The 72,089-nt window shown below is 36.3% G+C and overlaps 2 protein-coding genes across 3 annotated transcripts in view; both read right to left on the minus strand.

Annotated features, from left to right (window-relative positions):
• The window catches only part of LOC129270925 (YTH domain-containing protein 1-like), a 16,326-nt gene extending 6,483 nt beyond the window's left edge, over positions 1 to 9,843 (minus strand). Inside the window, exons 1-6 of the mRNA XM_064106914.1 lie at positions 9,401 to 9,843; positions 8,698 to 8,900; positions 7,957 to 8,102; positions 3,150 to 3,238; positions 1,890 to 1,969; positions 15 to 86 (exon numbers count right to left, since the gene is read on the minus strand). Coding sequence (XP_063962984.1) covers positions 15 to 86; positions 1,890 to 1,969; positions 3,150 to 3,238; positions 7,957 to 8,102; positions 8,698 to 8,889 — 579 coding nt within the window. The 5' untranslated portion in view covers positions 8,890 to 8,900; positions 9,401 to 9,843. The remainder of the gene's footprint in view (positions 1 to 14; positions 87 to 1,889; positions 1,970 to 3,149; positions 3,239 to 7,956; positions 8,103 to 8,697; positions 8,901 to 9,400) is intronic.
• Positions 9,844 to 15,312: 5,469 nt separating this feature from the next.
• Positions 15,313 to 39,983, minus strand: LOC129271916 (uncharacterized). Of its 2 annotated transcripts, none has more exons than XM_064106912.1 (12): positions 39,840 to 39,983; positions 31,692 to 31,790; positions 29,657 to 30,186; positions 28,183 to 28,222; positions 27,376 to 27,642; positions 26,569 to 26,673; positions 25,404 to 25,457; positions 24,214 to 24,311; positions 20,266 to 21,084; positions 17,299 to 19,219; positions 16,387 to 16,581; positions 15,313 to 15,974 (listed from the first exon to the last, which is right to left on the minus strand). In XM_064106912.1, the coding sequence occupies exons 1-12, from the start codon at positions 39,868 to 39,870 to the stop codon at positions 15,850 to 15,852; spliced, it is 4,284 nt and encodes a 1,427-aa protein (XP_063962982.1). In that variant the 5' UTR covers positions 39,871 to 39,983; the 3' UTR covers positions 15,313 to 15,849. The 2 variants fall into 2 exon arrangements, with proteins under 2 accessions (XP_063962982.1, XP_063962983.1); XM_064106913.1 differs by having other exon boundaries at positions 29,657 to 30,183; positions 39,840 to 39,971.
• Between the last annotated feature and the right edge of the window lie 32,106 nt (positions 39,984 to 72,089).

Below are 72,089 nucleotides of genomic sequence, written 5' to 3' on the forward strand. Positions count from 1 at the left end.
GTACTGTAGTTTACCTGTGAAGGGTAAGGAGGCATTGGCATGCCCATGGAACGACTGGAGTAATCACGAAGGTAGTCGGAGTAGGACTGCAAGAAAAGCATATAATGTAGAAATTAATTGGACTACATGAAAACTGTACTTTATTGTATGTGTAAGTACCAGTTACATTCATAAATGAGGGTAGAAAATATTAGTTGGAGAGATCACAAAACAACAGCTGAAATTTATGGAGATCTTCCACCTATCTCCGCCACCAAAATTATATGCAGATTAAGATTTACTGGTCACTGTTTGTGAGCATGAAGTTATTTCTAATATACTTTTGTTGCACCTTCCTCATAAAACTACAGGATGGAGACCTTAAAACATTGTTGATTGTATATGTAGGGTAACAAACAATTTGTTACATGATTTACCAACTCTCATGTCAGGTCGCAAAGCCTGGCGCAGTATTGTCGATTCATTCTAAAATGCGTCCGATTCGTAGTAGTTTATATAAAGAAAGTTTTCTGTGTCAGTTATGGTTGAAAATAAATATCACAGACATTTATGAAAACAAAAACCACAGAGATGACACTTCCATAATTTTCAGGCGTGACCCTTTTGTCAAAGAATCAATTCCATACTATTCACAAACGTTGACTTTCATGTTGGACGCAATAGGTCTTAAGGTCTTATCAATTCAAAATTTTTGGCTTGTGGAACAGAGAAAAAAGATAATAAATATTCAAGTAGTTATATCTTACAGCCTCGATCATTCATTTTAGGAGGAATAAAATCACAGGGGCCCGTATTCTGAAGTCGGGTTGAACACTAAATAGACAGGGCTATTTCGATGCCTAAGAAGACTGGGGGGGGGGGGGGAGGGGGGCTGATTCAGCCCCCCCTTTTGATCTCAGCCGTCAATCGCGCGATTGCGACGAAACTTGGTACGCGCGTTACCCATGGCATGATCTACAAAACTGCAAGATCAAATTCTTCGAAAAATCTCAATGCTAATTAATTATGCTAATTTATGCGTAAAATTAAAAGTTTGCTTTAATTAACTAAATAATGCCCCTAAAATGCTAATTTTTGGTACACAGACACTTTATATGAATCTGATCAAATGTACTAAAAAAAATGTCAAAATCACATTTATTTTCTCATGTATTTTATTGTTTTCTAAATTTCTTATGTATTTCCTTGTTTTTCGACTTTCTGTTTTTTATTGTTTTTTCAAGGGAAATTGTCGGAGACTTTATTTTGACCATAAATAAGATGGAATCAATTGATTTCAATCAGTAAAGGAAAAATAATGATACATTTATGAATTTTGGCTAAAAAGACTATTTGCATTGGATTTTTACACAAATTCATGTTTTTGTGCAATTTTGGGTCTGCATGCACTTACAAAATGTTGCGTAATTTCGATACCGCGTGCCTGGGGGTCGCAAATTTGGTCTCAAAAGTTGCGTGAGACTTGAATGTAAAAAGTTAGTGAGTGACGCGGTAAAAAAATTTTGCCCAGCGGATTTATCACGAAAAATGTCCAGGGGGGGATGAATCAGCCCCCCCCCCCCCCCCCAGTCTTCTTAGGATTAACTTAAACTCAGGTTTAAAGTTGTGGTTTAAGTATGGTAAGCCAAAAGTATCAAAAATTTTTATTAAGTTGTATGTTTCCTATGTTTACTGTGCTCTTTCCTGATTCATTGATGGTGAAGACAATAATATATTTATGCTTCCTAGGCACATATGAATGATTTGAGAGCCAAATGAGCTCAAGTATGATATCTTTACTGTTAGTGATTTATGTAACAATTGGCTATCCATACTTAGACCACAACTTTAAACCTGAGTTTAAGTTAAACCCGCTATCAGAATACGGGCCAGGGACTTGTAATACTTACTGGTCCGAGTAAGAGATCCCTTGGAGGGTCAAGAAGGGGCGGGGGTGGGGGTGGGGGAGGGGGTCTCATACGACGTCGGTCTGTGAGAGAAAGAGACGGAGAGAACAGGGGAGAAGAGATTATTAATACAAACATATTAAATGACAGCCTTGACACTGATATACCCAAGTTCCTATGATGCCACATTCTGAGCAAAGTAGTATTATAACATACACCCACTTGAGTGAGAACGCACTATTTCTCTAATGAATATACATATACTGTATTAATTCCATGTACCAAAAGAGAACTGCTTTTCTCATTAAATGAATAAAATCATATTCCATTTTTTTTCTCTGTATATACTTAAAGGACAAGTCCACCCCAACCATTAGTTGATTTGAAAAAATAGAGAAAAATCCAACAAGCATAACACTGGAAATTTCATCAAAATCGGATGTAAAATAAGAAAGTTATGACATTTTAAAGTTTTGCTTAATTTCACAAAACAGTTATATGTACATCCTGGTCGGTATGCAAATGAGGAGACTGATGACGTCATCCACTCATTATTTCTTTTGTATTTCATTATATGAAATATTATAATTTTCTCCTCATGGTCATGAAACAAAGATTAATTCCTCCCTGAACATGTGGAACTACCATTGTTTAATACTATATGGTTATGTCAAGTTGGTCCTTATTGTCAAATCTGTAAAAAATGAAATATTGTATAATTCAAACAATAAAAAACAAAAGAAATAGTGAGTGATGGACATCATCGACTGTCTCATTTGCATGTTACTGAGATGTGCATATCACTGTTTTGTGAAAAATAAGCGAAACTTTAAAATGTCATAACTTTCTTATTTTACATCCGATTTTGATGAAATTTTGAGCGTTTTGCTCGTTGGATTTTTCTCTATTTATTCAAATCATCATTTATCTGGGGTGGACTTGACCTTTAATACTAATCTCAAACAGTAAACTAAATATTTATACCACACAGTCAATGAGAGACCACACACAGTTGATCAGTTCACTGGCAGTACCAGAAGTATCCAGGGGGGGGGGCATTTCTGCTTCCAAAAATTTTTACGAGCAAGGCTTCACTCATATGTGGTTTATGTCATGTTAAATTTGACAAGCAAAAAATAAGTCTTCACTTGAGTATGAACGAAATTTTCAACTAAAAATACTTTGTATGCCTTTCAAAACGGATAGATGTGCCCCCACCTCAATCCGCCACTGGGTCTATTTGATCTTGCTTAAATGTCTTACCATCCCTATTGGATTGCATACGTCGCTTCATTCCCCCTCGAGGTCTGTAATCACGATGGCTGTGATTGTCTGGGCGTCTGCGTCGGGTACTGTTGCATAGAAGAGGAGGGGGATAACAAAGTATAAAAACACATGGGTTAGTGTCTGTTTGCAGATAGAGATATTCATTTGTTTATTGTACTATATTTGTCAATCATTTATTACAGAGACCATACACAGTACATTGTCATTCATAGACTCTTAAACAGATCTATTAGTCAATTCAAACATTTTTGAGGGTACACTAAACTTAACCTCTGAAAATGAGAAGGACCACTCAAAAGAGATGTGTTACTACTGAATAACATCAATACCACAAAACGTTCTTGAGCAGCTCAAGAAAAGAGACTACAATTTGACTTTTTATCAGGAAAATGTCTTGCCATAGACTTCCTATAAGAAACTGCTCAGGTCATGTGTTTAACAATCACATGACTACTCTAATAGAAATTTATCCAAATGTTTTCTTTTCACATACCTATAATATGCCATAAAGAATTTCAAAAAATATGATTGCAATCGAATGAGACTCCCACGAAAATAAATCACTGGTTTGAAAGCAAAATGGGGTTTGACGAATCAATTGAGAAATCTTCAATATTTTTTTACTACTGTAGCCTAATAAAATAAAAAGAACAAAGTTTGAAATTTCATATAAACTTTGATGCACACGATAGAATATAAAAACAAATTTTGCAACAATGGGCACAATCGAAGTCTAGTTTGCCGCTAAAACTGATGACTCTAAATTGACATTCCACTGGTCTAAATCATGACGATGAAGTACCGGTACTTTAAAAAAAATCCTCTTGTTTTTTCGTAACTTCTACATATCTAATTTCCCTGCTCAACACTGAGAAAATAAAGAAATACATGTGAGTATTGATACCTGACTTCTTTTTAAGTCTCATAAATTTGCATTTTGTTTTAAAACTTTGCAAAAATGGTTGAGGCGGACTATCTGCCCAATAGTTTGTTTTTTCCTAATAAATATACTATTTGCTTTGAATTTCAAAGGTGTGTGACAAGGATTCTCTATTGGTCCCCTTCTATTTTACTTCTGTTAGTTATTACCAATGGCAAACTTTCTTTCTTTCTTCTCTTCAAAAAAAAAAAAAAAATCAATTGAGATGAGCGATTTTTAAGATGATAAAGTTGTTCAGAATTTTTGTTCTTAAATTGAGTTTCCTTGTGCAAGATAAATCCAACAAGACCTTGGAATAAAAAAGGTCCCCACTCACACCGCAAATATGTCACATACTATACCAGATGACGTGCTTGTGTTGTGGAGTTCATGGAGGGAATACCACCAACATCTAATACCTTTAATATGAGTCCCATTTGAAGTATTTTAGTTGCTCATGGTATTCAGCTGACTAATGAAGATCACAGGCTAGGGTTTTGGTCCTTTTATTTTGATTTACACTTATCAACAGTCCATGCAATCAGTGTAAATTCTTTCTCTATTCATCTTTAAAATGTTCATTCAGATGTTTTTCTTTCGTCAACTGACTAAAACTTTCCCTACCTGCTTTTCACCCAAATGCCCCGGGTGAGGGCACATCATTTATGCTGCACATGCAATAACGTCCATGTATCAATGGTATCACACAAAAACATTACGAAAAAGATCAGTCTTTATAAGCATGATACCATACAGTTCATTTGCATACAGGGTGGGCACAAGCTCCACCGTGAATATGCATTACAGTCACATGACAATAAACAGTTCATTAACATATCTCATGAATATGCAATATGCTAATATGCTACACTCCACCCACTTTTCTGATTTCTCCATTGCATTGCATCATTTGCTACACACACCATAAGAACAGATGGTCCAAATGATTTGTTGGCAAAGGTAAAATGTAAGCCACGCCGCTAACTAACATCTGAATTCCAAGTAGTCCTACGAAAGAACATGATGGCACGTAACGCAGCACAGAGGCAATTCCAAATATTTCCCTCGCATCACATCAGGTAAAGATCCTGCATGATCCTATAAGATTGGTCCTCATTTTTTCCTGGCACATAATCACTGGTAACATCCAAATGCTTAGGAGAGAAGTGGTAACAGTCCTTCTCTTTTCTCCTGCTACCCTTTCTAAACAGAGCATGCACTCTCTCAAAGAAGTAAACATTAAAGGATTGTCCTAGGGTAGGGTGAAGAAAATGTTTATGAGGGGGTAAAGTCCCAGATTTAGGTTAGAGCACTGAAGCCTAGCCGCACACTGAGATGCTATCAGCTACCCCAGCTACTAGCTCCACAAAGTACTGGTCGGAGGCTGAAACTTTTACAGAAAAATTGGGAGTTGGGAGAGGTTAGTGTATATAATCATGAAAAATCTCAAAAATCCCTAGTTTATCAAGAAGGTAGACAGTTAAAGATGGATTTTTAAAAGAGAATATGATAGGATAAAGAATATCACTAAATCACAAACAGAAATCGATATCTCTAAGGACGATATTTTTGTTTTTAACCCGACTGATCACTCAAAAGAGAAGCTTAAATTTAAAAAACATTTGTTTTCTATATTACAATTATGCAAGATGTTGAGGCACATGAAGAAGTCAAATGAATAACACACGTGGGAGCATTTTATGAAGCTCTTTGTCAAAGAATCAAATTGTTATAATTTACCAAAATACTTCTTTTTTTTTTTACTTCTGACTGGTAAGGAATGAGTTTAACTCTGGAAAGCATTGACAAAACTTTTCATAAAACATTCCCAAGCAAGTTTCATTCCAGTATTCTCCTTGCGACAAGGTATGGGTACAAACCATGAATTAGGGATGCTGTTGGAAACCTATAGGCATAAACATGTTTGATATTTTCAAGACACATTTTGTAGTATTGAATGTTGTAATTTTTTAGCACTGTGATGAGAAGGAGAGAAATGAGTGATGTAAAGCCACAAAATTAAACAGATTCTACATAATACTAAATTTGCTTGTCCATATCAAGGGCCAGTTCTCCACAGATGATAACTCGAATAAAATTATATCAATAGCTCCTGATTTGCATCATTATGGGATCAACCTCGATGGCTATCAATGGAAATGTTTTATCTAACAAACACCATAGTTTGATCATCTATAACAAATTTAAATACAGATTACCAATTGATTGCCTATTTGACATTCTGGGAAAAAAAAGAGATTAAAAGATTAAAGATTAACCTCAATTGCAATTCTACAGAATAATTTTCCCCATATTGCATCACAATTTGCTCTCCATTTTTTTTAATGATTCCTAAAAACATAATTATTTTGTGTATCAAATATTCATACAGGACTGTGCAAAAGGGTGAATTAATCTTTTCCTCAAAGATAAACCTGCTAAACAAATTTGAAAGGTAAATTATTCCCTGCAAATCCAATCTGTAAAGTACAAACACTGGCTATGCTGAAGAAAATCTTCCGTGGCCTCAAAACATAAAGCTAAACGATCAATCATACATAATAATCAATCCAATCAATCGTAGAAATCTGGTAGGTGTTTCATAAAGCTGTTCGTAGGTTATGAACGGCTTCACAAACAAACATCCGATCGTGTGATTAATGGTACGCACCAGATTTTCATTGGTTGTTGATTAACATCTAATCCCCATGAAAGGGTCACCAATCATTCGTAAAGTCGCTTGTAACTTGCAAACAGTTTAGTGAAACACCCACCAGGCCCAGGATCCATCGCTAAGCTTTATGTAATGTGGCCCTTGTCATAATCGCAAAGATAATTCCCCATCCCAGGATACTTTAGAAACTCACAAATTGTAACCCCTACATAAAACCAAAATCTTAGATTTGCATATGACACGTACTGCAATGATGTGTGCAATTGCTTAATATTCACAAGCCTAATATTGTGTACATGTAGGTGTTTATATTAAAGGGATGCTCCGGGCTGAGAATATTTATTTTGATCAAATTTTCAGTATTTTGTTCTGTGAATTTTACTCTTTTTATTGAAATATACAGTGTAAATATATTCAGCCTGGAGCATCCCTTTAAGCATAACTTTCGTACACACTTAATTACTTGTGAAACAACCCCAGGGGCTAGTTGCAGAAAGAGTTGCAATCAATCGCAACTCTAAAAATCATGCGCAACTTGATTTTCAACCAATCAACAGCGCGCATTTGGGACTTGCGATTGATTTTTGACTTGCGTTTAAGCGCAACTCTTACTGCAACGGACCCCAGATCTGTCAAGTTCTCTTTTAAAGTTTCATAGTAATGGTTGAGATTGAAAACAGAGCTTTTCTATTGACATACCAAACACTATTATGAAGCTTTAAGAAGCTTTGAGCTGGTACTCTCATTACGGTGCGTGGTATTATACATGTGTTTAAGAATAGACAAGAGTGGAAACTCAGTACAATGAGGTCCAAGTGTCCAAAATACTAATATACCAGGGGTGGTGTTTCACAAAGAATTAAGTGTGATTCAAGAGTCATACTTAAATGCTGATGTTCACATGTCACACGCAATCTTATTGATAAATATGCAGTTGCGTGTCCTCTTTGCATAATTGGACCAATGTGGTGATGTTTTGTACAGTACTCAACTGAGATTTGAAAAAGGTTGAGATGAATTTTATACAGTACGCAACTGGGAATAAGTATGACTCTAAGTCGCACGTAACTATTTGTGAAACACCCCCAGAACACCTTATACTAAGATTCTGAAGGAACTAGAAATGAAGTCGGAAATTATTCCAAATGATACATCGATGGAGACCCATCAAGTTTCAACGTGATACTCACTCCATTCTGACTTTGGGCACCGGTCGAGGATGGTGACCGGCCTCCTCTCTCCGCCGGCGAGCAGCACGGAGGATCTCCACCACATCTATGTTTTCATCACGCGGGAAAAGCCGACAGACGCTTTCACCGCACTTGGGCTCGATTTCCTGTAACAAAATAGGGTAAAGAATCATGCTTGCACTGGAATCTGGTCTGAGAATAGTCTATATCTGGTCATTATATCCTGAAATTTTCATAAATTTCCCATCACTTAATTGTCAATCTTCATAATTTATATTAATCATCGTATCTGCAAGATCAACAAAGCTACCAAACAACTACAAGTACTACCTTTACAACTCTGGAACGAAAAAATACAACATTTAGCTTTTTTTTTCAAAGTTTTTATTGAAGGATTACTATAACTAGAGTATCCTACATGTCTCTCTTTACAAATCTTGACTGGTTTTCTATCAGGTCACTGAAATGGATCAGTCTAGTCCAGTCTCACAAAGAGTTGTGATTGATCCGATCAACCTCCACTTCCCGGAACCCCAATGTCATATTTTTTCCTACAGGAAATTTACCCAATGTCCTTTTGCAAATAAAGAGGAGCAAACTGAATTGTCAAGAAAAAGAAGAATGCATAATATCTAGAAAACATTAATCACAACTCTTTGTAAGACAGGATGATACAGAAGTTTCCTTCGTATCAAGATTAAATTCACCCATTGAAGGATTACTGTAACTAGAGTATCCTACCTGTCCGTCTCTCCCAATCTTGACTGGTTTGCTATCATTCCACGGGTTATACAGATGAGTGGTCTTGGTGAAGGGTAGATCGTTTCTGGTAATCCAATCAACCTTGAAGACTCCTCCCAGGATGGAGCGGTTCATCCCGTTGGGAAGCACCCAGTTGATAGGCTGGCCGTCTCTACGGGACTCGCACCGCATACGGGCAAATCCTACAGTAGGAGACACACATCAGGACATCAGTAATGATCTTATATTCACACTTTTTAATGTACTGGTAACTTCGACTCAATGGATTTCTTTAGGGACCACAATTTAAGAGGTAGAGGAATTCTTTTGCCCGTTTTACAAAGAGTCAACTTCAATCGTAACATGGCTCAGCAGCCAATCGCAATTGAGGTCTCCATGTTTTTTCCAATAATGACAAGACACCTTAGTTGTAGGTCTTCATGAAACATGCCAGTTATGTCTCAAGCCACGATTAAAGTCCCGGCATGTTCTGATAAAATATTATTCTGTAGTCATCACTGGTGTGAGTATTCCACTTCAGAATTGGATCAAGGTCTAATTTCATAAAGAGTTGAAGAACAATGCACAATTTCTATAACAAAATAACTATCAGCCAATCAGATTGATGGATTCCAATAGCTTTTACATGTTATTGCGAATTTCTCATTGCAAAAAGTTTTTTGAAACAGGGGCCCTGTCTTACCTTGGAACTTGCCACTTTCTTTGACAGAGAAGATAAGAAGCACGTTCCTGGATTCGCGGAATGCCTGGTTCAAACGCTGCTCGTTGTAGGGTAACGTGGACCATACGCCCTGCAATTAAAATCAAATTATTTCTGCATTAAATCTGAAAAAGGTAAGTAGAATGACTGAATGAGCAATTTACAATAAATATTGAAGAAACAATATTCATAACCTATCCCTCAAAAATGCAGAATATAAAACATTACACACATTTATGTTGCTTTTTTTGTTTATATCGGCTTATTTAACTCATGGAAAAAAGTTGAATAAAAATATTGTAATTACCAGTACCGCGGTAAGTGGAAAATATTTAGCAAAAATACTGAATGCCTTGTGATTTTACGGCAACAAAATTCTATAATCTAAAAGCACAACATTATGCTAGCTCATGATGATGCTAATTCTATTACAGAAGTTAACATAACACATCATATACAAAATATTGATGAAAAAGGCAAGATACTTATGATATAGGCCTACATATATATTGTGATGAGGTTGATGTCTGCAAGAGTCCATTATCCATGTTATACAACATTCACTTGTTCTTCCAAGTTTACATGAATGATATTTATTACATGGTCACAAGCTCCTCATCTCCACTTATGTTCTCTTTCTCTTTCCTCCCAACTTCTTTCTCTCCTTTCTTATCCCCCCTCTCATTCTATCAACAGTCCCTCTCCCAATTCTCTCTCTCTTTCTTTCTTTCTCTCTTTGTCTTTCTAGTATCCAACAATCACTGAAAATGTTAACAATCATTTCCTAATACATGTACGAAAGGGTACACGTGGTTGGATAAGCTAGAGCTGCTATAATCATGAGGATGTTTCCTGTCATTCTATTATAGAATTTTTTTTTTTTTGAGGAATTGAATACAGGAAACAAAGAATGATACAAAAAGGATTTTCATCAGCACGGCTCGAGCAAAAAGACTGGTACAAAACTCAAATAATGAAAGTCCACATAACATCATTATGATTATTTATTGAAGGTAATAATATTAAAAATAATCCATAGAATTTGAAGAGCGCACTTTCCATCATAATTTATGCTCAAGGCGCTGAATAAATAAGTGTAAATAAATCATGTTGAAGCTATCAACTGAAAAAGAGACTAGATTTTAATTCGTCATGCGGACGAATTAGGTGGTCTGTCCTTATTGTCGCCATCATGATCACTATTACCATGTTCAAGCAGATCAATATGATCTTCATGATGACAACGGAATGTTCATTATTGATGGAATACTTGTGAAAGACGGGAGATGATAAAGAACTGTGAAAAGGGTCTCTTTGATATATGAAAATACATGTGATATGAAAATAGTAATTATAATCTGTTTAATCTTGCTTAATTTTAACTTTCATACCTTTTAAATACCATAAAGGATCATGTACGAGGTGGTAAAAAGAAAAAAAAATGAAAATAATTCTTTGTTCACCCCCAGGACTCGAACCTGCGCCCCCGAGAACTCAAGTCAAGTGCGTTATCCATTGAGCCACAATATTCCCCATAGAGATTACACGTTCCCATAGAGATTACACGTAAGCAAATTTGAGAATTGCAAATCCTATTTTGCAAGCGAAAAACGGACATGATTCCGGCATCTGATCGAAAAAACAGGTCGATAATTTCGAAAGCTTAGAATCTAAGCTACAACATACTAAAAGCTCAGGAAAAACTGACAAGAAGAAATGGAGATATGGCTCACGAAATAGAGGAATGTCGAATCTAGTTTTGAGAAAAAGTCATGTCCCATAGAGATTACACGTAAAATGAGGAAAAATGACATGCCTCTTTTCATCGCAATTTTACACCATGATGCGTTTTTCAAAATGAAAATTTATGTTAACTGTCGAGAAAGAGTACATTCTAAACTACGACATATCGAAATCTGGGCGAAAAATGATCAATATTCACGGAGTTATGATCAAATTTGCATAAATTTGATGACGTCATTTTTGAAAAAATGAAATTTTCAGTTTAGGCGCAATTTTGATGACGTCATGATCAAATTGAGGGACAATGGTGACATGAAATCAAATCTACAACTCATACTCTATCGATATATGAAAAAAAAAATGGGGTCAACGGACTATTTAAAGAGGTATAGTGAATTTTCAATTGCCCCCTTTTTTTGGCCATATATGGCCCTGTAGTGAGAGCTCGCGCGCACACGTGCTGCAAAGTTTAACAGGTGATAATTTCGTTATTACTTGTCGTAGAAGGTTGATCAAGGTATCAAATTGTTCAGAATTATATTATCGGTGCATTGATATAAAAAAAATGGCGATTCTATGTTGGAAGATGCAATTACGCGCGAAAACGTGCGCGCATGTGCGTGCGCGCGTTTTTTTGCAAAATGCTTAAAATGGCCTGAAACGTATGGAAAATTAATTTGGAACGAATGTGAGCATTTTAAAATTTTAATGCGCGCGTACGTGCGCGTCGAGGTGCGCGCGCGGAATTTGATGAAATTTTTAGTTGACCGTTGACCTGAAGTTGATGTATACCAAATATAGTTGATTTTTGATGACTCGTTATCGAGATATGATAATGACCTGATTTTTACAAAATGGCGCCTGGATGACGTCACGATGACCTAATGACCTTGAAAAAAGGAGGACACACTTCCGAAAGCTTAGAATCTCAGCTACATCATACCAAAAGCTCAGGGATAACTAACAAGAAAAAATGGAGATATAGCTCACGAAATAGAGGAATGTAGAATCTAGTTTTGAGAAAAAGTCATGTCCCATAGAGATTACACGTAAAATGAGGAAAAATGACATGCCTCTTTTCATCGCAATTTTACACCATGATGCGTTTTTCAAAATGAAAATTTATGTTAATTGACGAGAAAGAATTCATTCTAAACTACAACATATCGAAATCTGGGCGAAAAATGATCAATATTCACGGAGTTATGATCAAATTTGCATAAATTTGATGACGTCATTTTTGAAAAAATGAAATTTTCAGTTTAGGCGCAATTTTGATGACGTCATGATCAAATTGAGGGACAATGGTGACATGAAATTAAATCTACAACTCATACTCTATCGATATATGAAAAAAAATTGGGGGTCAACGGACTATTTAAAGAGCTACAGTGAATTTTTAATAGACATGTTTTTGCCCATATATGGCATGTAGTGAAAGCTCGCGCGCACACGTGCTGCAAAGTTTAACGGGTGATAATTTCGTTATTACTTGTTGTAGAAGGTTGATCAAGGTATCAAATTGTTCAGAATTATATTATCGGTGCATTGATATAAAAAATTTGGCGATTCTATGTTGGAAGATGCAATTACGCGCGAAAACGCGCGCGCATGTGCGTGCGCGCGTTTTTTTGCAAAATGCTTAAAAAGGTCTGAAACGTATGGAAAATTAATTTGGAACGAATTTGAGCATTTTAAAATTTTAATGCGCGCGTACGTGCGCGTCGAGGTGCGCGCGCGGAATTCGATGGAATTTTTAGTTGACCGTTGACCTGAAGTTGATGTATACCAAATATAGTTGATTTTTGATGACTCGTTATTGAGATATGATAATGACCTGATTTTTACAAAATGGCGCCTGGATGACGTCACGATGACCTAATGACCTTGAAAAAGTTGATTTTACTAGAAATCATTGGGCTTGATGACTGACAGAAATTTGAAGGAAATTTATCATGTCAATTTCGAATGAACGTGTGTACAAAAAAGTGTACGGAAGAAATAAAAATAAAGAAATAAAGAAGAATAAATAAAGAAAGAAAATTCTGGCGAAATTAATAGGTGATCTGTCGTTGACAGACCACCTAATAAACTGTTATGAGAGGGTATCACTAATCTGCAAAAGCAAACCCTGTCACCTAAAGAGAGTACACAATCAATGAGATAAAAGATAACATAATAAGACTGGAGAGTTGTGAAAAATTCAATTTTCAAGAAAATTAAGGCATAATAGGATGTGATGAATTTGTCAGAGTTGTCAGATTTCAGAGTTGATCAATGATGAGTCTTCGTAATCTAAATAGTTAAATGACAAGCTAAATTTCTATTGCAATTGAATTTGGCCCAGTCGAATCATGCAGATTTTAATTGACATCTCAACTGTAAAGATGCAGCATTGTGGCCCAGTGGATTAGTCTCCGGACAGAGGGTCGTGGGTTCAAATCCCAGCCATGGCGTAGTTTCCTTCAGCAAGGAATTCATCCACAGTGTGCTGCACTCGACCCAGGTGAGGTAAATGGGTACGGACAGGAAGTAATTCCTCGAAAAGCTGAGTGCACCTGAATAGGTAGCCTAGCTTAGCCGGGGTAATAATAATAGCAGGGCCCGCTGGAAAAACAGTTTTCGGAACTGAAGTGGCTACCCTGGGTAAATATAACATTATCATTATTATTAAAGATGAATCCAAGAAACAAAATACTTTTTTCTGTTAAAATATGAATGAAATTACTTGAAAGATACAATTACAGTGTAATTTCACACTTTGAAACTTCATAGTCAAGTTGTCATGTGCAGTACAAATTAAGTATCCTTTGAAATGTCTGTCAAATGAAAATTTGTACCATTGATAATAGGCATTATATTACCACCATAGATCTACATGTAGAAATAATCTAAGGCAAAGTATTATCATTACACTGGCTTTGGCTTGGGGAACCGTTTCCAGGAATTAATCCTGCCGGGTACCCATTCACCTCGGCTGGCTTGAGTGCAGCACAATCGGGATCAATTTCTTACTGAAGCAAATTACACCATGGCTGGGATTTGAGTCTACAATCCTCTGTTTCAAAGTCTTGAGATCTATCGGGTCACACACTCCACATACATTATATCAATTATATATCATTGCAAAATAACATACATCAGCATGATCTCAGACAGCAATGTTTTGAAATAACTAGCCCACAGTAAACTTGACAATAAGATGAGATTTACAGGTAAATTTGCATTCTAGGCAGACCTTCCATAAGTCAAATATTTGCCCAAGTTCAGCTCTCCAAATGCATTCAATATGTTCTAAAAGCTGCTGGAATATTGTAAAGAATACTTCGAATGCATTCAAAATAAAAATCAAATTAAATTAAAAAAAATAAAAAGAATGAAGTTAGAATGTACTTAAAACGCAGCTTGATATTTTTCTCAACTTCACTTGTACTTGGAAAGTTTTGAACATGACCAAAACATTCAGGATGACCAAAAGAATTGACCAAAATATTTATAATTTTTTAACAGAGTACCGTCGCTTTTGATACCATATTTTTGTAGAGAATGATGAAAAACCCCCACTACCAAAATTTGGTGGGAATCGGTCCATGGGGGCCTTAGATATGACCTCATGAATACAGAATTAGCTCCATTGAAGTTAGTGTATTATTGGCCTGGTCCTAAATGTTAGGAACCAGGCCAAAACACATTGACTTTCACGGGACTAATTATGTATTCATGAGGTCATATCTAAGGCCCCCATGGACCGATTCCCACCAAAATTACCACACTTTGGTATTCTATATGCCTGAATACGCACAATTTTTCAATCCGACTCCATTGCGGATCATATTGGCTCTAGTGTGAAGCGTCCTAAGGTCAATATGAACTCCAGTTGGGTGAATTCAAAATTCCCTTCCAATTTTTTTTCCATTCCAGCCAATTCTGCTTGATTCCTGCTGATTCTTAATGAGTGAGATGTCTTTTTTTTTTACACTGCTTGAGATACATATATACCTTGTTCAAAATTGGAATATGATTTTAAAGTTGGGGACCGAACTTGGCCAGCTACACACAATGCCATCAATGTGCTTGCAAATGCAACATTGTACAAAACATTATCTGCCACCCCCAAGCCAAGAATAAGCTGCCAAAAAATGAATTTTGAGGGGGGGGGGGTTAGAGAGAGCTTGAAAAAGTACACCCTGTGCAGTAAATGATTTGTCAAAATTGATCAACAATAACACACACACACACAAGTACTTGATTGAATGAAGAAGTTCAGTGAGAGCTTCAAAGAAGAAAACAAAGTTTAAAGTATTGAGTTTCATTCAAGCATGAGATGTGCAAACTTCCAAGCAGTCCCCCAAAAGTGTGAACGAACTCTTTTATCTAGTCTTTTAAATAACTTTACTATCCTCTTTCAGATATGCTAATTTCTTGGTTTTAGTTTATGAAGACCAAATTAGTATTTTGGGTATTTACAGGAAACCTTCCCTGGCAAGTTATTGTTGGATGGGGTAGGTCACAATTCTCATATACCCAGTGCTTTTTTTTTGCAACATGCAACAGGAAACCACAATGGCAGCATGAAACCATAGGTCAATGGCAAGTCAGCATTTACTTTCAACATGTGCACAATATACAATAGGGAGCTGATTATTGCAACACATTGTCGGACCAGATGGTCCACAATCCAAGGAGTATCAGGATAAACTGTAGCGATTGCGCAAGTATTTCATTCTTTGGCCCATAGACTGCTTGCAGAGAGACCACACATGTTTCTGGTACTTCTCATTCTTCCCATGGCAAAATATTTTCATCACCGTATCTGTGTTTTGAAAAAGAGAGAAAGGGAACGATTAAGCATTTATGATATATTGGGATGTTCAGAATGGAATACCAGAGATATTCCAAGAGTTAGAGGTAATAAGGAATCAAGGATGAGTGTAATATTGGCCCTAATGTGCAGAATACTTCTGGTATTTTAACAAATACAGCAATCCAATATAATCATTATCTACCCCCCCAAAAAAAAAAAAGATTAGTGATTGAGTAAATCATTTCCCTTGTCACAATCAGTTATTATGGCTTCACTTCATACAATCAATGTGATCACAGAAGTGTGACTTACTTTAGGACGTCATGTAGTATCACTGCGCTCTATGTTGAACATTGCATTATCACTTACAATTCTCAGTTTCATTTTTTCTGGGACACATTGTATATTGAGTGATACATACCTTCAATTTTCTTGACTAAGTTGGGATCCAGTAGTTCATAGTCTTTGTATTTGCCCGAAGACCGAAGAGTGCTTTTGATCAGGATACTGTCGCCAAAGAGGGCCTGGGCCAACGCCCGAGTGAGGGATGTAGCACCATCTACCTCAGAGCAGGCATTAATCCAATCTCGTTCAGCAAGTACATCGGTAATAATACCTAAAATAAAAGACCAAATGTTTAATTAATCACTCTTTCCATAAGAGTAGTGAAATACTCAGACTGGATTTCACATTACCATTCCTAATTGGAAGCATGTGTGTTCTGTCTCAATAAGGGTGTGTTGAGACGAGTTCAGAAAACACCATGCCATAATTCATAATCATATATATATAGAATCCGTTTCTAAGGCTTGGGTTATGAATGAGTTACATAGTGAAACGCCGTGGGGGTCTTGCCTGCATTAGGCACTTCAATGTAGCAGCAGAGCTAACATTGAAAAGTACAAGTACAATGAATAATTTTTTTTCAAAACGAGAGAGAAAAAAACGAGACATTTACAGTGGAATCCCAAGTTCAATGACCTCAAACGACATTTGTCAGTGATCATACTCTTCTGTAGACATTTCAAAAACTTAACCTTGGCTAAGATTTCAAATGTTGACAAAGCCGCCGTCACCTGTATTCTGGCTCTGCAGCCGAAACAAACCAACTCCACATAGTTTGATGCAGTGTTGCTGCTAGACATATCTACACTGGCAACATACCAGAGGTGATGCTCAGCATTCAGAGGTTTATATCTCTGAGGCATTTCAAGAGCAGCTCCGGAGTTGCTGCCAAACAACACGTCAGTATAATTGCAGTACGTGACATGTAACTAGAACATAAGTATTAGCAGACAAATGGTTGAAAATAAGACAAGATTCGAATACATACCGTCAGCTTGTACAGATCCTACTCTTTCCTCTCTACCACCATAGGAACTCGACTCATTGCCAGCCTGATAAGGATGTGCCATGTTCGGTTGTGTGTACGGACTGTGATTCAAGGAATGAGATCGTTCCTGAGGGCTACCACGGTAATGGTGTCCAAACTGAACAATGTTTGAGCCATTATTCTGGGCAACTGATTGCACATTGTTTCTGTCTATGTAGATATCTCTCCTTTGATTTGCGTTTCCAAAGTTTGTGGCACTATTATTCCGAGGGTTTGGGGGTGCTACGGGCAGCCTACAAGCTGTATGTATCCTTGAAGCGCTCCTCATGGCAGCATTTCTTCTTCCAACAGTACTTTGAGAATTAATGGTTTGTGATTGGGAATGGAATCTTTGAGAACTACCACTCTGTTGCAGCTTTTGGGCATGACCCTGATGAGGTCCAGGAAGATTTGTATTGTAGTGCTGTGACTGACAGGGCATGCCCATGTACTGTGCATTGCCATTCTGGCTCAAAACTTGAGGAATATTTTTCTGAACTCTACGTGAACTGGCATCAGTTCGATTCAGCCTCAGCCTTACTGGAACTGATCTGACCGATTGTGTCGCTGTTCGACGATCAGAGTTTTGGGCATGCCATCGAGAATCACTATCCTCTACACAAATAAGCTCAGTTTTTCCTCTCACATCTTCGCTCTGATCTGCATGAAATAAGTCTTGTGAAGCCTTTGTTTTCAGCCCTCTCTTTTGATCACCCAAAGGGACATTTTCATAAAGAAACTTAACATCCTCATCATCAGACCCAGCAGATGTAGCGAGTATCTCTTGTAGAGACTGTATATCTGCATCATGTTCATAACCTAAATGATTTCCTGCCTGTTGATTTAGCAAGCTTTGAGCAGTGTCCATAACCTTGCTTGAATGCACTGCAACTGGATTATCATTTACACATGAATCATCAGAGAGCACAACAAGGTTTGGGTCATGGAGAGCCACTCCTGGATGATTGTATGAAGTGCTGGGTTGGGAACTATCCGGCCAGGTGTCCATACCATCGTCGCAACTGAATTCAGATTTGATTCGAATGATGACAGGGCCATCAAGATCCGCCTGGAAATCCCTCTCCTCACCAGGAAAGGTTACAGGTGAAGAATTTTTATCCATAGCGGAAGATTCATTGGCCTCTTCGTGGACGACATTAGATCCATCAAACTTACGTGTTCCTTGCACAATACTCTCAGAATTCTCTTTCTCAGCTGTGCCAAGTTCACATGAATCTGGTGATGTCTTCAACGGAGACGGATCACCTTCTTCCCCATTTGCAACATTACAACTAGCTTGATCATCATGCCTTAACTCTTGTTCTTGTTCTGAATTATTTGGTGGACTAGCAGTATCACTATTTTGTTCAGCATCATTTTCAACTCTGTTATTTTGCACAGAAGTATGGCCATGGCTGGAAATTACATCAAGGTCACCAAGATCACCACAGTTGTCTGCGCCGCTGTCTGGGCACCTAGAATCCGGCTGAAAATCGGAAGCAGAAAGACGCTCCTCTGGATTTTCATCATTATCAGGTTGTTCTGGACTTTGACAGCGGTCACTTCTGGTGTCACAGTTATCAAGCGTCTGTTGGCCATCACTTGTTCCATCCAGATGACCTTGACGCTCCATTAGTCCTTCATCCAATTCACTTTCTCCTTCAATCCTTCTTTCATTGAGGTCTCCTTGGTTACTCTTCCATCTTCTGAAGCTGTCACGGTCCATTCCAGAGGGGCCTCCAAATTGTTGCATTCTTTTCCTCCTGGGCCTAGGGGTTGGTTTTTGCAGGGTTGAGCTGGACATCTTGACCAGTTTGTGCAAAACTGTGATCACATTTCCCAAACAACCTTCTAGTTGCTGAATGCGGAGGTACAAGGAACTCTGGGGAAAAATACAAAAGAATACTTGTTACAACCTTGAAACCAACGATTCCGTCTCAAATGCTGTAACACCCCCCATGAAAAAAAAAGCTCTTCCATTTTGGAGGGCAAGGCAATTTTTTGACACACGAGTAGAAATCTCAGAATTTGTTATAATATGAAGGGCACCATGGCAATTTCTATGGTTTTATCAAGGACAACCAGGCACATTCCAAAGTTGGCATTGACACCGTAGCAACTTTCAATCCCTACAAAAAAGGTAGACTACACATGGTCAAAAATGTGTAGACTAACATTTAGCTAAAGAGAATAGATTGAATAGTCATGTTAAAACCACAGCAAATTAACTGGCTTGCATTCTTATACATGTAGCATTGCTCTCATAGAAAGTCCAGAAAACATGTTAATGCACCAATTTCATATGCATGTATTCAACAACAAACATTGCTTTTAACAATTGCTGATCACACTGATATCATGAGTATAATGAGTGAGAGAAGTGAAGTGGAATGAAACCTGAGATTTTTCTTTTTAGCACGTTTTTGGCAACCCAGTGTTTTAGTCTTATAAATGTACTGGGTTTACGCTTGCTGTGGGGAAAAAATGCCTCTTCTATTTCTTTACAGGGACTTTAACAGCTGAGACAGAACTTGGAAATTGATTTTGAAAGTGGAACAACTCATTTTGTGTCAAATTTGTTGCTGACACAGTCCCCCCCACCCACGTGTGTTTGGCAATACAATGTGAAGATTCATCCTGGCGCTCATGCAAACAACCTGGCTCTTTGTTAAATTTGCACAATCGAGATTGACATTTATGTTTCTTTCAATTGTTCCCCCCAAAACACAAATCTTTATTTGTGTTGTGTGAGTTGTGATAGACTTCTTCAAATGTTAGTCAAACCTTTGGGGGCAGGAGGGTTGCCAAATACTGATTTTTTACTTTGCTGTGATAAACTTTCAATTCTGTAAGTCAGATCTTTTCTTAGCTTGGGTTCCTTTATTTTTGGTAAATGGAAATAAAAAGAAATTATAAGATATCATTTACCTGATCATGTAATTTAGCTGATGCATCCTGAAGCAACCTTTCCAGATCAGCAGTATCACTTCTCATTGTGTTCTCTGTTGGGTGGTCAAAGGAAGTTGGAATGTCATGTCCACCAAAGGATCCAAAGTTTGAGCGATTATCGGAAAATCTTTCTCTCTTTCTCCATCTATATTCTCTTTGGCTTTGATATTGAGATGGGTAAAATGCATCATCCTCCTCCTCTTCTTCTTCTTCCTCCTCCTCATCATCAAATTCAAAACTCAAATCGTCAAAGTCATGCCCATTCAAGTCAATAGAATTATAAGAAATGTCGGGATGCCCCTTGTCAGAGAAACACGGATCCTTATTACTATCATGAAAACGTGCCTTCTGTCTCCGATAAATGTATCTATGTGGTATTCTTTCATGTTTATCACTCAAGTGCCCCTGCACAGTCTTGCAACTTTTAGGTGACCAACCAGCCTTTTTAGCTTGAAGGTGAACGCTTGGACCACCTTCATTGGAAGAACTGTTCCTCTGCAGGTGATTCTGCACAGGCACTTCTTCATTGGCTGTATGGTTACTCTCCCGACTAAGAGCAAATGCGGTCCTACAATCCGGTGACATTTCTGAGGTTGCTGCGGCTGATACAACAAAATGTTTTCTTTTAGATGGATGCATAATTGCAGCAGAGTAAGAGTTACTACGTTTCTTTTTGGCAGGTCTCTGGAACGGGGCACCTTGAGAAACACAAACACGGCCTTCCCACTTGGAAGATGAGCCCAACCCCTGGGGTTTGTGGAGGCATGCCTGGTGTCCACTCCGGGCCTTTCCAGAACCCTGTGAAAGTGATGAAAAGGAAATGTTAATTAAGGTGATTAAGGCAAAATTTTAAGGAAAAAATATGAAAGAAACTACGTACATGTACAGCACACAGGCAGAAGGAGTAATAGAAATTTGGAATGCAGTACCAACGAGATATTCTTTTCTTTATTCCATCATTTCTATCTTATTTCTTCAAAAATCAACATACATATGCATTTACCCCTTGATAATACCCCTGAAGATAATTTCATGCTTTAGTTGTCATGTCTTTGAAAAAGTATAAGGAACATATTTTTTTATCCATGCCAAGCTTCAATGTCTTTGGCCCATCTTCATCATTCTCTTTGGGTGGTTGATCTATTTTGGAATTTTGATTTTGCAATTATTAATATCATTGAATTGAATCGAATTATTTGTGAATTATAACTTAATCCTTCCTCTTGAAAAGCAGGCAAAAAAAAATTTTAATTAAATTTTCTAAAATAAAAGGTACTGTATGTAAAACAAATAATTGGAAACCTGAGAAAAAATATATACATGTATTTCAAATCAATTCTAAAAAGACCTAAGTTCAAAAAGAAAGATTAAGGGTAGCTCTAAAAAGATTTTAGGTATCCAGGATTTTGCAAAATATTTCCAATTACATTTTGAAAAGATCTTTGGTAAACATTCATTTGGTAAAGATTTTGAGTATACAGGAGAATTAAGTTTTGAAATGATCTTCAATAAACAGTAGTTTGGAAAAGATTTTCAGTAAAGTTGTGAAAATATATGCAGTATACTACAGTTCTAAAAAGAAATAGAATACAGTTCTGAAGAGAAGAATTCTGTAAACCATCAACTTGTCAGATTCCGGTTTAAGATCCTGCATAAACTCCAAATTACATTTTCTTTTTTTTTTAAGTTCGGTGATACATGTACAGTATGTAAAATGGACACTGCACATGTATGTATTCGAATCATTCCCGATCAACCGATTCACAAAATCAAGTAAAGTTTTGAAGAAAAGGCAACTGAAAATTAAATTCCAGCTCCCATTCAGCCTGTGTGCTGCAGATGCATATGAACATTTTGATTAATAGCAGACAGAGAGAAGAGTTACAAAATGTCAGAAGATAACATTAAAAGAAGAAACCACTCTATATGCTGAGGATTAATGTACAGGTAGAAAGTTTCATTCTGATAAAATCAAGTCCGTGATGCACTTCCATCAACAAAACATAACGTCAGAAAGTGGCTTGGATTCCAAGGCCAGACTACACAGGTCCATGGCAAGAATTGAGCAAAAAACAAACTGTTAATTTTTATTATTTTAAAATAGTCCAGGGCAATTTCACATTCACTTTTTATTTTTTTAAGTGTTCAAAGCAAGCAAATGATGAGACATTTGCAAGGGTAATGGTAGCATAGTTCATTTGAGCTCTTGGGTATGATAGATTTGAATGTTCTGTGATACAGTTCTTTAAACAGTTTATTATCTGTGTTGGTACCAAGAGCTTTTTTCTCAAAAAGTTCACTTTAAATGGGTTTCCACTAAATGCTAGTCACACTCACGTCCTTTCCATATAAAATGGCTTTCCGTGGCACAATCTCCAAATTTCAGTGTTCCTCTGCGCAGTGTGGCTGAAATCACAGGATCCAATTTCAGAGCAAGAAGGATGCTGTCGCACCTACAGATGCACTTACTGATGGTCTCAGCGTACACTTCCACTTTGTAAGGCACATGAAGGCTGCTTCCTCATCAGCACAACAGCACTGATACTCACAGGACTGATCATACATCTCTCCATTGCATAATTTGCATCATAAAGCACTTCAGTGGTCCTCCAGGACATTGTAGACTTTGATGACTGACGATATCCAGCAAGCACACTTTTGTAATAGAAGATTGCTGACAGTTGCCGACGCTTCATCCAATGCACAAACACTGGATTTCCACCATATCCATATCTGACTTCCGTATGGCAAAGTTCATCCGCTTCCAACAAATTTCACCTGTCCAGTACTAACTTTAAATTTTGCATATATATTCAGACATATTACATGTATATATTCATACATGATGACTATCTATAGACAATTTAAAAGCATGACAAAGGATTTTGTTTACAAAATAATTTATAGAAGTATGGTAATCTTTACAAATCAAATATCACAAATTTCAAGCTAACATGATTTACAATTCAAATGTCATTCATTAATAAAGCACATCTATTCACATGAATTTTCCTGATGTTTTATTGTCACATTATGAATCATATCTACCATACCTATGAACATCATCTCCTTCACAATTCTCCTTTCATTCAACCCAAACTCAACCACTCTAAAGCGATTCCATAAGTCACATTTTCTTTCAAATCCTTATAACTTGGCTGCATCATAACAGCTGTAGACCATATTGAAATTGAATGTGAGCAAGTAACCTTTTGTTGGGTTTTCTTTTTTTTGTCCCTTATGATTGGTCTCTTTAGAATGGTAACACGACATCTGCTCCTACTACAATTGCTCCGGTCCTAATATCTCAGCGGGCACAGGGTTTAATAGAGTTAGAAATGTAATAGAGTTTTTGGTTCAGAATAATGTAATAAGGATTAGGGTTTATTTAGTTTTCGGAGATTAGGTTATATATCCTTGGCTTAACGTGCAGAGTTTCCATCGGAGCAATTGTCGCTGTAGCAAATGTTATGGAACCCTTTAGAATAGGAGAATTACATTTCATTGAAAGAATAGACTGCCTTTTTATACATTTAAAAAAAAATCAAAGTGATCCACAACAACTTTGGAACAAAGGGAATTGTTGGGGTACAACATGCAATACTTAAATTGATTATGACGCAAGAACTGAAGAATTGACTGGATTGCAAGGAAATTCTTATCACCTGATAATCGCTTCTCCATTTTTTTAAACACTTTCTTCACTTCTTGCTCAACCTGTGTATATCACTCTGCATACATGTAGTAGGTCTCTCCCTCTCTGTCTGCTCATCTCTCTTTCTTTCTCTGTCGGTCTCTCTATTTCTCTTTCTTCCACCTCCCCCCTTCTCTCTGTTTCTATCACCCTCCCTCCTTCAACAGCCAGCTTCCTCTTATACTCTTGTACCACCGTCGCATCAACAGATGCACACACCAACAAACCCTTACCTTAGCTTTGGCAAGGGAAATGTTCTCGTGGTTGTTGCTCTTGATGAGGAAGTAGCGAGCATCCCTGAACAGGTACTTCATCTTAGCTGTCTGATCTCCTATAATGGGTCACAAACATATAATAATAGGCATTCATATAGCGCCATCTATCTCGAAATATTCTATTCCGAGGTGCGTTGTTATTATTATTACCCCGGCTTTAGCTCAAGCTGCCTTTCAGCGCTCATGCATTCAAGGAATTGATCCTGCCGGGTACCCATTCACCTCACCTGGGTTGAGTGCAGCACAATGTGGATGAATTTCTTGCTGACGGAAATTACACCATGGCTGGGATTCGAACCCAAGACCCTCTGTTTCAAAGTCAGAAGACTAATCCACCGGGCCACAACGCTCCACATATGGGTATTAATTGCAGACTTGCCAACATTTGAAATGCAGAAAACTGACCCAATTATTGTGAGGGGGCAGAGCGACAGAGAGGGGGGGGGGTCCCCCCTCCCACGTTAGGAAGCTTTTGCATTTTTGGCCTTACATTTGTGCAATCTGGTGCATACCTTGAGAGAAAATTCAGCATCAAGAATTACTGTACCTGGGTGCGTTACATACATGTATGATTTGCTCAACCAGAATACAGAAATGGATAACTGGATATATTTTTTTAAATATATTAATCATTGAAACACTAATATATTGTTGTTGGGCTGTTAAAATCCTGCATCTCAAAATTCAAACGATGATAACTATGCTATAAAATTATATCTATGCATTATAGAAATGAACAATACCATTGAAATAAGCTTCATTTCTTTTGTTCATATGGCTGGTCAAACAGAATCAACAAAGTACGCCAGCACTGGTTGTCAACTTGAGCAGAGAAAAGGTACAGCAGGGAAAAATTTACACGGGGGGCTGGGGGCGATTTATCCCCGGATAATGCTCAAAAGAGCCCTGAAAACTAAAAAAATATGAATAAATAAAAAAATAGGCTCCTGGAAATCCCCATTTATCGCAATGTTAAACTTGTCCAATGTTGCAGATTTAGACAGTAAGTTATAAAAAGAACCACCCCCCCCAAAAAAAATAATAAAAATAAACAAATACTTTTTTGCTCGAGGTACACTTCCATTACGTAAAATCCAACAATAAACAAGAGCTTCCGACTCCTATATCAAAATCAAACATGACATTACCTCCTTTCACTTCATTAACGGATGAGGACAGTTTGGCTTTCTTGCCGTTCTCGTCTGCAAAAAACAAAGGAAAAATTCCAAGAATATCAACATCTAGTTATCTTGAACAATATTAGTCAGCTCTGAGTCAACGGCAGTTGGTGAAACGTCATGACCACAGAGAATTTATAGTTTTTACTTTGCAATGTTCACATTTCCGATAAGATTTCAAAACAGACTAATATTAAACATAAACAAAAGGAAAAGAATAATGAATTACTCACCTATTAATTAAAGTATTGTAAATTATAGTTTGAATGATAATTATATCAGTTAGTGATAGATTTAAACAACTTCACATGATCATACAAGTATTTTCTGAAGTATTATTTCGGAATGTTTGCATGAAAGTTTAGATTTTGGAAATTTTATACTCATCTATGTTTTATACAAGTCTTAATTCAAGGAGAATGAGGGTACAAGTTAACTTGTGTAAAAACAGAAATATCAAAGAAGAAAAAAAACAGTGAAATTTTGAGAAAAATTTAACAAAATAATAGGAAAGTAACCAGTATTTCTATGTTGATAATGTTGTGGACATCCTCCCATTGGCAATGAGGCAAACATGTGTTACATTACAGCTGTACAACTCACCAATTACTTTTCTTAAAATTTTACTTGAATTGTCACTTTTGTCATGTCCATCTACAGATCGGGTCTTTTGGTTTTTTGTTTTTTTTTTGGGGGGGGTTTTCATGGAAGGACATGTAAAAGAGGTTTCGTAAAATAAAATCATGGACAAAGAGTTTGTACTATCATAGAATAAGATAAAAATATATATATTTGGGGTATATTTTCAGTGTTACAAAGGGAAGAGTTAAACTTCTGTGACTTCACAAATCTTGGTTTACACTGTATATTTCTTATGCTTTCTGTATTAATGATTAAAAAAACCTATGCTGTCATCATTCCAAAACAGTTATTACTTGTTGAAATACCATTAACGCTGATACATTGAACCTCTAATTAGTGCAAAATTATGGTATCTTGTATTTGAACCACAATTTTAGACCAGTTTTCAAATTACAGCTAAATGGACCATTGATTTGTATTATTATTATTATCATTATTTGATAAGAACTTCTCCAGATCATTTGTTACATTCCACTTGAAGAAATGGACTTACCATCAGAATCCGAAATATCCTGTCCTTCATACACAATTGGAGAGAACTGACGTTTTCTGTCCCTTCTAGACTGTTGTCTGTTGTCATGGTCACTATCTGCGTCATCTGTACACAAAGAAAGATTTGACTCGTGAAAATCAATCCCAATGAAAATCACTTTTTATGTAATTCCCTTGAATAATTACTGTATGACATATTGATAACCAATCCAGCCTAGAATAACAAGCATACATTGCAATTGCAGAAACCCCTTTTCTGGATAAGAATCAACATTTAGCAAAATTCACTAAATTAGGGAAATTTTCATCAAAGTCACACTCTGCAACTTTGAAATAAATCACCAAACAAACCTAAAAAAAAATATTATAAAGAACCTGGGCTGGTATTCAATTCAATACTTAACCGATAATTTTAAGTATTTTACTCAGTATTCTGCTTAAGTAATAAACTTATCAATTTTTGGTATTCAATTGTCTTTTTGGCTAAGTATTTTGCTGAAATCTAGGTCATCCCACACCCAGCTTAAGTCTGGCTTGTGTGTACTTTACAAATGTACAAGCATGCAGTCATACATCTTGTGCACTGGTAGGTACATAAATTGCACAATGGGCATTTTTTGGCTTAGACGTTATGACGTCACAATGGTTTTTAGTAACTATTTTTAATAAAGTTGACTTGATAAAGTAAAATACTTAGAAGTGATTTGAATATGAGTTCAAGCATTTTGCTTAGCCAAGTAAAATGCTACGTAAAATACTTTCTCCATCAATACTCTCACTTAAATACCATCCCTCATCATCAACTAACCAATCTGACTGCCTGAAGAAGTAGAGCTTGCTTCGCTCCTCACGTCAAAGGTGTCGCTGAAATCAGGTGGCTCCATGTCTCCGTCTCCGTTAGCCTCTCCTTCAACAACGTTGCTCTCGTCCTCTTCTTCGATAGCTTCCTCCTCGTTCTCCTCTTCTTCCTCTTGTTCTTCGTCCTGCCCGTCGGCACCTTCCTTGCTGATCTCAACGTCTGGAATAGCTTCAGTGGATATCTCTGCAGAATTGTCAACGTCTTTTATGTGGTCGTCTGAATCAAAGATAAGGAGTGGTTAGATTCTTTTTACACTTATAAAGGAATGGCAATTTGACTAACTGTCCAGTATACACAAGGTTTTCCAGCCTTTTTATATCTTTCCTTCTTGTAAAAATCAAGCATTATATAATGAACAGGATGTACATGACAAGTGCATAGTTTCAAGACAACCAAATAATCCCCTCTTAGATCTTTCCTGCATACTAATCCAGCTGTTGTTTCCTTACTGTAGCTTGGACAAGTTCTAATCCACCTTTTGTCACTTTGCATGCCTAAATCCACTACACATTTTATACCCCTTTCTCCAATCAAACATTTGGTGGGTCTGGGCAATATTTTGGATAAAGAGTATTCGAACCATCTGGTAAGCAATTTACAAAGCTTAACAAAGTGTCAAAAACTAAGAAATGGAAAAAAATGACAACTATTTACTCCTTGAAATGTGATGTAATATCATAGGCTTGTTTTCTCTTGTTTTGTCATTTTATTTAATTTTTCTAATTAGTAAGAGAGTTCTTTAATAGATTCACTTACCTTCAGTTACTTCCATAGGAGTCTCAGAATCTTCTGGGGCCTTTGTAAAAAAAAAAGAACAAATTCATGAGAGCAAAAACGCACATTCTCTAAAGATTGGACATTTAGATCTGAAACAACTGGGCATCTGCTGGATGTAATCAAGTATCAAAGCAATATTTCCTTGTAAAGATATTTACTGGGCCCCGTCTTACAAAGAGTTACGATTGATCCAATCAATCGTAACTCTATGGAAATCCACCAGGGTCGTAATTTTTTCTACAGGAAATTTGCACAATGTCCTTTGTAACCAAAGAGAAGCACAGTGAATTTTCAAGAAAACGATAAATGCATGAATATACATCATAGTTAGAAAATATTTTGAACAAACATGCATAACAGATGTTGAAGTTGCTGGCCGTCCATAGTTGCAATTGATCGGATCAATCGCAACTCTTTGTAAGACAGGGCCCAGATCATCTCTCACTCCACTCTTATCATGCATACATCAAATATTTGGGTTTTACTTTCATGTGTTCTGGAGTACATGTAGCAAAGAAAATACATATAAGATTTTTGCAACAAAAAAAAGCCTGCTCAATATTCATGAAAATAAAATCCCCAATATTATTTTCCACTATTATGATATCATCAGGTTAATATATAAAGTGACTTGGATATGTGATTCATGTAGTCATATCATGATTATAAAAAAGCTCATTTTTTACATTTAATAAAAAATGTAATTAACTTAATGATTTTCAATCTATTAAGATGTGCTTTAAATGCAAAATATTTGTAGCTTTACATGCGACACATGAATTATGTGATTGTGAATACCCACTTACACCTATTGCAGTTGATAGAATTTGAATTTGCAAATAGTCATATAATCCTCAAGCTAGGGCTGAGTAATGTCAGAATTTTTACTTCCAATTTCCAACTCTGTTGTATTGGTAGAAACTGGTATTTTGATAGATGGATGCCAAAATTTTTAAGACAAAAAAATCAATGATTTAATGCTCCAAACAATTTAATTCTTAAGTTATATTAAGTTATATTAAAAGTATTATACTTCAAATAGAACTAAAGAATTTAGTTATATATATATATATATTTTTTTTTTTTTATGGTGGTACATGTAGCGCAAAGGTGGCTTGTAATTCCCTCCATGCTTCTTTCCCTTCACAGGGTTTCCCCCTTTTCAAGCAGTTATTATCCGGATTGATCACATGCCAAACCAAAGACCTTTTCTGCCTTATTCATATCACCTCTTTATTTGTTATATCGACATGTGCAATTTTCTGAAAATTCTTAATGTAAAAGCCAGTGGAGGAACTTTTTTTTAAATATATGATAGACTTGAATTGAAATTGAATTGAACTGAATTAACACCCTCGATTTCTTTTGTTGTGTTTGTTTCCAAACAATAATCAAAGAAATCGTAAGCAGGCTTGGCGTGTTACACCTCCACCCTTATCAAAACTACAGGTACCTTTGTCTCTTCTGTCTCTGCAAGAACAGTCTCTGTCTCTACTTTAGCACTTTCAACAGGATCTGCTTTAGCTTTAGCCCCCGAATCCCCAGCACTCTCCTTGGCGGATGCAGCGGCTTTGGCTTTCACGGAGGCCGGTGTCGTCTTCTTTACCACCTTCACTGGCTTCTTTTTAGCCGCTGATGCAGTTTTCCCTGCCGTAGGCTTGGCGGTGGCTTGCTTTGTTGCTGCTCCCGACTTTGCAGCTACGGGGGTCTTCTTCACAACCTTCTTGGTCTTGTTGGCCGGTGTTGTGCCAGTTGACGTTGCCTTGGCAGGAGTTGTCGAAGCAGCTGTTGAGGAGGCTGTGGTGGGTTGCTTGGTTTTAGGAGGTTGTTCACTTGTGGTTTCAGTCTTTGGCGTTGATTCCTCACTGGCAGCAGGAGTTGAGGTGGTCTGCTTTGTGGCTTTGGCCGTAGCGAGACTTGCTGATTTTTTAACAGTCTTTGTCTGTGCTGTGGATTTTGTGGTTTTGGCGACTTTCTTTACTGCTGAAGTAATGAAGAGAATTGCGTCTAGTAATTGACAGACGTCTGTTCAAGCAATGAACTGAAAACGTTTGGTTTACACAAGCATATAAACAGGAAAGTTAATGGATATTAACTAGAAGCTACACAAACTTATTCATACAAAGCACATTATAACAGCAACTACACAACACAGAGCTACATGAATTTAAAGATTTTTGTTGTTGCTATATTATGTTGTTTGGTACTTTGGTTTTCATGCTACCAAACTGAGGACCCAAATCTGTTTTCCATGACAAGATAAAAATAAATGGCTATAAATCTCCTGGTCTACATGTAGCTCAATTTAATGAAAAGTTACTAAATCATTCATTTTCTTTTTAAAAAATGAATAAAAAATAAATATTACTGGTAATTTTGTATATGATCTCAACTTGGATTCTCCTTTTCATGACTGGAACATTTTGTTCCATAAAAAATGCTACCACCTGCATATTACGCCCAAAACTAAATCTAAACCACTAGATCTAATTCTTACCCTCAAATTATTCAACAGACCTGTCCCTACCAAGACCTTTTAAACCCTTGCCTTGACAGAATGAAGACGCAAGTTGTAGTCGGGTCAACAAACTGAATCATATTCAGATATCTTAGAGGGAAAGCGAACTGACCAACATTTGTATGGACTCTCATTAGCCGCGTGTTATAAATGGATAATCTTGAAACACATATCATTTGAGATACATGCAGCTATTAGTAATACAGAGAGTAAAATGGCCTATGATGTTTCTGTGGAGAAATGAAAATGTTTCTTGAGAGGAAATGTACCTGTTTTACTAATTGGTAACATAATCACAGTGACATAAATGTACTGGATAGCGAATTAATCTGCTATCATTCCAGTGGGCCTACACTACTCAGAATGTTGCATTATGGGTAATGAAATTGGCCAGATTTTAGTAGTTGAGAACTTGAAATAGGGATATCATTACAGCTGCTGCTTTGTATGCCCTTTTAAAGGGGAATTTCACCCTGACAAAAAGTTGTAAAAATAGCAGAAAACTAATGAAAAATATGGTGAAGGTTTGAGGAAAATGCATCAAAGATATAAAGTTATGAGAATTTCAATCTTTTAATTTGTGATGTAATATGCAAGCAGCTTCCTATGTGTCGTGAATTAAAGAAAAGCAGTGAACTGTCATGTTCTAAGAAAACTGAAAATGGGTTTCATTGTACCTTCAGTATATCGACAAATCATTTCAAACCTGCTCCTGAAAGAAGAATATTTCTACTGATCATGAACCATTAAAACATTGAAATTTATGCATTTTAAATTACATACATGTAACACACGGGGCAGCTGCTCGTATATGACGTCACAAATCAAAAAATAGAATTCAAATAACTTTACTCTTTAAGGCATGTTTCTCAAACCTTCACCAATTTTTTTTTTTTCTTGTATTTTTACAGCAAATTTTTTGTCAGGGTGAACTTCCCCAAATAGGACAGGGTATCAAAGAGGAACTTACCAACTTTCTTGGCAGGTGTAGTGGTCTTTACTTCTTCATCAAAGTCATCATCCACCGGTGCCATAATATCTGTCAGAACATTCACTACATCTTCGCCTCCTAGTAAACATGACAGAGATGCAAATCAAGTTTAAATATTTTAGAAGGTCTCAATAAATTAATCAAAAGTGGAATTAATAATAGCTGGATTTATTTACCGCTTTTTGCCTGAGGATACAAAGCGCTTGCTATTTTTACCCCGGCTTTAACTCGAGCTACCCTCACCGGCGCTCAGTGCATGCAAGGATTTAATCCTGCCGGGCACCCATTCACCTCACCTGGGTTGAGTGCAGCAACAGAGTGGATGAATTTCTTGCTGAATGAAAACACGCAATGGCTAGGATTCGAACCCACAACCCTCCGTTTGAAAGGCAAGTCAGAACCACTAGACCACGACGCGCCCACAATACCAAGGTGCACATGCAAAGAGGCGATTTTGTCAGACTATCACATCATGGCTTCATGATAATCAAGTCAAGATCAAATTTTTGGTCAACTAGATCTGAGTTATATACTGTATTCAGACATTTCAAAGGAGAGGGTCTGGAAAATTGAACTTTGAAATATTGTATAAAAACAAATTTTATGACTTTTTTTCAGCACATCATACATGTATACTCATTGATAGGCTTAGTTTTATCGTCTTTCCGCTGATGCCCAAAATCAAAGTGTTGATTATTAAAAGGCAACTTGTCTTTCCGTTGATGCCCACAATCAAAGTGTTGATTATTATGGCAATTGAAATTGCTATACCATAAAAAATCTGGTGACCTACACTGTATGTACATGTGATTGTTTCACAAGCAATCTACATGTTCATCAAAATCGGTCATAGACTAAATTTGAAATTTACTTGCAGACGTGCACGCATATACGTTAAGCCGCTCTTTGGCAACCAGTCATTTTTTAAACCATATAGGCCTAAAGCAAAGATGAAGACTGAAATACAAGTATGAAGATGTACCAATAATTCTCGCATGACCATGTTTTGTGCAGGATCGCATATGTCTCAATATTTAATCTTGAAAAACTGATAAAACCAACTGAAAGAGCGACCCAAAACTACCCAGTTTTGTAACTTTCTTGAAGGGGTCTGCATTTGTGAAAATATTGGCCAAACATCTACAAATTTTGTCAACATTTGCATCCATTTTGAAAAATCTGAACTATGCTACACTTACAAGCCTCAAGAAAATCACATTTTTGCATGCAGTTGTCTTAAAACTTGTAGGTAAATTGGCTTTTTAAACTACATCTGATATAAATATCTTACCTTAATACATGTATCTGTTTGACTTTTTTTCTAAAATTTTGCAAATTTCTTGTGCGTGAAATATACATGTAGGTCACACGCTTTTTATGACTGGGGGGGGGGGGGGGGGGAGTAGCGCGCATTTGCCGATTGGCATAGAATCATTATACATTCAAAATCCTTTGACCTATATGTAGGTCTATTCAATAATTCTGTCATGCGATATTGACTCCAGGATCTTGCCTTTCATATGGCATTTATGATTTTGGTTTATTTTTTTGTCTTTTAATGTACGGTTGGAACTACCCCTTATTGACCACCTAATTTTCTAAGCACCGCATCTGCGATAATATTTATCAGTTTTACCTAGCTTTTATCTCATTTGTGTAGAAAATTAAGCAGATCAGATTCCCATGTTTCGATTGACGACTCCGATTCTATTCATGTATATATATATCGGCCAGCAAGAAACGCAACGATTTTACATTTGCACCCTTCTTTTGAAAATCGACCACCAGCGATACACTAAGTTTACGGCCGATTCTTGTCGGGGTAGCAAAATATTTTGACTCTTCCAAATCAGTTCTATGATGTCAACATGCTAAATAATACTAATTATTTATATTCACGTATTAAATTTTAGTATTTGTGAAATGATAATTTTCATCTATAAATTGTTCTTCAAAACGACATCGCTAACCGGATGTACGTCATACATAAGTGGTTCAAGGGTTGACCCTATTGTATTTGCGTTGTGTACATGTTGATCGAGGGATCTACACGAGATCGGTCTGGTAAGAAACCTTCATTTTTTTACATTTTTATTGACCATTTTTTTAAACCTTAAACGCCTAATGCGTAGGAAGGTGTAGAAATAAATAAAAATTAACACAATTTACGTGATTTTTATTTTAAAAGATGGAAAATCCATCTTTGTTTTGGTCAGTCTCTTATTCATATATAACTGGGGGTTCAAGACTCCATGATGAAGAAGTATGTGTATAAATATTAATAATGGCAAAAAGAAGCTGCTGAAAACTGCTTATCTATAAAAAAAAGAGAGCCAATGGAGTAAATTAGAAAGTCAAAAGGGGCCTAAGCTTTCGATCCTAGCAGAATCTTTGTCGGAGGCAAAATGGCCTCCGACGAAGATTCTGCTAGGATCGAAAGCTTAGGCCCCTTTTGACTTTCTAAATATTAATAAAACATCATCATGGAGTCCTCAAGACTAGGTCACCCCATCATTATTTTTATCACTAAATTCAGCTCTCGATCTCTCCCCAAATTCAATTGCAACTGACATTGGTCCATGATGTGCTAGCACGATTACGATGCCACATGCTTACATATAAAATAGTATACAAATAATGCATGCAGCAGAGTGCGTTAGTGGAGATGCAGAGCACGCGAAGTTTCTTTAGATAGGTGCCGCACTATGCACAAGCCGCTGGCGGCGAGTGCCCAGTGTGCACCATCTGAAGAAACCGAGCTTTCTCTGCATTTACTTTTATGCACGACATTTAGAGCCAACATAAAGTTCCTCACACGTATAAATTCGCTGCCGATTTTAAAACATCGCATGCGATATGCGCGAGGTAGTTTGTAATCCTTAGAGTGTAAATTCGATGTAAAAAAGCATATCGAAGTGTGGACAGTTAATCGGCAAAAGGGAGGATGAGATAACACATGCGAGCTCACACTAACACACTACCGTCGGTGAATGGGGATGATAGTAAAATGTCAAAAATTGTTGAATAAATCCCCAGAAATGACGGTTATTCCTGTCTATCACTCACCATGCCACACGTAGCCTGGAGGCGTCCGGGTAGTAAAAGTCATCTACTCTACGTAGGCTTACTCCCCACTGACGCCTGGGACGCCAAGGTACATTCACGCACGTACGGCCACAAAACCTGAAACTTTCGCCCCCCGAGATTTCTACTTTCCCTCTAAAAGATCTAGCCCTAAAACATGTATAACCACATATCGACCACCTCTTTTGAAACCGACCACCTTGCGCGCATTAAAATTATTGCGTATTACAAACGATACGCGCGGGAGAGTAGGCGCAGTGTCCATAGGAACGGTAAGAATCGATTTTACGAGAGAAGAAGAAGGGGAAAAAGGTAAAAATTTAGTAGAATTTATCAAAATTGTTTTGACTAGACCCGAACCCCGCCGAAAAACAGTTGTTCATACCAAGAAATCCGATAGGAAACGGCTTTAGAACAAATATCCGTCGTCAATCGTCGAATCATGTGCCGGAGCTCGCAGTGGAAGGAGTGAGACGATTATTTAGCATGTTGACATCATAGAACTGATTTGGAAGAGTAAAAATATTTCGCAACCGCGACAAGAATCGGCCGTAAACTTAGTGTATCGCGGGTGGTCGGTTTCAAAAGAAGGGTGGAAATGAGCAAACATAAAATCGTCGTATTCGTTGTTCGCCAATATATACGCGAATTGAATCGGAGTCGCCGATCGAAACATGGGAATCTGATCTGTTCAATTTTCTGCACAAATGAGACGAAAACTGGGTAAAACTGATAAATATTTTCGCAGATACGATGCTTAGAAAATTAGGTGGTCGATAAGGGGTAGTTCCAACCGTACATGGGGTTCAACTTAATTTCCAACATTTCTGCGTTATCGATTTCGTTTTTAAAGAAGAATTGCGCGATTTGCGTCCTGTCACCAAGCGGAAGACAAAGAAATCAAGATCGATGGCGACGTAAACACGGCCGTAAGCTCTTTCCATCTTTTCATAACATTTTTCTTGTTTTTTTATTGAATTCTTCTTTAAAAACGAAATGGATATATATCGCAGAAATGTTGGAAATGAAGTTGAAGTTTGAACCCCATTGTAGGGCCTAACAAAGTTACATGTTTTAGGGCTAGATCTTTTAGAGGGAAAGTAGAAATCTCAGGGGCGAAAGTTTCAGGTTTTGTGGCCATACGTGCGTGAATATACCTTGGCGTCCCAGGCGTCAGTGGGGAGTAAGCCTACGTAGAGTAGATAACTTTTACTCCCCAGATGCCTCCGGCTCCAGACACGCCGTCACTCCCCGCGGCCGCGTCACTCGTCAGGCATAAAAATTGCTAGACAGGAATAACCGTCGTTTCTGGGGATTTATTCAACAATTTCTGACATTTTACTGTAATCCCCATTTACCGACGGTAGGGTGTACGTGTGGGCTCGCATGTGTTCTCATTCCCTCCCTTTTGTCAATTCACAGTCCAAAGTTTGATGTAATTTTACACATCGAATTTACAATCTAAGGATGTATAACCAACAAACTTTTAAAACTTGATATTTCATTATCAAAATACTTTAAACGATATAGATGAAAAGGCATGAAAATTATACTTTACCGATGTTTAATTGGGTTGAACACGATAAAAATGGTCAAAATGGCAGCCAAACTATGAAATATTTACAAACGAACGGAGAGGGCGTCAACAATCACGAATGTGATATCGATATTGCTTTCGATATTATACGATCTGCTCCTTATACGATACGATACACTACACGAAGATAAACGATACTAGTTATAATCGCGATATATCGAGACATTAAAAACTTAATAACGATAATGACGTCATTCAAGATGGCAACTTGCAAGAAAAACCGTCAGGTCAGGTGAAAATGTCTTAGATGACAGATTTCTCAATCATCCAGAGGATTTTTTTCAATAACTCCGGCCCAAGGTATGCAATTACTTAAGTTATTTATATTTCCCTGATAATAGAAACCATGAAACTTTTAAATTTGCTTAAAAAACAGTTTTAAATCGCGATCTATAAAACGCTACTTCACTATACGTTGGCTGTAGGTACGGGCCCCCATCCTCTTCAGTCTATGTATTGGTCTAGGTATGTGACAAAAAAAATGAAAATCATCAAATATGAATAAATTTGGCCTTGGTACCACTTGAAAGCTCTTAAAAAGACCTTTAAAATGATACCAAGAACTTTAATTTTCATCAAGAACTTAGAAAGTTATTCCAGTTTAAGTTGCGCATATTCATCCAAATTTGTGGTCATTGTCTTAATGTAAAGTCAATGGAGTACAGAACCCATTTTTGTGACCATTTTGTGACCATTTTGAACCCAAGTCTTCAACAGGTTCTAACTCCTTTGTTTTTGAGTCCTATGAAGTAATTTAGGTATCAATGGAAAGGTGAGAGAATGTTCAATTGATGTATATCAATTCATCTTGTAATTTTTCTTATTATGTGTAAAATAATTTCTTCTAATTAATTCTAATTAATTATGCAAATAACACAAAATCACAATTACTCGCCTCTTTTTTTGCCAAATGAAGGTGATTATGATAGATAATTCATATAATTTAGTTGGCATCAAGACAGCATCATGTAGATAATTTCCTAAATGAATTTGTCTAAAGTATTGTTATTGTAATTTCTAATGTATTTCTTTGTTTTTCTGATATAAATTACAAGCTCTTTTTCAACTTAGTATTGTAATTTTGTATATGTGTATGTACGGGGGTCCTTTTTTACATATAAAACATTTTCTTTTGTACTTTGTATGACCAAATAAAAATATGTGTGCTTTTTTTCTGATGATTTTGATTGTTTCACCAATTCCTTATGTATTCTATTGTTTCAACAATTTGTTATACATGTTTAATATGTAGCTTTTGATTTGAGAGACAATGGACATGTGATTACATTTTTTTAGAAGGAATGAGCAGCTGAGTGTAAAATATGTATGTAGAATTGTATGCAATTTATTTCAAGTATCAAGAAGGACGAAAATTAAGTTTTAATATATTCTATCAGTTGTCAATGTCTTATATTTGTATACATACATTGTATTACTAAGGCCCTGTTTGAGCTCTCTTTTTAAAGAAAAATAAATAAATTCAAATTATTAGTCGAAGCCAAAAGAAAAGGAAAAGAGTGGTCTATTTCTTTCAAAACAAAACAAAAAACAACCAGGAAAAATATATAACAAAGCTCTAAACAACAACAAAACAGACATCAAAGCTCCAAACAAGCACTAAAAACTAGAGAAACAAAAGTGACACAAAAACTTGTACCAATCCCATCCCCATTTTCCAATTCAAAACACAACCCCCACCTGCGCCCCTAAAAAAAAAAAAAAAGTGAATAAAAAAATAAATAGTAAAATTAATAATAAAGAAAACATAAATACATGACTTAGACCCATCTGGAAATGAAATATTCTTTCCTCTGAGTTTTCATGTATTTTCTTACAAGAGTGAAAAAAATTACAACAAAAAAATAAACAACATCTAGTTCGTGCATTTTAATAAAAAAAATCAACATTTAAGATATTCTCCTTTCAAAAGCAAATCCAGTCTCCTAATAATGAAATATGACCCCCCAAAAATGAAAAAATAAACAATACAATAATTTAAAAAAGAAACTTTAAAAAATATATAAAAAAAGAAACTGAAAAATTAACAATTTTTGCATTTTAATTAAAAAGTCAACATTTATGATATTCCCCTTTCAAAAGCAAATTCAGTCTCAAAATAATGAAACATGATTGAAAAGTTTCAAAATATATTTTTTTTCTACAAAAGAAAAAAAAGAAACACTATAGATTTTGCATTTTAATTTAATAAGTCAACATTAATATTCCACTTCCAAAAGAATCCAGTTTCCAAATGATAAAACATGATTGAACAATCAAAGTAAAACATGTTGACTCTATAACCTTAGGAGGAAAGAATGTTTTTGTGACAAAATGTATATATTTAAATCAATATCAGAATAACAATCTACGGTATAATGACAGACATTTTCAGAAAAAGGCACAATATTATCAAGTAAACAATTTAGATCCAGTTCAATCCAGCATGAACGACTCACTATCGACCGCTCCCGTCACCAAGCCCTCCGCATCAGGTACTGGTAGCTCGACTGCCGAAAGACGGACGGGAGCCCACCGCATCGGGCAGCTCGACTGCCGAGAGACCGGCTGTGACAAGGGTAGCTCGCTTCTCTTATATCTGGACAGCTCAACGATAGAATCTTTTAATTTTAATTTTTTTGTTGATTTGAATATATTCTATAACAATTCAGATACATAATTGGATCGTAGTTCTACTTACCATTAAAAAATTTCGATCATTTGCGCATCCAAAAATTTGATGAACTTTCAAGCTCCGATATCCACACTTCACAGGCGAGTATCCACATTGAAACTTATATGTACAGAAAGAGCACATTTTCAACTGTCTGTATCAAGGCACGAGATTGCATCAACTATGTGCGCATGCGCATGAAACCCCATTTTCGATGAGCCTCCCAGACAGAGGCGATGCCACTTGCAGCGAAACCCGCGCGAAAACCGTGCAGCCAAAACCAGCGCTCGCGATGCGCCCGTATTCGCACATACCTAATTGGTCAGTGAGCCAACGCAGTTCAGCAGAACAACCAAAATACAGTCATTACAGAGACTGAAGCTTTTGGTCTAAAAAATTGCATGCACACGTAATTAATAATTAATATGTCCAGGCATTCTGCATTCCTCATTTGTTTTGGCACATCTCCTACAACACAGTGACTCTCTCAACTTCTCATCATACTCTCCTGCGATTCCATAGACTAGAGCGCCATGCCATTCCCCATACCAGGCCAGCCAGCGCCAGTCTGGCATTGTCTTCATGGTCTTGACTTTGCCAGCCACTGCAGCACACAGAGCCTCATCTCAGAGGCAGAGCACACAACATGCATTAACATTACAAGGACAAATTAGACTGTCAAATCCGACACATCACGATCACACTTCACAACTTCACACACAATATATGGAGGATAAAATCCATTGAATTCATGAAGATAAATATAGCATGATACCTTTACTACCATCCTGCTCTGGCTCTGACATATCTGACCTTTTATTTCAGGTCGTTTTATCAATTTTCGGCAGTGTTTCCTGTCACTTTTCATGAAAACTGAAGCTCTCGCATCGAATCTCGCGATAATTTCATTATAAATCACGCGCAAGCTAAAAAATAACACGAGACTCCATACTCCCTCTACGTCCATAAAACAGCAGCATCATACGTAAACTGGGAAGAGTATAGAAAAGCAATTACAAATTAATTACTTAATCTAAATTACAAGAGACATTACTCGGCATGTAATTTGGATATTCAAGGACGATATGATATAATAGTTAAGGTAATCTTGAATGCTTCGAAGAGGTGTATTCGTCGAGTGCGAATAGGAGGAGAAAACAGAGGTAAAATAACTCCCTGGTGGAACGAAGCATGTCAAAAAGCGGTGGCGGAGAGAAATGATGTTCAATTATACTTGAAAAAGAAAGCATTTGCTCAGAAGGTGCAACGGCGAGCACGATATGACTATTGGTCTAAATACTGCGGTAAAATGAATAGATTTACAGATATCGGAAAAGTATGGAAACAAGTAAAAGGAATGAGAGACAGCGCAATGAACACTCATATTTTCCACAATTTAATCGTTGACGGCAATATCATTGGTGAATCTAAAGATAAGGCTAATGCAGTCGCCCGTTTTTTCAAGTCTATTGACAGATCTTTTTATAATAATGATCATAATGATGGTGAAAATGAAGATAATTTATGTAAAGAAATGTCGAATGATGACTGCATTAATGACGATTTTAACATGAATGAAATGAAGAATGTTTTACAAGATTTTAAAAACTCAGCGCCAGGTAAGGATGATATTCATGCGATTATGTTAAAAAACTTACCCCAAATAGCGCTTGATGTCATATTAGATCTGTCTAACGACATATGGAAAACTTCACATTTCCCTTGTCAGTGGTATGAAGTTGTTCAAATACCTATTTTGAAACCTGGAAAGGATCCTAGTTTAGTGTCGTCCTATAGACCTATTTCTTTTTTATCAACCCTGTTTAAAGTCATGGAGAAAATGATTAAAAACCGTCTGAATTGTTTTTTAGATAATAAGAAGAAGTTAAACCCACTTCAATCAGGATTCCGCAAATATCGTAGCGTCAAAGATCATTTAGTCAGGATTGAAACAGATGTTCATTTAGCATTGAAGGAGAAAAAATATACTGTGGCAGTTTTTCTAGACCTGGAAAAGGCGTATGATTCGTTATGGAAAGGAGGTCTCTTGAAAAAATTGTCAATGTTAGATATTAGTGGAAAATTATTTTTCTTTATTAGAGCTTTCTTAAGAAATAGATATTGTAACGTGAAAGTTAACAATAGTATGTCAGAAAAGTATGTATTAGAGCACGGAATCCCGCAAGGGAGCTCATTAAGTCCTGTCATGTTTACATTGATGTTAAATGACTTAAAGATTAAAGAAAGTGGAGTAAAGCTATCATGTTATGCAGATGATATTGCGATTTGGTTTACTAGCTCAAACTTAGATCTGGTTCGCCAAAAGCTGCAAGAAGCCCTCCATGAAATCGAAATCTGGTGCTGGAGATGGAAATTAAATATTTCTCACACAAAGTCTGTAGTTTTAGTTTTTACCAATAAACAAAAGAAAGATATTACTTTGAAAATAAATGGGCATGTTTTGCCTCATTGTGAGCAGTTCAAATTTCTTGGTATGTGGTTAGACTCGAAACTAACTTGGTCTAGCCACATTAATGCGATTATTGATAAATGTAAGAAAAGATTAAATTTATTACGTTGCGTTTCGGGTACGCGCGTCCTGCGCGAATAGGTATGAAATTTTGATGATGATATACAAAGGTCTTATTGTATCTGTTTTAGACTATGGAAGTGAAATGTATGATTCTGCCTGTACATCTCATAAGAAAAAGCTTGACTCTATACAATATAGAGCTTTGAAAATCATTACAGGAACGATATACAATGTATCATTAGAGTCTCTACAAGTTTTGACTGGTGAATTACCGTTGTATCTTCGGAGAAAACTGTTTAAAGGAGAATGAAACCCTTGAAACCAGCTGAATCCATATCAAAGAGAAAAATCAAAGAAACATATTGTTAAAAGTTTGAGGAAGATTGAATGAATAATAAGAAAGTTATGAGCATTTGAATATTGAGATCACTAATGCCATGTAGATCCTCCCATTGGCAATGCGACCAAGATCTGTGATGTCACACACGTACAACTCCCTCATTACTTTAGTACTTATTTCACTTATATTCTCATTTTTATAGAGTCTATCACAAGGTGAGGTGTTCTCTTTATGAGCGGACAAGTACAGAGGTTTCACAACATTATATCATTGATGAATCGTTTGTCATATGACTAGAATGAGCAAAAAGATATGTTTTGGGGTATATTTTCAGTGTCCAAAAGGGGAGAGTTGTTCATCTGTGACATCATAGATCTTGGTCGCATTGCCAATGAGGATCTCCATAGCATTAGTGATCTCGACATTCAAATGCTCATAACTCTTCTATTGCTAGTCCTATTTTACTCAAACTTTTGTTGATCTCATTCTTTGATTTTTCTGCTTTCACAAAAGCTAACTTGCTCCAAGAGTTTCATTCTCCTTTAATGATAAATTTAGATATTATTTGTTGTTTAGCACTTTATGCCATCCAAGTAGAGAAATTTTCATTGAACATACGAACAGACACGAATGGAAGGAAGGGGAAAGACCTTTCAAACTTCGAGCCTGTAGTGATGAGGTACTTGTAGAGAAGCAAGACAACTTATTAACAAGAATCCCGGAATGGCGTTTGTCCCGCCCTCCTGTGTCGTTTTGTGCTCATCGTATAATTAGAAAAAAGGATATGCCAATGGCCGAGATGAAAGCTATCGTTCTAGAAAGAATTGGAATTGTGTGGAATGGTTATTTACATATATATATACTGATGGATCCAAACAGGAAAATTTTAGAACGGGGGCAGCATTTTATGTTCCTCAATATAAAAAAAAAAGTATTTCAGGACAGGTTATCCAATGTAAGTATCATGAGAGCGGAACTCCTGGCCATTTTAATGGCATTTGAGTGGTTAGACTCCTTTGATAAACCATGTTCAGTTGTAATTTTTTGCGACTCTTTATCAGCACTGAATGTGATTGATTCATATTTCATAAAATGCACTATTGTTAATGAAATTTTATTTAAAATTCATAAACTCAGTATGAAAGATATCTGTATTAATTTTGAATGGATTCCCTCACATTGTGATGTTAACGGCAATGAGATCGTCGATAAAGCTGCCAAGAAAGGAGCCGCGAAAAATTTTGTAGACATCGTTTTACCAAACACTATAAATGAACTCACATGCTCACGCATGACATTTTATAAAAGTGTCTGGCAAGCAGATTGGAATGCGTCTAGAAATGGTAGATTTTTATATGCTATTCATGATAATGTTTTTAAGCAGGCATATAGGAAAGGTTTTTCTCGGAAAGAGGAATGCCTCCTTCATCAAATCACAGTAGGTAAGTGCAAATTAAACTATTATATGTTTCAAATTAAACAGCACTCTTCCGGCCTCTGTGAGGTGTGCAAAGAATTTGAGACTATTGAACATTATGTTTTATTTTGTTCAAAATATGTAAAGGAGAAACGCATTATGTTTAATAAACTTAAGATGAATGACCCGAATCTTAAACAATTGTTAATTAATCCCGATTATACACGGGAACTACTATGTTTTATATATGCCACTAACCAGTGGCGTACCGTGGGTCATGGCATTGGGGGGGCACCAGCAAAAAATTTGAGTCACTTAGTGAGCGTGCGAAGCGCTCTCAGTTGCCAGGTATACTGACCTAATAGAGACACTGATTTTAAGGACAATGCCATTGAACGGATATATGTATCTCACTGGCCAAATAATGCGAGCGCGAAGCGCGAGCTGAAAATTTTTGATATTCAGACCTAATAAGGGACATTATAATCAAATTTTTGTAATCATAATACGTATATCTGTCTCGCTAAACAATGCGAGCGCGAAGCGCGAGCTGAAAATTTTGTATATATTGACCCCAAACAGGGAGATTTTAAGGACTATATTTTCGGAATCCATTAAGAGTACACATATCTCACCATAGTCATCTAATGCGAGTGCCAAGCGCTTGCTGAAGTTTGTTGGAATAACATTTAAACACATGAATCAATTTTTTGTAATTGTAATCATAATTATCATACGCATCTCACTAATCAAATATTGCGAGCGCGAAGCGCGAGCTGAAAATTTAGATAATTCAGATCAGAAGTGGGAGCATTCTAAGGCTTGCTGTAGGAATTCAGACCGTACGTATTTCACTAACCAATCGATGCGAGCGCGAAGCGCGAGTCGAAAATTTTTGATATTCAGATGAGAAAAAGGGACATTTTAAGGACTGATTTTAGGAATTCATGGAGGGCAGACTTATCTCACCAATCCACTAATGCGAACGTAATCACGGACAGGAAATGTTTTTTTTATTAAGACCTTAACATGGGGCAATCACTTTAAGTAGTCATGAAAAAGAAGCATATGTCACTACATTAAACAATAACTCGAAGTGCGAGGAAATATATTTGGTGTATATTGACTTGAAAACGGGGGGTTTTAGTACAATAGGATTATATATCTCGTTAAGCAGACAATGCGAGCACCAGGAACAATGAAGACATAGGCCCTGAGCAAATTATGTTTCATAAAGTTATGATAAAATGTCTGTTATGTAATGTAACATAACATAATTATAATATAACATTATAATGAATAATAATGTCTTCTTTCCTACTACGTTTCTCTTCTTTTCTCCCTCTTTCTCCTTTTCCCCGTTTTTTTTTTTTTTTTGGTCAGCCGATTGGGGGGGCACGTGCCCCCCCCCCCCCCATGCCCCCCCGTAGTTACGCCACTGCCACTAACCGTTTTTACAGTTAGGTTTTTTTTTTTTTTTTTTTTTTTTTTCTTTCAAACACAAGACATAAGAGAGGATTTAAAAATTTTATTAATAAGAAACTAAGAAAAGACAAGACAAAAGAATAAGAAGGACGTGTAATTGTATGTGATATCACATTTGAATTGTTATTTGACGAATATTTTAAGAAATTCTATAAATATATAACTAGTAGCCGACTGGTTAGCTGGTGTGCCCTTTTTCACGAACAATCATTTAGCACGCGCGATATTTAATTTCTCTATTTGTATTGAACTATTATTCCTCGAAGATGTTTAATCTTGTAGGACCTACTAATATAATAGGTGGATGGGTGACTAATCTATATTAATATGTCATATAATCGTCACCAACGGTTTAACGTCGTATGGACCTCCTTTGCCGACGACGTCCTACTTACGAAAGTGACTGGCGCGTATAATCTGGAGAGATTGAAGAGCGCCATCATATTCAACAACAACAACATAAAGTCCACATAAAAGGGTACTTAGTAATTCAAAAAAATATATAATCATAAATAAATAAAAATAAGGCGTTAAAATTATACACCCTAGGCTGAATCGATATGCCGTTAAATCATGGACCTCTGTCAGACATGGTAGGTCCATGCTTTAATGAATAGAAAATTAGCCATTTCATCGAAATTGGGTAAAAAAACCCACAGTAATAGCACCCCGGGGAGGGGGGGCAATCACGTAAGCCTATAATAGCTGTATGGGTATACGCGGCCCTAATCCACCCATCCCCCCATTTCATATCTTGCCAGCCATTTCCATTGACAATGAATAGAAAATTAGCAATTTCATCGAAATTGGGTGAACAAAACCCACAGTAATAGCACCCCGGGGAGGGGGGGCAATCACGTAGGCCTATAATAGCTGTATAGGTATGCGCGGCCCTAATCCACCCCTCCTCCCCCCCCCCCCCATTTCATGTCTTGCCAGCCATTTCCATTGACCAACATTGGTTACAAATGTCCTATAAGACTCGATTTTATTTCAGAAGTATAATGCCCCTCTTTCAAGCGTCATTTCATAAGCAACTTCAGTTCTTAACATTATCGTTTCAGATTTTGGGGTCACACACCCCACCCTTTCCGAATCCGCCGAGTGCCCCTCGAGACAGTTCTTTGCTCGACGTGCCATTTAGCTGATGTCATCTACTTCATTACCACTTTTCCTTATTTTATAGGATACAATTAGTCAAATTTTCTGCTCCAGGCTGGGGTGTATACAAATAGGATTGACCAATTACTTTATAAGGATCGAATATTATAATTAGTTCAACATATTTTGTTACAATGAAAATCTATATTAAATAGGTTCATTATTGCGGACTGAAATAATCGTAGAGGGTATTCATTTGTCTCGCAATCTACTATGATAAAGAGTTGCAGCGGCACTCGAAAGCTCGTGAACTTGTAAGCTAGTGAACACTTTTTGCGAGAGTGATCACGAATTTCCTAGAAAGCTAGTGAACACTTTTTGCGAGAGTGATCACGAATTTCCTTGTTGACCATAGTAGATTGCGATACAAATGAATACCCTCTAGCGATTAAAATCTATATTGTTTGTAGAAGTTTTATTTGCAATTGTCATTTTAATTATTTACATCCACTTTACTTTGTTCTGTTGAAAATGAAATAATACAAATTGATATTGAAATTGAATAATGCTGAACAAAAATTAATGATTATAAAAAAGAAAACATGTATTTCAAAATTTCATGATTGTTAAAAAAAAGAAATTTGGGCCAAACTACCGATACTTTATTCAACATAGAATAAAAATATATTGATAAAAATATAAATAATCATGAATACCTTTATCATGATATAGCCCGTGTAGACAAAATATGGATCTTTAAATGCATTCTTATATCAGCTACCACCAGGATATTGTATTGGGGTGATGGGGGGGGGGGGGTACCGCCTGAAGGCTCATAACGTTTTCTCGATTAGTTATTTTAAATCCCCCTGCATGCTGAGGGTCCAATTTGACCTCCATTTTGTACTGAATTTTTTTTCTTTCAAATTTACATCATATCCCCCGCCCCCCCCCAATAAAAATCGTTCCCAGGGCCCTGCCCCCCTCCCCCTCCATATTTTGTTGGCTCATTATGCCACCCTGATGCTCCTTATGTGTTTGAATGACGAACTAGGAGTAAATGCATTTCAACAACCAGTTTGAACAATGCATTTTTGTATACGTCTTGTCTTGATATAAAATTCAAGACATGAATCGAATTAAGAATATTAGGGCTCGCTCTGAATATTCTTCATGAATACTGCCATCTCCCGTCACAAAACCGTCAAATTTGAAGAGCGCATGTGATTTCCGTGGTGATGCATGCCCTTGGAACTAATATTTCTGCGGTGATGCAAGTTGATATTGACAAGTGCTTAATTGTATTTTCCTATTAAAAATAACTTTTGAAGAGGTATCAGTACATTTTTAATGGTTTGCTAATCCATCCTGCCTTGCCTGTTTATCCTTCATCTGTATTGTTTCCTTATAACGTTGGATTAGTCTTCTGACTTTGAGACAGAGGGTCGTGGGTTCGAATCCCAGCCATGGCGTAATTTCCTTCAGCAAGAAATTTATCCACATTGTGCTGCACTCGACCCAGGTGAGGTAAATGGGTACCCGGTAGGAAGAAATTTCTTGAATGTTTGAGCGGCTAGGCAGCCCTGCTAAAGCCGGGGTAATAATATCCAAGTCCTTTGGAAGCGCATAGAGACGCTATTCATTATTTATTATGCGCTATACAAGAACTGACTATTATTATTATTATTATTATTTCCTTTTAATAGGAGTGGGGTATTGTTGTATGTGCCTAAAACTTACCGATGATTTCAAAATGTTTTGATTTTGAATAATTGAAAAAAATATAATAAAACACAAGAAATTCCCTTTTTTTAATGAAACAAATCCTTCGTGTGCTAGTAAACCTGTAACTTTTAAACTTTTGTAGTTCAAAATACAGGCTTATATTTCAATGATATACTGAAATAAATAACTTTTGATTTGTTAAAATACAACAATAAAATATAACATCAGTTAAGTGTACACTTACTGATTTGGATTATTACATAATACATCATGACAGCAGAGGAGATGCCAGTGTATGTTGATAGGTATAGCAAGATCCCCCCCCCCCTCCCCCTTCACATAGAGATGCTGTTACACAAGTACGTAATACACCATTTTCAAAATTTCAATATTTTCTTCTTATTTTTCATTTTCTAGATATTTTTATCACTCGAAAAAATCTAGGGGTTTAATAAGTATAGTCCCCACTACGTCCCCTTGTGGTACAGTCCCGGCTTGAACTAATTCCCTTGGCAATAACTCCCTGCTTGGCGTACATGGATGTTCCAGGTTACGAAGAGGGAGGGGTCATTATTATTCACCCCTCCCCCGTAAAAATATGGTGAAAATTAAATAAAAATCGAAATGGCTGTGTAAATAACTTTTAAAATTTGTCTTTGCATCTTACATTTGACTGTATACAAATGCTCGAAATATTTGTTTTTCTCGTTCTGGTATCTATATCCGTAATTCTTTTTTTTATATAGAAACATGGCAATAATGATGATAATGATAATAGTCATACATCTTTATAGCCTACCGCGCATAACATAATGTAATTTTGCATGTCATTGTGATGCACTTTTCAGTAAGAAAAGAGGAGTGACAAGATATGCACTGGTAGGCCTGCACAATTTATTTATAAGACTGAAATTTTCTTACTGCAAGGCGCCCTTGTGGAAGTATAAAATATCATACAACATGATGAGTACAATTTTAATGCATGTTGTGTAAATAAAATATTTTTTTATTCATATAGCTGCATTATATTTGTGTTCGATCACTTCGTTCCCTCACATAAATATTTGCAAGGTATAATAGCCCCCTTCACTGCAAAAAACCCGCAAAAACACTCTCAACCTGTTATCAGTTTATATTATGGGTTCCATGTCATTAAGACTCGTCATAATAACAAATGGACAATTTCTATATATAACTATCATCCAATCATCGAATTATTTCAGCAGCTTTCATCTGCTATTGCAAATTTGTTATCATAACCAAAAAAATAACAAAATCGAAAAAAAAAACACGTTTTTTCGGGGGGTGGTGATTCCATCACTTAAAGGGATGGTCCGGGCTGAAAATATTTATATCTAAATAAATAGAGTAAAATTCACAAAGCAAAATGCTGAAAACTTCATCAAAATCGGATAAGAAATAACAAAGTTATTGAATTTTGAAGTTTATCAATACGTTGTGAAAACAGTTATATACACATCGTCATGAATATTCATTAGGTGGGCTGATGATGTCACATCCCCCACTTTCCTTTTTCTTATGTTATTACATGAAATCATAAATGTTTCATTTTTTCATACTGGTGTAAATGATGTGTCTCCATTATGATGAAATAAGTTGCAGCAATAAATAACTATTGCGCTTAATCAGTTGTCAATCCAATTGTTTAGTTCTTAGTATATAGAACACTTTTGAATAAACCTTATTTCATATAATGAAATACAAAAGAACAAGTGGGGATATGACATCATCAGTCCACCTAATGAGTATTCATAAAGACATGCCTAGAACTGTTTCACCGGAATAATGCAAATCTTTAAAAATCAATAACCTTGTTATTTGTTATCCGATTTTGATCAAATTTTCAGCATTTAGCTTTGTGAATTTTAGGCTATTTATTGAGATAGAAATAGTTCCAGCCTGGACCATCCCTTTAAATGGTATCATATCAGTCAACCCTTTCCCACAGTTTATGTCCTTTTATTTTTTTATCGAAACTAATAAACTATAAAAAAAAAATTGTTTAGTTTTCAAATCTTCATTATCCTATATAATAAACGTACTCCTATATAATAAACGTACTCTGTGTTCAGCTCGTGATGAAAACGTGTCTACTCTTTCGTTTTTATTTTTCTTTTGTCGTTTTATTCATGTCTTTTTAACCTCTAATCAATGACCATGAAGATAAAGATCTAGTTCTTTTAACGTTTCCTTTCTTATATCGTGATTACTTGTGTATTGGAACGCGACATTTTAGCGCCCAAGGCGTCGAGTGTAGGTGAGTTGCAGAAGGGCTGATAAATCGCTCTCTCGTTGTAAACTCAAATACTGGTAACAGAGTTGATTGATTTATTGCCTGAAAATTATTGCATAATGATATTATGCAAGAATTATGTTTTATCATCATCGTCCCGGAGGAGTTGTATTACCGTTAATATTTATTATGTTTATGTTATTGTTTTGTTTTATGATGAAAAGTGTTGCTGCAATGATTATGATGATTACTGCTGTTCTTTTGTCATTTATTTTACGTTGCAATAGTTATATAGTATCTTTATAATTATTCATATCATTCTTTACATCAACACCATCATCGTCAACAACAACATCATCATCATCGTCATCACCACCCCCACCACCACCACCATCATCATCATAATCATCGTCATCATCATCATTGTCATTATCATCATCATCGTCATCATCATCATCATCGTCATCATCGTCATCATCATCATCATTGATGCTCGAGAAGGGAAATTTCAACAAGTAAGGCCTTATAGTGATCTCTTTCTTCTTAGAGCGGTTTATCTGTTCAATGTTCAAGTCACTAGCGTACCTACGGGGGGGGGGGCACGGGGGCACTCTGCCCCCCCCCCTGACGAGTCAAAACCCATGCAAAACATGCATAACGTATCTTTGCCCCTCCCTGACGGGCTTGAAATACCTTTTTTGCCCCCCCCCCCCCTGACGAGCTTTAAGACCTTCAATGCCCCCCTGACGAGCTTGAAGACCTTTTTTTTTTTTTTTTTTTTTTTTTTTTTTGCTTGTCAAATTTTATGGCGGACGGTTTTGCCCCCCCTGTGGAAAATCCTAGGTACGCCACTGGTTCAAGTGTTGCTGCAATGATTATGTTGATTACTGATGTTCTTTTGTCATTTCTTTTACGTTGTAATCGTTATATAGTATCTTTGTAATTATTTATAGTATTATCTACATCAACATCATCATCGTCAACATCATCGTCATCACTACCACCACCACCACCATCATTATCATAATCATCATAATCATCATTGTCATCATCATCGTCATCATCACCAACACCATCATCATCATTGATGTTCGAGAAGGGAAATTTCAACAAGTAAAGCCATAATAATGATCTCTTTCTTCTTTGAGCGGTTCAAAATGTTCAATTTGAGGTAACATGTGTAAGTAAGGGAGCGAATAGATCGAGCGGAACATTTTGTATTCCTAGATTTGCAAGTGAAAGTTGGAATTTTGAAGGAAAAGTAAAGTGATAGAAATTGTAAGAGAGGGAAAATATTACGAAGAAAATTATCCGTGGGACTGTTCCCTGAAAAGTAACTGGACCTGTCTTAGCGGCCACATATATAATGAAAAAAAAACTCCCTCTAAATACATTTCAAAGGAATAAGTGTTAGGAAACCTGCTACAAAGGCCAGCTTATGTTGTAGGTCCATGTCTTAATCAATTCCCATGATTAACCTACATGTTTCATTAATTAATCAAGCACGGGTTTTGCAAGAAAACAAAAGGATTGCAGGAAAAGTTCAATTTTTTGATAAAGTTTCGCAATTCTTGTATTAAATAAAAAGCTAACAAAAATATCCACATATAATATCATAATCCTAATTTAGCTTTTAAAAGAAATGAAACCAAAAGTACATTTCAATCGTTACCCACACACTGTTCGAGATTTAAGTCCTTTTGCAATTGAGGAAAGGATATGTGATTGCCATAAAACAGTGATAGACGCACTTCGAAGTCATCCCAGAATTTGTAGGCAAAGGGTCGGTGGAAGTTGGGCGTAACGGGGGAAGTTATATCTATTGTCATTGCTATCACAATTTGATCAAGATCTTTTGGACTGATAACATTGATTACATCTTCGTTTTATCGATGTGCCGATCAGGCTTGACTTGTGGACCATGTAGCGGGTTAAGCCTGCGGACGTGCCGAGTTAAAGTTAATAGAGGTTTGCTGTGATTTGGGCGAAGAATTGACACGAGACGAGAAGCTTTTTTGATCAAGATTGCATGCCGACTTGCAAATGCTTGTCTATATTCGCAGGTGTCCCCACGGGATGTAGGGAACTTCATGTGAAATATAGGAAGCTGGATGGTTCATAAAAAAGGATGAGAAAAAACCGCCTCGTGGAAGACCCCATCTAAATATTTTCCCCCTTTATATTCTTAAAGGGGAATCCAGCCTTTGCCATAAAATGTTGTGTTGGGAAGGAGAAAAATAAATTAAACAGAATGGCGAAAGTTTGAAAGAAATCGGACAATGAATAAGAAAGTTATAGCTGCTTTAAAATTGAGATCACTAATAGTATGTAGATTTCAAATTGGCAACTGGGTAAGTAAATTATGACAAGGGGCAAGGACAACTTTCCCATAGGCCATGTACTTTATTTTCAGGGATTTGTGGTTTTCTCCTAAGTACCCATTCCCCTGGGGCAGTAATCTAAATATAATCCAGGTAGTATATTGTTTTATGTCCTCATGAAAGAAAAATATAATTTGAAATAAACTTTTTGGGAAAATGACATTTTAGCCACAATATGTATTGAAGTACATGGAAGAGTAGTCCTTGCCTTACATCACTATGACATCCCATATTCGGCCAATTTGAAGTCTCCATGGGTATAGTGATTACCAATATTTACAACTTTTAAAAAATCATAACTTTCTTGTTGTTTGTCCAATATTGTTCAAACTTTCACCTATCAACTTGTCTGATTTTTATTTTTCTTATAAAAACAAGTTTTTATTTGGGTTGGATTCCCCTTTAACATTTACTCTTTTTATGGTTTTATTGTTTTTACACTGTTATTATGCCAGTCCACTGAAAATGATTATGATTCTTAATGAATTGTAATAAAAACATATGAATATATTTCAAATCGTTTATTATTTTATGGTATTGTAGCCTGCAATCTTTAACAAATGTTTGTCCCAGATTACTAAAGTGTTTGTATTATGTGTCCAACGAAAAGTATGTAAAAAATTTATGAAAATAAAATCTGCCAACATTTTTGGTCGAGTTTTATCCAACGTATTACATGTAGCTACTTTTACCAGTAGGCCTATTGATGACACTTGTTAAACTAAGACTGGTGACAAAGAACTACATTAACTTCGCATGAACTTGAAATAATGTCTCCATTTTTGTTGCTACGTCTGGCAAGCAAATAACATACTATTTTTTATATGTGTAAAAATCTGAACTTCAGCAATAAACCTAAAAAAAATGTGCATATCTATAATTTGGTTATGTTTTTTAACGGGACAGACGCCACACCTGTTGCTATGTGAGGCCAGCTTCAATAAACGTTTGTTTTCTGAAAGAAGCGAGAGTGCGCGCCAGTAGAGGTTGCGCAAGATCTAAAGTTGCACTCAAAGTGCGGCATTTGGGTTGCATCATTTGAAGGTGCCATGTTAACTCCTTTCCTAAAGAGTATAAATTAACACAGACAAATCCTAATTGGCCGATGGAGCAAATATTTACCCTGATCACAGACCATATAGGAAAGAACAAATAAATAGTGTCTAGTGATGATAGTGATGAATAAACTTCATCATGCGATAATGTAAATATCGATATAATGGCGCTTCATCTAAACATTTTCATTAACTAATCCCTCTAACAAAACAAATGGAAGCAAACTGACCTTCAACCCGACCCCAACCCCAACCCCACCCCCCCCCCCCCCTCAGAAAAAAAGGACACGCGTTCATTATGGCGTCCCCAATATATTTTGACCATGGGAGTCTTTCTAACAATTGCAGACGACAGCGGGACGATATCATCTAGATTGGAATATCGATAACATTCATCGAGATATCTGTTGACTTGATCAGTTTGATAACTCGACCGTAATATGGAGATTTTGTTACCACACAATGTTGGTAAACCACAAATGAATTTAGAGTTATTTTACTTTGAATGATGAACACAGTTTTTGTATGAAATCTCGCTTCTTCTCTATTTTTCAATAAATTATTTAAATTAGGCACACAAAGAAGATCAGGGAAAATTAAATTATGGCGCCATGGCAATAACCCTTTCCATTTCATGACGCATCCTTGTCTGATTCTTCAAAAAGTACATTGGCGCCGCCCATTTTCCTCATAATATAAACAATGATCAATCATTGCTTATCAAAAATAGAAAGAAAGAAAGAAAGAAAAAAGGAAAGAAAGAAAGAAAAAAGGAAAGAAAGAAAGAAAGAAGTCTCATTTAATAATTGATCACACTTTATTCGGTATTGATATTGTAATCATGTCAATCTATCGATTCTTAATGATTTACTAGTATAATAAAAACATAAATAATAATTAAAGTTGCGCCTATCATCGTGGCACAATTTTATCAATATTTTAGGGAACGGGGGAATGTTCCCTCTCACAAGTTTTAGTGTTTCAAGAAAAATTTGATTATTTTTTTTCTTTATTCCAAGTATCACATACTCTATCTTTAGGTTGAAATGAAAGACCAGTTAAATATAGATGATCTTAATCTTATAGAATAAAATGGTCCGTCTCCATGTTTTCTATCTGATTTTGGATTGGTCAATTGCACAATGCACAGCATAATGGAATGAATCCCGACCATGAAGGAAATGTGTGAGGTATTTGGCGATATAATCAAATGCAATATTGCCAAATATATATTATATATATATATATATATATATATATATTCTAAGTTCGTTTTTGTGCTAGAGATACACACAATTTTAGCAAATGGTATAATAGTTATATTTTGTTTAAAGGATAAACATATAACTAAGTGAATTAATTTCCATAAACTCATCAACATAATTGTGTAAACGAAATACTGATAAATAAACAAGTAGTTGAATAAAGAATGATAATTGAATAAAAAATTTGAATAAATCCATTATTTAATGATAATTGAATGAAAGGATGAATAAATAATTGAACTAGTTTATACAAACTGTAGTCGTAAATGATTAAATGAATGAATGAATAGATGAATAAATGATAAATAAATAAATAGATAAATAAATAAATAAATAAATAAATAAATAAATAAATAAATAAATAAACAAAAAAATAAATGAATGAATGAATGGATGGATGGATGAATGAATGAACGAATGAATGAACGAATGACGAATCGATGGATGGATGAATGAATGAATAAATGAATAAGTGAGTATAAGTGAATAAACGAATGAATGACGAATGAATGAATGAATGAATGAATAAATAAATAAATGAATGAATAAATAAATATAGGAAAATCATTTGCTCTAGGATAACTACAGATCCACAATAAAGTCTCATTTTGTTAATTGATGTTGTATTCCTTCGACCTTGACCAATATACTAATTTAAGATCCTTTACATTAAAGTGAAATAATATCTGATTTGTAGAATCTCTTATGGATTCTTTTCAGAATCTGATGGAAAACAGGTGCCATTATTCGTTCCGTTCCATAACTTTATAATCTTTACAGGCATAGCAATTATCACAGCACCTATTCGTATATCATCAATTTTGTCGTTATGGATGCGACCAGGAAAACTTTCTGGCGCCTTATGCAGCTATAATACGTCAGGATATTGGAACATTGTTATCTAAATGAAGATTATCAAGATGATCAGTGATGATAAGATTCATACACATCATTTTATCTATTTTATCTGAGGCTGAGATCTCGGGGGACTACCCAACCATATCGACCGTAATACAGACGCCATGATAATGACCACAAAGTATCACCGTTTTATTATGCTGGAGTACCCAAAGTAATAACTATAAGTGTTCAAATACTAATAGTAAATAGAATAGGTGTGCGTAGAAGAGTCCGATTATGCTGATAATCCATCTTCATGACTTGTTTTCAACTTGTTAGGTATTAGTTTAAATGATTTTTTAAGGAAAATAATTTAAAAAATCTAAATCTTTTCAATATTTTCATTACTTCAGTCAAAATAGTACATTAACCAATCATGCTGTCAAATCGACTTTCTTTTGCGACAGCTTTTAAAGTGATTTGGGAAACAAAACGTATAATAGTCGTGAATATATAAGCCCATGGATAGTGCAAAGGCATTAAAAAGAAAGTTGTCCAGAGATTGCTTTAATATAATGTCAAAATATCCACGAATGATAATCTAAAAATCTGTATCGCCCTTTTCCCGGGCACTTGGCTATGTCGTTGCGACAAGAAAAACGCATGTTTTTTTTTGGATGAGATGATGACGTCGCGATGATGAGCAACGAATGATGTTTAGAAGAAAAAATTACATGGTGTACGTTTTTTGTACCCCCCCCCCACACACACCACCATATTACCCTAGATTCTAGATTCGATCTTGGTGATCTGGGGTCCGTTGCAGAAAGAGTTGCGTTTAAACGCAAATCAGCTCCAGGGGTCGTAGTGCTGGTCCAGTGGGGGGGGGGGTGACCACTCCCTAAAATTTGTTCAAAGTTTGTTTGGGGAGAAAAGAAAGAGGAAGAAGGAAAAGAGTATAAAAATAGAGGTCTGGGCTATGTCACTCTTATTATTCATGAAAAAAGTTCTTTTGACCGCCCCCCCCCCATCATATCCGAATTCCCTGTGGTCGCCCCAGGACTATCGTTAAACAAGAATCTTTTTTTTTATCGTATGTTAAGTCCTAAAAAACGAAACTTGGGCTTTAATCATTTTTTTTTTAATAAAAGAACTACAACAAAACCTGAAAGGGCCTGTCATAGATACGAGTTGTTAATAACATTCTCCGGGATCAACCGATATCCCCTCCCTATTATAGCATATTCCTATAGACTACCATCCCCGCCAATGATTGCAAGTTCAAGGGGTCAATATACGAGGGCAAGGTTGCTGTTGTGGGGGTGGGGGGGGGGCAATCAATCACAATATTTCACAATCACAATAAAAAAATAAAACAGCGTCGCTCTGTAAATATATGTAATGTGAACACTAGCACTCCCGAGGAAGGAGGCCATGGAGATGGGTGGGAAGAGCGCCCCCCCCCCCATGATAGAATTTTGATGAACATTTTGTATTATCAGAAAAAAATGCCCCTCATGCACTCCTTACGAGGCTTTCAAGCACGATATTGTATATTATGTGAGGCAAAGAAGAGGGGGGAAATGTAAAGAAACTTGAGAGAGCAGTTGAACATGATCTGGGGACATGGCGGGACAACACTTGAAACACGAGGTAGAAAGGGTGTCTCTATGTCCCAACTGCCCCCCCCCCCGTAGATTACACTTTTTTTTTTTTACAATAATATCACTGTTGGTATTACTATCACTGTTTTTTTCTTCTTCGATTACCAAGCAGCGGATTGGCAACATACCAATCACATCATTTTCCCTTGCATGACTACGATGTTTTCTGTGTTTATTATTTCTTATTATTTCTTAATTGTAACAAAAAAAACATAATCCTTACGTACAAGACACAGCTCATGCCAATCAATACCTCGCTTGTAAAGTCAAGCCCATGTGATTGCGTTTCGAGGTCGTAAAATTGAGATTGTTACTAAGCAGGGGCGGATCCAGCTTTCGCCAATAGGGGGGCCGAAAAATATTTTCATCAACATTTTTCTCGATTGGCCGCTATAATCTGATTTTTTTTTTTGGGGGGGGGGGGGTTTCAGGGGGAAGTCGTAACTAAAGACTGAAGTTTTAAGTATATGTTAGTTTTTATTGTTATAAACAAGATAAGGTATCTCATGTGGTCTCAATATATAATGCGAGCGCGAAGCGGGAGCTAAAATTCTTTGATATTTTATGTCCTTAGAACTGAAGATTCTGAGCAGTTTTTATAATCATGAACAAAGATAAGTATCCAACTAAACAATGCGAGCGCGAAGCGCGAGCCGAAATATTTTATTATAGTAACGTGAAAAGGGACTCAATTAGGACTGTTTTTAGTGATTAATGAAGAGGATACAAGTATCACCAATTAAATAATGAGAGTGCGAAGCGCGAGCTCCAAATTTTTGATATAAGCGCGTTTTTATTTAAATAAAGAACGAGCTGTGTGTCTCAAACAATTAAATGCGAGCGCGAAGCACGAGCTTAATTTTTTGATATACTGACATGATAAAGGAGCATTTTGATAAATGTTTGAAAGAATTTCCAAAGAGGATAGATATCTCATTTATACACAGTCTATTTTCCAATTCTTCCCCTCACCTTTTTCTTGTTTCCTTTCGGGGTCGGGCCGGCCGTTACAAGGCTGTAAATTACACATCATGGGTATAATACCTCTTTCTTATTTTTCTTTCTGTTTTTCGTAGTTTCTATCAAGATAAAGAGTACACTTTTTTCTGCAGTTTGTCAAAAAATAGGGGGGGGGGGGGCCGGGGCCGGCTCGGCCCCCTCCTGGATCCGCGCCTGGTTAGTGGAAGGTGAATGTTAGTGGAAGGTGAATGTTACTGGATGCGTGATTCCGAACATTATGACGACAAAATGATCACGTTAATTTTTTATGACCTTCCCCGTTGACTCATTCATCTCATTCTTTTCGCATCAAATTATCAATCGCGTCATTCCCTCTTTGCACGTACATCATCCGTGCGAATGGGTAAATTCGATTAAGTCAACGAAGTTTGCAGTTATCTTTCTTATTTTCTATTTTGTTCAATGCTCGGCCTTGAAAAGGTAGTGGCGTACGTGCGCTTTAACAACATCGAAAAAAAAAAGGTTTGCCATAATATCATAGTGAATTAAAACTCTTTCATGCGCAAATTTTCCCTCCAAAATCGATCATAACATTGAAACATGCATGCGTTAAAGTCACGATGTTTTAAATCATCACAAGTTTGGGGCAATCTCGCTTTATGGGGCAAAATTAGACATCAAAATAAGGTAGATTGTACATTTAATAAAATAATCGTGATAAATGTGAATTGAGGGATAATTACTGTTTAAAATATATTTGCTTTGCCTTGCCTTTTTTTCTTATTACCTTATACATTATGTACTTATTTCGAATCATTCTAGTATTGTAAATATGTATTTATGGTGATTTATTTCAATAAAACATACAAAAAAAGTTTAACCCATATTATTTATTATGTATGATGATAGTATTCATGATGAGCAAATGTGTATTTATCAAGAGTCTAATAGAATAAATTTAGCATCATCATGTTCTTTTACAACTTATTCGGTTCTTGATGCTTTTAAGAAATTTATATAAAATGGGTAATCAACCATTTGTTCTCCTTTTGTTTTGTTTAAAGTAACTTTTTTACAAAATCTTGGTTAGGATTGACTATTCAGAACCCTTTCAGTTTCTTTTAAGAACCTCAGTTCAACGGTTCCAAATATAAGGGTCTGAAAAAAAAAAAGTTCTGAAATTTCTCAAAGTGCTCCGTCAATCTTATTCGATTCGTTTTGCAGAAACACATAGTTACCATGACTACTATAAACAATATTATATGATGTAAATCGCAACTATCGATAAAAAAATATTTGATTGATGACAGGGCTACCCTGGATGAATACACTTATTCCATATCAGCAAAATATTTTTTTATGTACTATTGTAATACTGGCGAATATAATACTCGTATTTTAGCACACGACTGCAGAATAATTTCATTCTTCGCTGCTCTTGTCTCTCGTGTCATAACGGGCCAAATCAAATTCAAAAGCGACCCATTGTTACAAATAAACAAAATATTATTCTATGTCCGTATTCCAAATACCCCCCACCGAAGATATTCATTCATCTATTCTTTATACTCTTCCACGTCTTTAGAAATGAGCAAGGGACTTGTTTTTATTGGTAATCCTTCCTTTATTCAACCAATCTGGTTTGATAATGATTGGACTTAGTTGATAATTTGTAGACCAATTGGCATACAATGGGTAGGGGAAAAAACCAAGGAAAAAACCTATCGACATACAGGGTCCTTAACACGAAATAAAATAGAACCACACTGCAAAAACACCGGTGTTAATTAACACCAGCCTGGTATCAATATCGGTCCACACCAGAGAGGTGTTGAAACAACACCGGTTTGACGTTACGTTAACACCAATTTGGCATTCAAGCAGCACAGATTAGTGTTAAACCAATATCCATTTGATTCTTAATTGGTGTTGTTTCAACACCTCTCTGGTGTGGACCGATATAGAAACCGGGCTGGTGTTAAATCAACACCGGTGCTTTTGCAGTGCAACTTTAATCTTAATTGGGTTGCGAAAACATGCCTTCATATTCTTCGGAAATGCTCCGTTCACGAATGGAGAGTCCAGTGAGGAAACAGGAGAGATCATGTCGCTAATCGTATAATGGATGCAGGGCGGCTCGCAGGGGGGGGGGGGGGGGGGGGCAGCTGGCGAAAACCCCCTTAGATTTTCGAGAGGTGAAGGTAAAAGGAAAGGCCGGTGGGAAAAGAGTGGAAAAAGAAGATATCACTCATCTATGTTATGCATTTGAGAAAAAAAAATGAATGAGATCACTCTCACATGTCCCTATCTGACGAAGAAGAATTAAGAAGAAAACACGAAGAAAAGGAATAAGAAGAAGGGGAAGAAGAAGAAAAAGGAAAGAAGAAGAAATAAAAAGAAGAAAAGGATGGGAAGTAGTAGAAGTAGAAGAAGGAAAAGATCGAGAAGAATGTGTTACAATCAATATAACTATGATAACAGTATCGTTACAACAACACTACATGTTGCTTATTCCTGTTTTTCTATGTTGCTCCTGTTAATTATCAATTTTGAATTGATTTCCAATAACCATCTAATTCAACTATATTTGCTTGTTGTATTGAAGTTTGCAGAAATTTATGTATAAGAAAATCTTTGAATGAATACCAGAACTTAATTGCCAGTCGAAAAACATCAGTCGAAATGGTCGATAGAAATTATGCAGGCGAAACATCGAATTGATGGTGAGTTGATCGGGATTACCGAGATTGGAATTGTGATTCCAGAGCTATAGCCATAATGATGATGATGGAAGTTTTTCAATAGGTATACAGCACCAGCTGAAATTGATAGTAAAATTCACTTTTAAAGTCATCATGTCTTCATTTCGTTTCCCCTTCTATCATATTTGTTATCATTATTCTATCAATAATCTTAATCATCTTTCTGAATTTTCTAGCCCCTCCCCCTTTTTGCATTATGCCAATTCATCATTTACATGTATAATTCCGAATAACACACTCTAAAAACAACTCAGTCAAAAATGACTACTATTAGCTGGGTGTTATTCTATAGTCGTATTTAACTATTTTTCTAGTCGTAATAGAGTTATTTCTGGCTAGAATATAAGTCAGAAATGTTACAAGACATACCATTGCACCCAGCTGACTACTGGTCTAGTCAAATTGACTGATATATATTTTGGAGTGCATAAGAAAAATTGGAGGGTGTGGTCAACCCATATTGATTTGATTAGCAGCGCTCTTTAAAGGACAAGTCCACCCAGACAAAAAGTTGATTTGAATAAAAAGAGAAAAATTCAACAATCATAACACTGAAAATTTCATCAAAATCGGATGTAAAATAAGAATGTTATGACATTTTTAAGTTTCGCTTAATTTCACACAACAGCTATTATATGCACATTCTGGCCAGTATGCAAATGAGGGGACTGATGACATCACGCACTCACTATTTCTTTTGTATTTCATTATCTGATTTTCTCACCCATGTCATTTGAAATTGAGCTTTATTCCTCCCTGAACTTGTGGAATTAGCATTGTTTAACACTATGTAGTTCAGTCAAGTTTTACATTATTGTCAATTCTGTATAAATTGAAATATTGTATAATTCAAACAATAAAAAACAAAAGAAATATTGAGTGATGGACATCATAGACTCTCGCATTTGCATATCACTGAGTTGTGCATATAACTGTTTTTAGAAAAATATGCGAAACTTTAAAATGTCATAACTTTCTTATTTTACATCCGATTTTGATGAAGTTTTCAGTGTTGTGCTTGTTAGATTTTCTCTATTTATTCAAATTAACATTTTTCTGGGGGGGACTTGACCTTAATACCTTGGTCACATTTGCTCTACGGCGGCCGTACGGCGAGTCGAAAACAGCCGTTTTCACATTTTATGTACGAGCTACATAGAGGTGGTTTGTATAAAAATGAATAAAACGGCTGTTTTCGACTCGCCGTACGGCCGCCGTAGAGTAAATGTGACCACGGTATTAAAAGGGAATAGGTCACCCTGACGAAACGTTTGTGAAAATAGCAGGAAAAGTAATTATAAAAAAATTGGTGAAGGTTTGAGGAAAATCTATCAAATATGAAGAAAAATATTAGAATTTCAAGGTTTTTTTTATTTATGACGTCATAAACGAGCAGCTGCCCCATGTAATATAAAATACAAAAAAAAAAATAATAATAATAATTCGTGATGACTTATTTCATTATTTTCTTTCTGAGAGCGCGTGTGAAATGATTCGTGTGTTGATGTACTGAAGGTACAATAAAAACCATTTTTAATTTTGTCAGAAAGAAAATGACATTTCATTGATTTTTACTGTACGTTATATAGGAATGCTGCTCGCATATGACGTCACAAATGAAATAATTAAAATTCTAGTAACTTTGTTATTTGAGGGATTTTCCTCAAGCCTTAGCCAAGAGTTTTTATTATTTTTATGCTATTTTTACAAGGAACATTTTGTCAGTGTGAACTTTCCCTTTAATTCATCAATGAAGAACCTTCAAGACTTTGTAAAGAATTTATTATATGCAAAGAATGACAATTCTCTAAAATGTTTCATGTAAGGCACATCGAGAACATTTTCTCTGTTCTATGAAGTCAGTTGCGTGTAGAGCGCCACCTTATGGTTACGTGAAGCCAATCAATTTGGTCCTGCCACCGCAACATGTACTTTTCAAAGTATTATACTGTTCGTTTGGAGGGGTTTGGAGAGAACAAAAAAATACCGAGAAATAATTTACCATTGATTTATATACATATCAGAACAGTGATTTCAAAATAATTACAATAAGTTTAAACAGAAGAAAATGAAATGACTCCCTGGCTTACTGGATATATGTTTCTTTCTTGTTGTTGTTTTTAATCAAGTAAGAAAGATTTCGGTATCAGCTCTCACCCCTCTCACCTTTCGGTTCACTCACCAGTATCACCTTGTAAAAGATGAGAATAATAGGCCTAAATTAAGGCTAATGTAATTTTAACATGAAGAACGAAGAAATATATGTAAGGCATCATATCTAGAGAAGATTTCCCGCTACTCATGACACGACAGAGTTCCGTGTCACGATTTACGTCTAAAAATTCCCCGCGCTCTAGATATCCATGGAAACTAAATTTGGCGTCGGCCCCTTTATTTGCCTACCAGTAACTCAGCGCACCTGCCTATTGCACATTTCTCTTCCACTGTCGTGTGGCCTTTGTGTGTGTGCACTTGCTTCATGTACTGTGTAATTGTGTGTGTGCACCTTATTCATTGACAGTCCAGTGTCAGCCGTTCGAAAACTTTTTGGTTCCGAAAGAAATTTCACGGATATATGAGTTTTGTTTTTTAAGAAATTTACAAGAGATCGTCATTGACTAGAAAAATTAATGTTTGAACCTGCTTCAACTGATATGGTTCGACGCAATCTTGTGATAGGGAATAGGTGTTGAGAGTAAGTAAAACTAATTTATTTCTCCTAAATTTTAACTAATAAAACGAGTTCACGGAAATGGTTCTTACCTCTCTCGGGGATTTTAGCGGTATGTTCGTCACTGTGGGCCCCTGAACTATGGGGGTAATGTGCAACAAGTGTTCGATGGCAATACCGGTGGATGAAAAGTTACCCGACCTTTCAAATTGTTTCTTGTCATGTCATTACTTTTATTCTCAGTGGCCCGATCTCTACTATGTGTCTTTTTGAAATAGATTCACTACTTAATTCTTTATTGCTGTCATGTTAAAAAGGGTGATTATTCCCATGATTTTGCAAGGGTGATGTTGGAAGAAAGATTGTTGGCTATTCTAAAGTTTGGCTTATTACAAAAAGTAATTTAGGCCCTCTAGTCAAGATCTATGTGATTTTTTTTGGGTGACATACATAAATCATAGCATTTTTGTAAGGCTACATTGTTACAAAGTTGTTAATTTTCTGAAGATGAATTTAATAAAGCAGTTGTGGGAGGGAGAATCAATCTGTCATCTTTGAAAAAGAGAAATTGTAAAAACTAGGTCTGTTGTAATGGTTTTAGAATGACAAAGAAGTAGAATGTTTTTAATTCTCTCAAAAAGTGTTTAAAGAATTATACAAAATTTGTGAATATAATACGCATCTCACTTCAGGCCTATAAAGCCTATAAAATTAAATAAACATTGTTTTAGAAATTATGTTTTGATTAATAACTATTGATGATCAAACTTCCAGTGCCATGCCTTGTCTTGTCTTTCTAGCTGTTAATGCCCACAATCATTATATTGATTATTATGGCATATGAACGTCAAGATTGACTTGACCTGAATCTTGCCGGGACCGGCAGGTGCAATACACCGGGTAAACACCCTACTCTTTGACGAATAGTGTATTGGTTTTAACGTGCATAGGTTGTGACTCTCCTATATGCACGGGACCAACATTTGCTTCCTTTCCGATGGACGGAGTGTTTTCCAACTGCATTCACACCTGCACTGAATACAGTGGTGAGGCACGCTAACACAACGCTATAGCATCAGATTTTTTGTCAGACGTGTTTCGGCATAAGCGGGACTCCAACCCCTCACGTTGAGATCTACGATCTTATCCGAAACATGCGCTCTAACCGACTGAGCTACGCTGCCTCCCTGTGCAGTTTAATATCTAAAACCTACAATACTTTGCTGTAGAGAAGTAGTGAATGTATATAGTGGGATTCATCATATGATTTCAGGTTCTTCTTTTTACCAATTTTTTATTTTGAGGATTATTAAGATATCTTTATTAAAGACTTTATTGTCAATACGGTACTTCACCCTCTAAAAAAATATAACCACTAAAACATAGGCTTACCCCTCAACAAGGTTAATGAAAAATTCAAATAAACCTCTAAAGTCTAAACATGGAAGTATTATGTAACCACCTTTCTTAACCATGATAAGTAAGGTCTAATTGAGAAACAACGATCAGAGTTGCTTGCAATCCCCATGAAACTCCAGACAAGTCCAGAAAACAAATTTGGAAAAAAAAGATACCCTACACTGGCCTACAGTAAAATGCCTATTTGTTTTACTCCACCGTTCGACCCCTTTTCCCTGATTTTGACCTTTTAAACACCTTTAAAACACCTTTAAAAGGTGTCAAAAAGTACCCTCTTTATGCATTATCTTTGTCTTATGCATGTACAGCAATATATTTGAGTACCCCCTCCCCCTGCCCATGTTTGATAGGGCTCATAATGTACAACATACATCCTTCTTGCCCTGCATTGTTCCAAATCAGTAGAGGGGCATTTTCACGGAAACTGACGTTACACGGCACATTTTTAAGCAAACTCCCATCATTTGTTGTTTTAGAGATAATCATACACACAATGAAAAATGTGTAAAATTGTGCCGTGTAACGTCAGTTACCGTGAAAATGCCCAGAGGATGAGGAAGATGAATATTTTCTAAAATTGTACATGCCTACAAAATTTAAGAATAGGAATGGATATTGCTATCCTTCCATTGTCAAAATGATTTGGGTGTCTTGGGTGGAGGGAAGGGGGGGGGGGGTGGTTGTTTGGGGAGAATATATTTTGGGAAAATGAACTTCTGAAGGTTTTTATGGTGGCGAGTGACTCAATGTGAAGGCTATTTAATTTGATACACCATGTAGTCTTTTTGTGGGTATGCAGGTTCTGAAATGTATATGAATGCATCATAATGAGTATTATCCCTTCTAAAAAGGCATAGGCATATAGATTCATTTATTTAAACTCGTTGTCTGTTGGTGTTCATTTATTAATTGATTTGATTCATTCATTTACACCAGTTATGAATACAGGTCCTCATCCTTCAGACCTATATTCAACTTTATTTTCTCCAAGAATTTACCAATTAATTATGAATGTAAATGACAAGTAGTGTACATCAATTAGTGTCTCTCCATCTATCTATTCATGTTTTAAGTACAAGTATTTGAACAATCTTTGTGGTTCTTCCCATTGCAGCAATCTCATTTTAAATAAAATTATTTTGTTTTCTTTCCGATCATGGAATGCGACCCTTAGAAGGACTTTGAAAAAGGTCAGAAATCAGTTGACAAGATCTATTTATGGCATCCCCTTGAACCATCGGGTCCATGTATGCACGAGCCTGTACATTTTTGCCCTGATCATAATCTGGAGTCAACAAGTATTATTTTCCATCGTTCTTGTCTTTGCTATTTGTGATTGCGGTATCCCTACCCAACCCATGTTATCGAGACTATCTTATGATCCTGAGGCAAGCGTCGCGATACCAGCCTCGGTTGCTGCTCCTTCAGAAACCTTTTTAAGTATGAGTATGAGCATGGAGGAACTTAGGAGAAATGGGAATTGGTTTGAGGTTCCAGTGACAGATCCAGGCAGGGGGGGGGGGGGGGTCAATGGGGTGCACACATTCTCTACATTGTATGATATGAAAATTGCTCATTGAACATATATTGATATATAGCTGAATCTAAGAATTTTGTCATCTGCACCCCCTATGTTTCAAATTTGCTATTTGCCCACTCTATTTCAAAATACTGTGTATGGTACATACTTTTGTGTGTGGGTGTTTTTGAAAGAGAGAGGGGGGAGGGAGAGGGAGAAACTGAGAATGGGGGGGGGGGGTGACATACCAAAATATAGCAAAAAAACAAAGTAAAATAAAATAAGGAAAGACAGTAAACAAGTAAGGAAAGGGGTAGAGAAAGTTTATGATGCAAAAGAAATGAATGAGTGAGGTCAGGCTAAATTAATAGGCAAGGGCGGTACCCAAGGGGATGTTTGAATCTCTTTTTCAAGTGATCAAAAGTAGAAAAAACATGAGAAAAGATAGAAAAGTGTTCAACAAAGGAATAAAAAAAAAAGACAGGAAGGGTACATGGCAATTGGCAAAGGTGATCACTCCATTGTGAAACTATTTATAGGCCTCCATACGTACATTTTACATGGATGATAGGCCTACCTTCTGTTTTGGGACTTTGATGGATTATATTAAGATTTGGTCATTATGCCCAAATCAAAATATTCTGGTAATGCTCCAGCCTTTAAATCATTAAAGAAAGCATAGAATAAAAAATGAAAGCCCTGGCTTAGATTTAGCAGGTTTACCTAAATATGGATGTACATGTACAATGTAGGCCTTTACATTATATATAAGTATAATATTACTACAATCTTTTAGTCATATGCTTAAGTTGTGAACCCTTGGTAATGTTGACACATTCAATGTATAGATGATGCTGGGAAGCATTACATTTCCCTTTGTGATGTTAGATGATAAAGTAGGCGGTGCTGCACCAGCCCGAGTTTGCTCAATCTCAAGATTTTAGCCCGATCGGCCATCTTCGCGATTAATCTCGAGATTCAAGAAACCCCGTCTCCACCATTGCAAGAAGAGCGATTCCTGCTTGAGCGAGGCATCGGTGCATTATGGTCTGACGCCGTGAATAAATAATCCAGAGTGCGTCTGCACCTGCGAATTAGCGGGATAATTCGTAAATAGTGCGTTATTTTGCCAAAAATCCCAAGTTGAAAAAAAAAAAGTTGACTTGGGATTGCAATCTCGAGATTAATCCAGCGAACTAGCGCGATAATTGCGTCTCCATTACAAATAATCTTGAGATTGTTCAGATCGGGATAATTTGCCGGATCAGAAATAGCGCGCTAATTTGAAAACATGGGCTGGTGCAGACGGTCCTAGTGTCTTGCAGTTCTTTCATGGTTTTTAGAGTAATGTCAGATAAGATATGTTCCTCATATTTCCATGAGAAGTTAGCAGAGGAGTTAAAGCAAGGGGCTTCAAATGTTTGAAGCTCTTTGTACTTGCAGTCAAGAAATTGGAGCACTCTTAAAATTCAAAATAATCTCCCTGAACTATTTGTTTTACATATGACTAGTATCTTGGAAGCATGGCATTAAATTCAGTATGTTGGTAGTTTTGCCATCCAATATGTCACTTTCAGGGATTGTTACCATGATTATTAGCATAGGATTGCAAATTTTATTCAGTAATAAAGGTGTTCTTGTTTTTATGACACAAAGCTGTGGATGCCCATCAAGCAAAGAGAATTAAAAAAAAAAGTTTTTCACTGTGTTAAACCAGGGGCCCGTCTTACAAAGAGTTGCGATTGATTCGATCAATAACAACTATGGGCGGCCAGCCATGCATGTCAACATCCAAAATGCAAATTTGTTCAAAATATTTTTTAGATATATGATGTATACATGTATTCATACATTCATCGTTCTCTTGAAGATTCAGTGTGATTCTCTTTGTTTAATAAAAAGATTCGGCAAATTTCCTGAGAAAAAAATACTATGGATGGATTTCCATACAGTTTAGATTGATTGTAGGCCTATCAATCGTAACTCTTTGTATTAGATGGGGCCCAGGCCTAATAGACAATCCTTAAATCCTTCTTTACTTGCTTCATCTCTACTAATTAATTTTTCAGTGATCTCTGTATTTTACATTAGTTTGTAATTGAGATTTTATTGATAATACATGTAGGTGATTAAACTGGGTCATATAAAATGTTTCATTACCGGGAATCCTGCAAAAGTCATAGCTATCATACAGCAGTGGATCCAGTCAAGGACCAATGGGTGCACACACTCCCTCTATTTGGTAAATTGCCAATTCGTCCACTGCCAACTCGTCCACTCACCACATGGTCCACCTTCATTTAGTCTAATGCCATTCCGCCCATCAACATTTCGTCTAACAACCATTTGGTCCAATACCATTTGGTCCAATCATCACTTTGTCCAATCACCATTTCATCTATTACCATTTCGTCTAATAACCAGTTGGTCAAATACCCATTTTCTTTTCATCCACTTTGTGCAATTAATACTTTTATTCAGTTAGACCAAATGGTATATGGACTAATTAAATGGCTATTGGACCAACTGGTTATTAGATGGACAAACAGATTATTTATTAGAGGGACCAACTGGTTATTAGGCGGAATGGCATTAGACTAAATAAAAGTAGACCATGTGGTGAGTAGACGAACTGATGATAGACCAAATAATAGACGAGTTGGCAATTGGACGAATTGGCATTAGACCAATTGGATATAAACCCTCTATTTTGTGATTCTCTCATTGAACACGTTTATACTGACATAGCTAAATCTCTGCACCCCCTCTCTTTTTCAAATTTGCTTTGCTCCCCCTCTGTTACAAAATCCTGGATCCACCAAATACTGTTGCATTATCATTGAAGCAATCCAAACCTCTTATATTGAACTCCATGGCAACATATGACATCATATATTCTAGTGCCGATATACTACCAGGAGCAACTCGGTACTGACTTAGACACTGAGATGGGTGAACAAAAGTTAACTTGTTGTACGCTGTTTGTTCTGGAGAGAAGAGATTGGTTTTGTGTGCATGGTGTGAGTCAAGTTTCAAGGAATTTGCATTGTTTTTGTGTAATGCGGAGCTGTTTTTTGGTTTGCCTGAGTGACGGGGCCGGGTAACTTGAGCACAATTATCTTTAAATACATCTTGATTTTCTTGTGGCTTGTATTCTTGGGGAGTTTGCAGCACCATGTACAAGGGATGGGCTTTCTTCTCTTACAAATAGCAGGATATATTCAGTTTAACACAATGAAATTTGTTTATTGCAGTGTTGTCTGAAGTACACTACCCTCATTTTTATTACAATGATGTCTAAGATTTTTCTTCCTGGTTACTGCCAAATAGACAATTTTTACCCAGTTTTTACACAATTATTTAACTGTCAAATTCTAATATAAAGGCTGTTATGATATCCAGAACCAAATATATCAGACATCAATTAAAACATTAATAAAATTTGTATTATCCCCTCTATTCCTGCATTGGGCCCAAAGCTTGAATGTAAGAAATAGGAAGTAAAACCATGCAACGCTGTCTGGGGATGTAAAAGCCTAATGTAAATTGTCGAGAATTTCAACTATTCATACTTAGTTCATCTCCTAGATAATCATTAATAAATGCATTATGCACCACATACACGTACCAGTCTGTAACTTATTGGAGTCATGATTGTAAGTTTTGATAATCATATTTCTACATATATGTACATGTAGTGTAGACCAGCATCAGAAATTTTTTTATTTTAAATTCAACAACATCTACAAAGGTGATACAAAGCAATAAAACAATAGTCATATAAAGCAATGAAATCAACAAGAAGCATTATTCAATTGAAAGAAAATATCAGTTTAAACGAATGCAGGAGACCGCCATCATGATACCTTTGATAATTTCCAATTTGATTTCATCATAGACTTGACTGCCTGGATCACAGTTCCTGTGAGAATTATCTTTTGTGAAACTGGGGTTGAAGATGAAGAAACCGGCAGGTAATGATTATAATTATGATTTTCAGACTTTTTAAAAATCAGACTATGTGATTTTGGCACATGTATGTAGACTGTGTGATATCTCTGTGGTTTGTACATACATATCGGTTTGCATTCTAAAGAATTTGTAGATACCTGACTCCACATGGTGGTTCGTCCATGCCTTTTACTTTAGTTTTTGATGACTGGAGAAGACGAACTCCTGCTAGTAGTTTGGATATGGCCAATTGGGGATAAACAGAGATCAGAAAGTCAACATTATCACAACACACAGCCAGTGGAGGTTCTTTTTTACTTCTATGGAAGTGAATCTGGGACACAGTGACACAGTTAGTGACTTCCAAACAATGCCAGGAATTCAGGAGTCTGCTGATTCTGGAGAGACAAATGGAGGAGTGATAGCACTGTCTTGGGGCAGTTTATTCTCTTTTTTTAGATTACCGGTAAAGCCTATACATCTACAGTAGATGGAGCAATGGATGATGATGTTCAATGGTTTTGTCTAAAAATGGTCCATGTCCTTAGAAGCTTTCTGTGAACTATGAACATATAGGCCCTATTTATGTTTGTGAGTGTGACAATCCAAAGATGTGTACTCCTTCAAGTTCAAACAGGACAAACAGAATTCTGAAAGTGTAGGGCATACATAAGGTAAATTGCTAATTCGTCTACTGCCAACTCGTCCACTCACCACATAGTCTACCTTCTTTAGTCCAATGCTATTCCGTCCATCAACATTTCCACTCTTAATCCAATTAGACCAAATGGTATATAGACTAAATGGCTATTAGACCAACTGGTTATTAGTCAAAATAGTTATTAGACGAAATGGCATTTAGACTATATGGATAGTGGACGAACTGATGGTAGACCAAATGATAGTAGACGCATTAGACCAATTGAAAATAAACCCATGTACCTAAGCCTACTTGGAAGAAGGCATTCATTCACGATACTGTGCTTATCTACAGATCCTGGGACCTGGATGAAGATTGCACTGAAATGCCTGGTTACGATTTAATAGGCCTATACCTATAGCATAAATTGCAAGTTAAAGAATTGTCATTTACTTTTTTTGCACACGTACCTGTATGTATCTTTTCATGTTTTTGTAATTTTGGGCCTATGTTACATGTAGGTATAGGTCCTATACCTTTAAAAAAAATAGGCAATAAGCTCTGAAATCTTCAGGTGGTGAGAGATTACATCTTTCGCCTGTAATAGGTTGTTATAGCAACCTGATGCTTTAGAATCAAAATCTAACTTGGATTTATTTCAAGCCCATTGTATTTCATGGAACACTTAATATCACAGGTAGACATTGACATAAAGATATTATCATTCCTCTTTGCACTGTTCAACTGGAAGAATGAAGAGAAGACTAACTACTATTTTGGTATTAGCTTCTGGAGGCCAAGATTATGCAGGAGACAGGTTAAATTTCCCTTATTTTATAATGATGATAATAATTTAGAGGATTATTTAAAGACGATTTCTTCCTTTAAATATGCTGAAGGTGTTTTGCTACATGTGTAATTATTATTTGTATCATAGAAATGTACTATTTCCCTCCTTGATATTAGTACAACTTTCCAAGAATCGATGCAATATTACAATTAGGCCTACTCGTTTCTTACTCCATTGAGGAGTATTCTTCAGT

This window comes from Lytechinus pictus, chromosome 11, assembly GCF_037042905.1.
Source record: "Lytechinus pictus isolate F3 Inbred chromosome 11, Lp3.0, whole genome shotgun sequence".
NCBI lineage: Eukaryota > Metazoa > Echinodermata > Echinoidea > Temnopleuroida > Toxopneustidae > Lytechinus > Lytechinus pictus.

Excerpts from the sequence above, each read along its gene's own strand:
- LOC129271916 (XM_064106912.1), bottom strand. The coding sequence starts at position 39,870 with ATGTCAGAGCCAGAGCAGGATGGTAGTAAAG. Across the intron at positions 24,312-25,403 it reads CGTTAATGAAGTGAAAGGAG|GAGATCAGACAGCTAAGATG; the intron begins GTAATGTCATGT and ends GACCCATTATAG. Across the intron at positions 15,975-16,386 it reads CTTAGTCAAGAAAATTGAAG|ATACGGTGATGAAAATATTT; the intron begins GTATGTATCACT and ends TTCAAAACACAG.